The 60948-nt window shown below is 35.6% G+C and overlaps 1 protein-coding gene and 1 long non-coding RNA gene across 2 annotated transcripts in view; both read right to left on the reverse strand.

Annotated features, from left to right (window-relative positions):
• LOC128209940 (lysophosphatidylserine lipase ABHD12-like) overlaps window positions 1-4555 on the reverse strand; it is a 14379-nt gene extending 9824 nt beyond the window's left edge. The window contains exons 1-2 of the mRNA XM_052914214.1: window positions 4331-4555; window positions 296-420 (exon numbers count right to left, since the gene is read on the reverse strand). Coding sequence (XP_052770174.1) covers window positions 296-420; window positions 4331-4455 — 250 coding nt within the window. The 5' untranslated portion in view covers window positions 4456-4555. The remainder of the gene's footprint in view (window positions 1-295; window positions 421-4330) is intronic.
• Window positions 4556-48944: 44389 nt separating this feature from the next.
• Window positions 48945-60568, reverse strand: LOC128209335 (uncharacterized). The gene is made up of 9 exons (XR_008256977.1): window positions 60469-60568; window positions 58302-58391; window positions 57317-57597; window positions 56427-56537; window positions 56024-56097; window positions 54356-54495; window positions 52914-53097; window positions 52201-52423; window positions 48945-49304 (listed from the first exon to the last, which is right to left on the reverse strand). It is a non-coding gene; the product is annotated as an uncharacterized LOC128209335 (long non-coding RNA).
• Window positions 60569-60948: the final 380 nt, after the last annotated feature.

Raw genomic sequence — 60948 nt, forward strand, 5'->3', positions numbered from 1 at the left:
AACTTTACAAATATAAGCAATTGTTTAAGGTTAAGACAGGATTCTTGGAATGGTGGATATGAAGGATTATTACTTTCAAATGATAAACGGTTGTCTTTGAACATGCCTTCTTTAACGCTTATCATGGGTGAATATCTGACATTTAAAAATATTGAAAATACAGTATTTGCCATTTTCACAGTAGTGACTGTACAATATATAGGAGAAATATTTCCCAAAATACTGAATTCAGTATCAATATTTTAACCTTTCACCATTGCATTATTATTATTATAATAACCAACAAGGAACTCACAATTATTCAGGAAGATGATTTTATTCTGTATCCAAGGATTTGTTTTCACAAACACCGGAATCACGATGTAAACCAGTGCAGCAGTAATCACCATGACCTTCAACAGTTTGAAAACAAACCATTTGCTGAAAGAAAGAAAACATATTAAAAAAAAATATAATGGTATTTTATTACTGATCATCATGAATATCAAAATACGCTGTTTAATATCACTTACATTTTTTCCTAAATACATATTCAATTAGTACATGTAGTTCACAATTTTCCTCTTTATCATAGCAACTGCTGAAACCAAAATACGCTTCAGACTCGAAAAAAGAAGATAAAAACATGAAGACTTATCAATAATTTAGATTGTCTTCCTTGCACTTAATAGATCCCAAATGGTATTGAAATGGCTCACCATTTGTTGAATTTTCAAACTGCAATTAGTTCAATAATAGTACAATGTAAAGCTTTAATAATTGTTTTCACCAATGGAATCGTTTTTGTTTTTCCTTTTTTCCACCAATGTAATCTTAACTATGGATAGTTTCAAGATCTAAAATTAATAAAATTAATTGTGCCTGGGGCTGATAATTACGAACTTGGTTAAAATCCAATAATTGTATATACATCATTGTTATAGTTTAAAGATGATTATTAAGTATTGTCTGATGTCCTCATATATTTAAATAAGACAAGTCCAACCCTTAAAACAAATTTTCCAAGAACCATTGTGGATCTGATTGCAGATCACAAGTGCATGATATTTCATAAAAAATAAACAAGGATAACATAACAATGAGGTTAGCTTTGACAATTTTCTGAACATTCGCCGCAATGTAATGGTAAAACGAACAGTTTAATCTACAGTGACTGTGACTGCAACAAAGCCATTACATAAAGTCGTACCAACATGAAGTCATACCAACATGAATGTTGAAGTCATACCAACCTGAAGTCATACCAACATAAAGTCGTACCAACATGAAGTCATACCAACATGAATGTTGAAGTCATACCAACCTGAAGTCATACCAACATAAAGTCGTAGCAACCTGAAGTCATACCAACATGAAGTCGTACCAACATGAAGTCATACCAACATGAAGCCATACCAACATGAAGCCATACCAACATGAAGTCGTACCAACATGAAGTCCTACCAACGTGTACCAACATGAAGTCATACCAACATGAAGTCATACCAACATGAAGTCGTACCAACACGAAGTCCTACCAACATGAAGCCATACCAACATGTACCAACATGAAGTCGTACCAACATGAAGTCGTACCAACATGAAGCCATACCAACATGAAGTCATACCAACGTGTACCAACATGAAGTCATACCAACATGAAGTCATACCAACATGAAGTCCTACCAACGTGTACCAACATGAAGTCATACCAACATGAAGTCATACCAACATGAAGTCGTACCAACACGAAGTCCTACCAACATGAAGCCATACCAACATGTACCAACATGAAGTCGTACCAACATGAAGCTATACCAACATGTACCAACATGAAATCATACCAACATGAAGTCATACCAACATGAAGTCATACCAACATGAAGTCATACCAACATGAAGTCCTACCAATGTGTACCAACATGAAGTCGTACCAACATGAAGTCATACCAACATGAAGTCGTACCAACATGAAGTCATACCAACATGAAGCCATACCAACATGTACCAACATGAAGCCATACCAACATGAAGTCGTACCAACATGAAGTCATACCAACATGAATGTTGAAGTCATACCAACCTGAAGTCATACCAACATAAAGTCGTAGCAACCTGAAGTCATACCAACATGAAGTCGTACCAACATGAAGTCATACCAACGTGAAGCCATACCAACATGAAGCCATACCAACATGAGGTCGTACCAACATGAAGTCCTACCAACGTGTACCAACATGAAGTCATACCAACATGAAGTCGTACCAACATGAAGCCATACCAACATGAAGTCATACCAACATGAAGCCATACCAACATGAAGTCCTACCAACGTGTACCAACATGAAGTCATACCAACATGAAGTCATACCAACATGAAGCCATACCAACATGAAGTCATACCAACATGAAGTCATACCAACATGAAGACATACCAACATGAAGTCCTAGCAACATGAAGTCATACCAACATGTACCAACATGAAATCATACCAACATGAAGTCGTACCAACATGAAGTCATACCAACATGAAGTCCTACCAACATGAAGCCATACCAACATGTACCAACATGAAGCCATACCAACATGAAGTCATACCAACATGAAGTCATACCAACATGAAGTCATACCAACATGAAGTCCTACCAACATGAAGCCATACCAACATGTACCAACATGAAGCCATACCAACATGAAGTCATACCAACATGAAGTCGTACAAACATGTACCAACATGAAGCCATACCAACATTATCTTGAACCAACATGAAGCCTTACCAACATGAAGTCGTACCAACATGAAGTCGTACCAACATGAAGTTGTACCAACATGAAGCCATGACAACATGAAGTCGTACCAACATAAAGCCATACCAACATGAAGTTGTACCAACATGAAGCCATACCAACATGAAGTCGTACCAACACGAAGTCGTACCAACACGAAGTCGTACCAACATGAAGCTATACCAACATGAAGAGGTACCAACATGAAGAGGTACCAACATGAAGTCGTACCAACACGAAGTCGTACCAACACGAAGTCGTACCAACATGAAGCTATACCAACATGAAGAGGTACCAACATGAAGAGGTACCAACATGAAGTCGTACCAACATGAAAGTCGTACCAACACAAAGTTGTACCAACATGAAGTCGTACCAACATGAAGCCATACCAACATGAAGTCATACCAACACAAAGTCGAAACCAACATGAAGTCGTACAAACATGAAGTTGTACCCAGAGTTTGTTGGACTTCTCCTGTTGACGACAAACAATAATGTTATTTTTCTAAATATAATTCTTGGATGATGTTAAAGAAGGAAGGGGTTGCTAAACAGGAATATATAATATGGAAAAGAGATAAACAGGGATATTTAGTATGGAAAAAAGCTGAACAAGGAAATTACGTTATTTACAAAAATGAGCATGGTCCTGACTTTAACTGTAATTTTGACATTCATTAATGCATTCTGTTTTTATATTCATGTACACAAGCTATTTGGGGAAGGATTTGACAGACACACCGGACATAAGTTGTTCACATTTGAAATGTGAGTGGTTGATGACATCTGTTTTAGTTTTTTCGGCATTATCACATAGCTGACACATGCTAGAAAGTATATATCTGTCATTATTTCCATAACATTTTGAAAGAAATTATAAGATACGTTGTCAGAAGGATACAGGTAGATTCGCCCTGGGATCTTTATGAAAAAGCCTTCAGTGTAAACGGATGTCTCGAGTCTGCCAAGTACAGAAATACTAAAAAAAATCTGTAACATCCTGGACTAAATTTTATGGGATTGAGGAAGCATGCACTGCTAATTTTTGAGGGAATGCATTAACTGTAAGTGAATTCTCACAGATGAGATCACATAGGAGACCCTAGAATTATAGTCAAGCATAGATCTCTAGATCATTGCTATTTGACAATGGCATGTACATATTGTTCCATATGGCTGTGGAGACCAAGGCAGTTGCTTATATTTAGGCCTGCGAATGATAAATCATTATTGATAAATCATTATTGATAAATCATTTGCAAAAAAGCCTTTTGTTACGTTTGATCTGATGGAAAACTTGTCTGTATGCATAAAAGAGCTTAAAATCTTTACAGGGGTGCCACTTAACCCCCTATTACATATAAATTCATTCATTTATGTGACAGTATGACAGGCCAAGCCTGAGGCATGCACATAGGGTCTCCTTTTTGTGAACAATTGGTGTAGCCACCTTAGCATAAAGTGTCTTTTAAAATAACACTTGTGACGCCTTTTGTAATGGTTTTGCTTGTGTCCAATATTGTTACATGTTTATACAATTTGATTGACATGGTACTTTACCTTTGATCAGCGAACAAGCTGTCACTGGTTCTACTTTTACTCGATGATTTTCTGCCTGCCAAATTTTGTTTCATCGAAGTGCCATGATCAGAATCTCTACTTTTTCCCTCACCTCTTCGTTTCATTTTCAATGAATATAAATTCGTTAAATATCTTCAGGAAAGAACCACTTTACTGTTGATCCGTTTTGTTGTTCCGTGTTGTTAGAATAGTTTCGTTACCAAATTTAACCTTTATTTTCATTGGGCGATTACAATCCTATCAGTCGAATCGTCCAACGTAAGAACGGTTGAATATTTCATCTAGATTGGTACTCTATGTTACTTTTTGATAAAAAGGGCACATTTCTATAGTCGGTATCAACAATGACTTTTGCCAATTACTTGGCACATTTCCATAGTCATTAGGCCAAAAAAAAAAATACCTGTGTTTCCGGTGACCCGACCGACCCTATTTTTTCCTCGCCGACCCTAATCTTTTTTTAGACATAAAAGTAAAAAAAAAAAAAATCTATCGTAAAACAAAATTATATATTTTTTTTTAAATATATCGTCAATATTTTCGTTCTTTGTCTTTCTATGTACCCGGAGAATAAAATTTCATTCCTTATTATGTATTACCGAGACGCTATGTCAACAGGAATACAAAATGGCGGAGGGCGGCGAACCCTGTCCGATATCTTCAAATTGGCAAACGCATGTTTACGGTCCAAACACGTGGTTAATCACAAGAGACATATTTTGCAGTCTTTAAAATGAAAATATTTAGGATTATAGCTCGCGGTGTTATTTATTCATGTCCAAAATAAAACTTTCTTTTTACGATTAGGCATTGCGTATATCATGCAGGCTTCTTACGATTAAGCTTTGCTCCATCTAATGCAGGCTACTTCCCAGGTTCCAATACACATTTCACTAATCGTTACATTAATTTATCCGCAATTATCAATGGTTATTTATTTCGCCTTATTAAAAATAAGTCCCATCAACTGAAATTCAATTAAAAACCTTCGAAAGTTAACGACACATTTGTTGGAATGTGTCGGCTGTAGATCAAACGGTACTATTTGTGACGTCAGTGCACGAGCGGTGATAATACCAAAGGCGCGTGGCTATGGTTTGTATTTAATTCGGTCAGTCGGATACCGTACGATCCCATTTGATTGGTAAGATTTCGCCTAGGCTGGTAAGAAAATACCATACGATCGAAAAAATAATAATCAATAATCGTCGTCTGGGAATCTTAAATAACAATGATCGAAATGTTTGAATTCACTATAAATATGAATGAAACTTTGATTGTACGAAAATAAGATAAGTAAAATAAATCCATATCCGCGTTTACTTGTTCTATTTTTAACCTACCTCCACTTGAAGGCCTAGTTTAAGGATCTCACAGTTGACAAGAAAATCGGAAATTTTCCTCATGCAAATTAACAAATTAGTTGATAATTGACTGTTTGGGTAGAACATTATCACAGCTCTGTAGAAATTGAAGTGCTGAATTTGTTTTCTAAAAACCGATCGACTTATAAACGAGTATTGTATACAAAAAAACACCAGATTTCATGGGCAAAATTGGCGGGAAAATACGGTAGTCGAAGGTGTTTTTCTGTGACTTTTTGTAAATTATGAAACGCTTAGATATAACATAATTGTTATGATTCAACAGAAAATTGCATGATATGGAAACTGTAAAAAAAAAACCCGGCCGACCGACCCTATTTTTTTCGCCATGTCACCGGTTTCCGTGTTTCACAGGTATTTTTATTTGGCCTTAGCCAAGTATCAAGTTATGCCAGTCTTTCTAACAAAACAGAACAGAAATGTTATTCGACTTTAACATAAAAAGCTCATCGTCACAACAATATGTAGAAACAAAAAAAACATGGCATGTGACAATAATAACATAAGTTCTATTAATAAATAAATCATAAGTTTGATATAAATATTGTGAGAGTGTGTATAATAATAACAAGAATGTTATCTATATTAAGGTATAATATGAAAAGGTAATGATTCCGGTGAAATATACATATGTAGATCTATATGTATTTCTTTCTCTCTCTCTTTATATATATACATATATATATATATATATATATATATATATATATATATATATATATATATATATATATATATATATATATATATATATATATATATATATATATATATATATATATATATATATATATATATACTACTCCACGTTGATTATACAGGCATAAGGTTCATGCTGCGTGGTACATACATCTTTGTGGCTACCTGTTCAAGGATATTGATATTACAAAACAAACATCAACAACAAAAACAACACAGAAGAAACAAGACATGGCATATGAGATATAAGGATTGTTCAAAATTTGTCTTAATTTCTTTAAACACATCTAGAGACGAAGACAAGTCTAATCCAGACCTCCAATTGCTGATATAAATATATCTGAGTCAACTTTTTAGTACGGGAACAAATACGTCCATTTTTACCGACCCAGGGTATAACCATACTTCATAAAAACCAGATGATTGGAGAATGTCCTTAACTTTTGATGCCCAGTTCGTAGAAGAATGATTTTCAATACTATAAATTTGATCCAGTAATATAAGATTTAAAATGCAATTATCTTGCTTGACTATATGAAGTTTTAAGAAATACTTCTTATATATGTCTTTCGATATACAGTGGGAACCTGCCCAACTCTCCATACAAAGCCAAAGTATTGGCTGACCGTTTCACATTTAATACCCATTTACGAAACTTTTTGTGGTCTCTTTCTACCACGTCCGAATTTATATACCCCCAGACTTCAGAACCATAGTTAAGGACTGATAATACGTATGCATAAAAAAGATTAAATATTATGTCTATTGGAACTTTAATATAACGAACAAGAGCCATCAAAGAGTGAAGTGATCTCAAGCCTTTTCCAGCTTAAGTTTTTGTTGCTTGCATAAATGCACCGCCACTACTTAATACAATTCCTAAATAATTAAACGAGCTTACAATTTCCACTCCATTGTTGTCATAAAACCATTTATCATTAATCCCCAGTCTTCCACCCTTCCTGAACACCATAACCTTAGTTTTATCTATGTTAACAAGAGTTTCAAGAGTTTATTGGCGAATCGGCATGTTTGCCTTTGGCCATTTACAAACTGTCTAATTATGGCCAAGACACAAAAGTATATTGATTTATAAAGCAATTATGTGATAACATTACATATACATTCACAAAAGCAATATCCTAATAATATATACGAAAATATAACCATTAGAAGCAGCTAAACTTCTAGCTTTTCTTGTCTTAATTTCATAGCACTATATATAAACTTAGCTAAGTTTTGTAGAAATAAGTCCCTCTTTACTGACATCAAATATTTAAATTTAGCCATATTTGGCCAATTAAATTTAATATGATATTTTTTTCTAAGATCTGAATAATTTAGCCATATTTGGCCAATTAAATTTAATATGATATTTTTTTCTAAGATCTGTACAACAAAGTAGAAAATGGTATTCAGACTCCACAGTATCATGTGAACAGAGTTTACATTTTCTGTTGTCTCTGTTAATATTCGTATATCGACCAGTCTCTATTTCCAGTGAATGAGATGACAGTCTAAATCTTGATAATTCTTTTCGGTGTTTATCATTTTTGACACACGTTAAATATTCTTCAAATAAAAATTCTTTTTTAAATCTACAATAGTATTCCATTTTTGGTTGGGATGTTAAGTTATCATACCACGTTTGAATATATTGATCCCGTACTCTTTGGGTTAACAAAGGAGAATAATTGTAATCTGTATTAAAATCAACTAACAAGTTACCATAACCCATTTTGTTTAACAAATCAGACATAGCTGAGTGCCATATTTTTTTACTAGCAGGACGTATGTTATTATAATGATAAATATTGGATTGTTTTGTTAACACATGGTGCATTAATGAATTCGGATTCATATTAATTTTTATCCAATATTTTAATGCCCTTTCTTCACATATAACTGACAATGGAAACCGTCCTAGCTCGCCTAAAACGGCGGCATTAGATGTCTGTTGTTTAACACCAAGAATATGTTTGCAGAACTTTAAATGGAGTTTATCTAGCTCGCTATGATCATACGCTCCCCAAATCTCCGATCCATATAAAATAATTGGTACAATTAGAGCATCAAACAACGATAGTTTAGTTTTAATATCTATTGTTAATCTACTAAAGACAGATAGTAGATGGTTGTATGCCTTTAAAGCCTGTTCATTCAGCATTATTACAACATTATTCATATTCCCAGTATAAGAAAAGTTAATACCTAAGTAACAAAAGTTATCCACAACTTCAACAATTTCGTCATTAATTGTCCATCTAAAATTACACTGGCTTTTCCTGCTTTCAAACACACATATTTTAGTTTTTTTAATGTTGATTTTTAAACCCCAGTTACATGAATACATGTACAGAGAATTTAGCTGATGCTGTAAACTTACAGGATCAGTGGTAAATAATGCGATATCATCCGCAAACAACAGCATAAAAATAGATAGTGTATCAATGTCTGACTCAGTTAAATTGTGAAAGTCAACAGAGTCTTTAACATCATTGATAAACAAAATAAATAAAAGGGGTGATAATGGCTCCCCTTGTTTAACACTAAGTGATATATCAAACATATCAGAGTAGGACATATTACTAGCATCCTTAATACAAGCCTTAACACTTCTATATATAGATTTTATCATATTTATCATCTTGGAGCTAACTCCCGATTCTACTACTTTTACCCACAATGCATCATGGATAACAGTATCGAAAGCTTTTTCGTAATCAACAAATGCACAATATAGTTTATGTTTGCTTAAAATAGTATTCTGAATTAATGCATGTAAGATAAAAATACAATCAGAAGTACTATGACTATTTCTAAATCCGAACTGTGATTCATTATATACATTATTGTTCTCACACCATTTATCAATTCTATTTCTAAGAACTAATGAGAATATCTTAGCAGTAATATTAACTAAAGTTATTCCTCTATAATTTGCCGGATCAGAACGATTACCTTTTTTAAAGATTGGGACAATAGCCCCTTTACTCCACGCTTCTGGATAGACACCCTTCTGAAATATGTAATTAAATAATTTGGTCAAATATGGAGCAATAAATTCTTTGGAATCTATGAAAAAATCAGCAACAACATTAGATGTGTCGCAGCTCTTATTGCGTTTCAGACTTGAAATAATTTTACATATCTCATCAACAGTGAAGTCGCAATCCAATTCATTGGTTTCAATAGTATTCACAGAATCAGGATAATCGTTAACATCGAAATTGCTGGGATGGGGTGTATTTGACATATTTTTGAAATGCTGAACAAATTCATCAATACTTATGTCATTAGAATTTGTATTTTTTTACCTTTATACTTATTGATATATTTCCAAAAGGATCTAGCATTTGTCTTGCTAAGTGTAGCTAATGTACATTTTTCAATATATGAATACCTATGTTTAGCTTTACGCTTGGCTTTACAATACAAAGCCCTAGCATTCAAAAATAATAATCTGTTATCAAGTGTAGGATTTTCAGTATACAGCCTTTTACAATTGTAAAAATCCTTTTTACGTTGCTTACACGTGTTATCAAACCAAGGCGACTGTTTTCTGTGTGGTGAACTATTTTTGTTACCTGTAATACGAATGGTTTTACCATGTACAGCAAATGATATATCATGTATCAAGGTTGAAAAATCATCGATACAAGTGTTTAAATCCACACAATCGTTTAATAAATTTTCAACAATATTATCAAAATGAGGCTTATTATCATTTAGTTTTGATAAAAATTGTTCCTTTTTAGAAACATCCCACATAAATTTATCACATGAAAAATTTTCATTGCAATTTTTCATATTGTTTAGATTTATTGTAAAATGTAATGGACAGTGGTCCGAAAATTCATTTAGATCATGCACTTCAAAATGATCAATCAACTGAAAAATATTATAATTGACAATAACATAATCAACGACACTAGCGGCTAATCTATTCCTGATCAGATTATAGCAAGTAAATTTCCCCACTTCTTTGCGACCAATTACAATAAAAATACTGTTTTCTTTGCAGACCGTTAATTGTTTATTTCCGAAACCGTTATATTTATTGTCAAACGACGATCTTTTTGGTAAATTATCAGCAGGTATATCATTTAATGGCATGCCAACAAATCGGTCCAGATTAATATTTTGTACAATATCTGACCTCTGGCCTACCCTGGAGTTCAAATCTCCCGTTATAAGTATATCTCCAAGTTGGCTATAATGCCTTATATCATTAGACAATAATTCAAAAAAGTCAAATTCGAATAATTGTGAATTAATGTTTTTATAGACATTAGAATCTTCAGGTGGAATGTAGCAGCCACAGATATAAATATCATTATCTGTTCCGAAGAATGTTTTGTCTAACTTAATCCAAACTAATCCATTAGTATTAATAGAAATGAGTTTTATATAACCAAAATATTTTTGTTTATAGTAAATGATTACACCTCCACTATCACGTTTAGCTTTTTTATTACATTTTGGACGCGGACAAGAAAAACAATGAAAATGGTCTATGTCTACATTAGTAGTTTTAGAGTTCCACGTTTCAGAAAAAAAAATGTCATATTTGTTTATCAAATTTATAAAAACACTGTCATTAAGTTTTCTTGTGAGTCCTTGTACGTTCCACGAAAGACAAAGGAGCTGCTTCTCGTCGAGATCCTAGGGTCTGTCACTCGCTCCGGTGGCCAGGCGCGCCTGATTCCGATGGTTGCGGGGGGGGGGGGGGTAGCTCCGGGACGGGACCTGGAGGGGGGCGAACTCTGTCTATATAAAGGGCGTCATATGCCAATGACGCATCCTTGCCCTGTTTCCTGGCATGTACAAGGTATGGGATTAGCTTTCTCCGTCGGTCCTGGATGGCCTTCGGGAACTGGTCGCTTACACTGAACGGAGAACCACGAAGATTAGTACGGGCCTCTTCCTTTACTGTTAGTTTGTCACCGTAACAGTTGAATTTAACAACAATTGGGCGTGTGTTACCCTGTTCGTACCTGCCAATTCTATGAGCCCTATCAAGTTTAAAATTAGTTCTTGCGTTATCAATTTTGAGCTCTTTTTCACAAAAAGTTATAATTTTATCAACACAATTTTCCGTCTTTCGCAGATCAGCTGAGTTTTCTTCGGTGATGTTAAAAAAGAAAAGATTGTCTCTCATTGAGCGTGATTGCAGATCAATAATATCTTCATTTAACAGTGAGGTTCCATTTGCGACAGCTTGAATCTTAGTGAATGTTCGTAAGGTAACAAGATGACAAGCTCAAAGTGTGAGAGAGTGACCTACACCAATTAATGGTATGACTATTTCTGTGCAATATTCAAGCTAAGATGAATATTAGTCCAGCAAACCACAAAAATAACAATGTCAAGATTAAAAACTGGAAAATGAAGTATTATATTATGCATATGAAACTTGGTACATATATATTGCCAAATACAATACTCACTAAAGTCTCGGTTTCTAACATGGCAATCTTATTCACAGAAACAATATCTCGATTAACGTCATGTTAAACGTTTTAATATAATACAATAAGTATTAAATAAGAAACGGGTATTGGTGATATATTATTTGATATTGCGCGAAAACGAAGTCGGTAAAGTATACTTTTCTTGATATCAGGCGATTTGTAATAAAATTTTGAACAATTGTATGTAAAAAAATAAACGAACAGTTTTTCAAAAAATAAAGAAAGGCGCACTTTTCCCAGCAAAACACGACGCCGTTTTGCCCGAGTAAATTGACGTTTTAGACGCATTAAAAGTAAAATAAGTAAAACAAGAGTGAAAAATATGTCCGTGAACGTTTTCACAAGACGTACTTGAGGGAGAAATTTCATAGCGGGAAACAAAGAATTGGTGAGCATAAACGTTATTGTAGCTGGAACGCCAAAAAATGACAGACGTCCCAATATTGACGTCAGTGGTATTTTGAGGACACGTAGTTTCAAAACTTTTTCGAATATTGAAATGTAAAAACAGTCCCTAATTTGGCATATGCTGTCTTATTTGTATACCAATTTTCAGAGATTTACTCGACAATTCGTTTAGGGTCGCGTTCCACCTTAAACTATGATTTTGGGGTTAAATATTTACAATTTTGTTGATTTGTAAAAACTCGATTAATAAGAGAAATAGTTTTCATATTTTGACGCTTCATTTGAATACAAACTACATATGCACGTAATAAAAACAATCATAATGAAATTGCTAATCAAGTGTCTTACAGGCGGGTGAATAACCGGTACAGGCGATAAAATGTTTCCTAAACTATTGATAACTGGACATACGATAATTGAAACGCAAAATCATTAGTATAGTTTAATCTTGAATGCATTCAATAGTTACTACCCTTAGTTTCAATTTGTCATGGATTTTTCACGTTCTTTTCATGGGATAACTAACCGTTGGGATAACATGTCGGCAGGAGGCGAATTCTTATTCAAAGCAAAATGACCACAACTGGTCTGATGAAATGTGCGTAATTATCTTGACAAATTGGTAAATACATGTAACGTTTTTAACTGTTGTTAGTGTTGAACAGTTTAATTAATCCTCTTCCCTTACCGTACACAGTGTTGACAGTGTTTTGATACATGAACATTGTGAATTGTGTTTTGATACATGTATATAATATCAATTTACATAAATAATGTTTGTTTTTTAATTCCTTCAAAGTCCGCAATTCCCCGGTTTAGCAGAAAGTACTCTAAATAAGCATTGTTCAGGGCCCCAACCCCATTCACAAAATGTAGAAAGAAAGCCCTGCAAATTATTATTCAGCTTATTACTGAGTTATTGCCTCAGTGGCCTTTTGTGTTACACCCTTTATGGCCCTTTTTTAACTTAAAATTTGGTGTATGGAAGATAACTTAAGTCATCTTCAATGGATTTAAAAAAAAAATGAATTATAGAGATCTACGCATGTTTTGTTTAACACTATAAAATACAGATGAAGTTCTTCTGAAGTAAAAAAAAATGCCATTCCTCTGTCGAGGCAGCATTTGTGGGTATTTGTCACCCCTGTGACAGCTTTAGTTATGACATGTTGAGGGTCAGTTTAACTTTATTGATTCTTCCATTGTTAGAAAAAGTACACGTTGCCTAAAAAATGCACTTTCTTTAATGCTTTTCGATGTAATATGGAGTTTTATCAGTGAAGTAACAACAGTGAAAATATCAACTTAGGGATTATTTTTTTCATGAACTGTAGTTACTTCCCTTTGATCTCATAAAATTGAATTACCTCCCTTGCCAATAAACATGTACACTTAGTTGCGTCTGCAACACTTGACAGAAAAAAGTTTAAAAAACTAATAATTTGTGATTTATTGTATAATTAACACAGAAAAAAAGGTAAAAATCACGGACATAGGTCCGTAATCACAGACATAGGTCCGTGTAAAAATGGATGAAATTAACGAAAATGGCTTAGATCTCTTGATGGTAACATTTTTGATGCAGATTAATTCTTATATAGTGATTTTGAAATTGAACAAGTTGATGAAAACACAGCTAGAGAAACAACAGAGTGATAACAAAATAATTTAACCAATGTTGACAGATCCATGGCAGAAGAGCCATCCCAAATTTCAGAAATGGTAAGTGGAAGAGAATCTAGAAATGTGAATGTAGATCAGTTTCTTGTACTTGAAGAAAATGTTAACAAAAATACTGTGAAAAAACAACAGTTTTAAAGTTTTCCACCAATGTCTCTCTCACAAGGGAGAACACCGCAACATATAATTTTTTACGCCTGATCAACGAAATGACTCTTGAAATCTGTAATTTTTTGCTATCTGAAACAAAAGAAAAAGGTGAAGAGTATGAACCGAAGCTTTGTCAATTCAATAGACAGACATTTAAAGGTATCAGTATGCATCGTAAATGACATAGAGTTTGCAAAATGTTGAAGTGCTAAAAGGCAAACAAAAACCATTGAAAAAACAAGGGCTTGGAAACAAACCAAAGGTTGCAGAATCCCTGACAGATGAGCACATTGAAAAAAATGTAAAAACCCTTGGAGATTTCTGCAAAGTCAATAATTCACTCCATGTGGTTCATATGTGCCTCTTTCTTCAGGATGCGCACTTGCATTGAGTTTCATAATCTAAAGTGGGGGGTGTCTCCGTTGGTCTAGATGAAGGCTCTTAATTTGCGCAAGTTCTTGCAGCTGTCTACAGAAAGACAAACAAAGAATCGTACTGGGGCAAATGCACACAACATAAGGTATTAATTTACACAGCAGTACCAGTCATATTATTATTTCTAAACAAATGACTTTTCCTCCAAAAACGACAAAACCAACCGAGAGCTTATATATGCTGTGCAGGGAGATCCTGTTCATCTATATAGAACATATAGAGACAAGCACCCGGTTGAAATGCTTCAGGAAAACATCCTGTTTTTCCTTAGCATCTGTACTTATTCAAGAGATCTGCAATGGGTGTAAACACAGTATAACATCCTGAATGAAATGAAAGCAGATGCCAGCATTGAGGAAGCAAGAATTACTCCCTACAGGTATATTTATTAACAATTTATTCAATAAAAAAAATCTCACCCTCCTCAATTCCAAGGTTTTTAGGCAAATTTTCCATAGTTGTTTTTTTTTGTCTTACATAATAGTTGGGGTATCTTACATTATTTATGGGGGTCTCTTATGTTATAGTTGGGGTCTCTTGTGTAATAGTTGGGGTCTCTTGTGTAATAGTTGGGGTCTCTTTTGTAATAGTTTGGGTCTCTTTTGTAATAGTTTGGGTCTCTTACATAATAGTTGGAGTCTCTCAAGTGTTAACTGTGTAATAATTCAGGTCACTCTAATATGCTGGGTCCCTGCATGCATTCACACTGAAAATTAAACCTATCTCTACAAACCTAGGATGGATAAGAGAAAAAGTAAAGTTACAATTAGAACTGCCAACTTCTGTACTAAGACTAAGCTTATATTGATATTGAGTCCCATGAAGGTGACACCATCTGTGCATATTTCTTACAACATTTATTTATTTATATATTGATGTGTAGTACTTTCAAAATTGCAACAATATTTTGTCATTACAGATTGAGGATTCAACATATCTGCTGACTTCCTCCTGGATGATATGAGCCTGGTACCTCTTGTTTACCACCTCCGAGAACCTCCAGCACTTCCAACCTGGCATTGGTTAATTGACAGGACGTTTACTGTGTTGAGTAGTTGTTTTTTATTTTATCTTGATTGTGAAGAAAAGCTCATAGCTTGTAATTCACTCTCAGTATGGTGTCTGTTTTGGGAGGCAATTAGAAAATAACCCTGGTGGGGATCGAACCCATAACCTCTTTGAGTTAGAAGCAGACACAGTTATCACAAGAACACTCCCAGTCTGGTGGGGCTCGGACACAGAACCTCGTGGGTGAGAGTCGGACTTAATGAACGTCACTTTCATTGATTAAGTGAAAATAATCAATGTAAAACAAGTAAAAATTAGCATCCCCTTCCTTTGTAAATTTATGTATAGTTTACATTGGTTGTTGGATGGAAAAGCATGTCATAGACATGTTTACATGTGAGATATGTAGTATAACATTATAATCAACAAGCCTTAACTATATTAATTTTTGTTCACAAGCCGAGGATTAATTTTGGGCTTGCAGGTTTTTGCTAAATCTGATTAGTTCCTGTATTGGCATAATAAACAGTCTTAATAATATGTATCATGTTGTTCTAATCTGGACAGAAAAATCTGACCCGAGAGCACGCATCTAAGGCGAGAGCACGCATGCAAGGCAGGATTCTGTGCAGGGATTCTGTCAAGAGAGATTTAAAATCGATATTGAAGAAAGTTTTCTTCAATAAATGAAGGCTGCCCTATATGGTAGGTGCTATATAAATGTTCAAGGAAAGTCTAAGAGAAAATTTCATACCTCTGGATTAACTGTCATTAAATACTTGGAATAAGAAAAGATTATATTTCAATTGATTAATGATTAAGACATTTGTTAGTAGAAATTATGTAATTAAATTGTACTTTTCTATTAAGAAGTGTTTTGATTACCAGGATAGTGAATTACCTTTAATTTTAAAAGAAATTTTTTAAATGATGGTTTTTAAATAATTGCGTTAATTGTTAAGTTAATCTTCATAGAAAGCATATAGTATTTTATGCACACATAAAATTCTTTATATCATTGTGCAACAAATATTTCATTAGCAGTACCTTTATCTGTCAGCTGACCGCAAACAGTAAATCAGGATATTTGTTAGGCATGCGGGCTTATCAGGTCACTTGAACTCTCATGTGAACTCTGTAAACCAATCAGATTGCTTCAGCCATCTCCTTTCTTTACTTCGGCATAATAGAAGCATTCAACAATTTGGTTAAACTTTTTCAACTAATTGTTCAAATTACACCGTAACTGAGGTTGTTACTTATGACATGATATATATTAAGTTACGTTTCTATTATTGGACCTAATCGTTCGGGGCGGCATCTTGTTTAACATTGTGTTATTGGTGTGCAAAGTGTGACATGCTTACTACAGACTGGGACACCTTCAAAATGGCGACAAAGATACAGCTTTTTGGACATTGTTTGTGAAGCGGCTATGGGACTTTATTTGTGATTCCTAGAATCTTAAATATCACTTGAGATTTGCAAGGACCACCTCTCGTTTAGTACTAGGGTTTCGCGGGTGCCACAGCTGCATCGTTGTTAAAAAATCTGGACGTTGTGCATGATTTTGATGCTGACATTGTGATTCTTGTAGTGTGTACTAATGCAACATTTACCATCCTGCTGAGTCGCCTTCAACAGTCACGCGTAACATTCTGGCTCTAGTTAACACGCTATTGTTCGAGTTTCACGTGTTGGAGGTACATTTCAGTTGTCTGCCCACATTTGATTACCAGGGCTAAAACTTAAGCTAACATACCCACATGCCTTTCATTAAGCTTGCCTTGATTTGATATTTGCCATGATATCTGTATACAAGTGGCATAAGCCTATTTTCTTTTGTTTTGCCCTGACAACAAATTATTTTATTTACTTATTTGCATCTGCATCGCTATAGTTAAGCAATGGAATGGCATTTGCTAGTTCACACACAGGAATTTTATAAGCTCTGCCTGAACATTACCGTTCACTTCGGTCGTTTTTGGTTGTTGTTGTTGTTGTTGTTGTTGAGTTTTATTATTATGGCTGTAAGCTTAAGCATGTTTTTGACACTGCCTACCACTCAATAGGTCCACGGATTTTGTCTGTGTATGCCGCTTTTATTCATTCTGCTAGTTGTCAGCCGGTTTTGCTCATATACATATTTTTAGCCCTGCATTGCTTAGTTATGCACTGGCATTTGCTTAGTTTACTCACTGGCAAATTTGCATTGAGGCTAGAGCAACTTTTTGTACCCTGTTTTTGAGTATATTGGTATGGCGCTATGTCTCTAGTTTACAGCCATTTTAGGCCGAGGTATTTTCTTTGGTCCTACTTACATACTGCAACAATTATTACCAGAATTTGCTTCAAACAGTTCCTTCTGTTCTTTATTCTATATGCCCGTATTCCTATCGGTATATTTAATACTCTTTCGCATTTCACATGCTGTGTCATACTGACAGTTTCATACATTCTTTGTGCGAGTATAGCTCCTGTTGACAAAACATGGGTCAGCCTATATTTCAATGTGTGCTATTTGCCCATCATTTTGATGTGCCCTTTTCAATGGTTATCCATTGTCTTTCAACTGTTTTACTATTGTTTGAACGTAAACCTTGAATGTCTATCACAGCACTATATTTTGGTTAACGTCTCTATTTGCAATATCTTTTTCCTGCGGCAACGCATGTTTTGGTTTATGTCAATGTTAATGTTGAATAAAATTTCAGACGAAGTCTACGAAACGACATAAGCGGTCATCAACAACAAGCATGTGTACGATGCCTTGCTGGGCTCCTGTCGTGCCATGTGTGATCCAGTGTCAACCTGTACCGGTAGTTCCATTACCACCAGAAGTCCCCTCAACTTGTGCGTGTCCTGGCCTTCCGAACCTGCCTCCGCCACAGTTGTGGCTTCCATGGTTGCTGAGCCAATTGCGTTGTCAAGAATGCACTCGATACCTTCCTCTCCCAGCGACGCTACAACACCACATGGATCCCGCTCACCATTCCACCGTCTACAGTGCCAACTTACAGCTCTTCCGCCATTCCCCAGCTTTGGACTCCCCCAGCTATCCATGCATGCATCTTCGCTTCCTATCTGCCGTCTCATCACTATTCAACTTCTTCCGCCTACCAACCCGTCAGCATGCCAACACACCAGCCTTCCCTCCACCCAGGACCGTTTCCCTGTTTTTCAACCCCCCACCCAACCTCCGGCTGCCCATCACCCACAGCTGCTCGGCCATCTTCCTCACCAGCCGCCCCAACCTTGGGCTCTCCTGCTGATGTTGATTCTTCCAGCTCTGAGGATAAGCTCCCAGCGTTGGTCAAGTCATTACAGCACAAGCTCAGGATCTGTTTCCAGGTAACGGTGTGCTTCCGTTCTTTCATGAAGTGCCGAAAAATGTAAGAAAAGATATCTGGAAAAATAAGTTTGTCAATCAGGCCACTCTTCTCCCTTCTGTCAGTCCTTTTCCTCCTTCCAATCGCTTTACCCTCCAGTTGGACTAGCACTCGAATATCTCTCTGGAAGCGTCCAATAATTCTTGAAAAATCACATCAATTGACATGTGGACTTCCGCCTTTCTCCGTTTCACGGCCATATACTCCATGAAATTCCTGTCCGAACACACAAACTAATGAAGTATGTCGAAATTGTCTGCGGCATAGCTTCAAGTCAGCCGGGCGTTGCTTTCTCTTACTATGACCATCAATTTAGAAAGTACTGACAAACCACTCAACTCCCTTGGGATAGGTTACATTCAGAGTTTTGGCTTAAGGCCTGTACTGTCTCACTTCAGAATCAGACCCATTCTCAGAACTAGTCCTTTCATGCATCTCGCAAAGCCAAAGGTATAGCTACCAAACACTTCCTTGACCACATCTGTTGGAAATATAACAGCCCAAAACAATGCCTCAAACCCACCTGCAACCGCCCCCACATCTGTGGCTACTATAAAACCCTCTTCAGCTAACAAATACAATAAATAACCTCGAAATAGTTGCTCCAATCAAAGTTGGTGCTCTATCCAAGTATTTAAATGGTTAATCAGTTTTGCAACTATATTGTTGAAGGTTTCTCTCAAGGCTTCAGACTTTGTTACCAGACATTATGCCATGTTAGCTTCAGAAGGAGCTGGATACTGGTCGCATTAAAGGGCCCCTCGTCACTCCCCCCTTACCTAACCTCTGCACAAACGCTGGCTAACCTCAGATTCCTTGCACCTTCAAACTGACACTTCCAGGTCCCTTGGATTTGGGGCCATTCTGACATCATATTGGTTTTATGGGACATGGCCGGCTCAGTGGCAACCACATGATATAACATATAAAAAGCTCCTCCCGAATTATGGGGACACTCACTCTTACACAAATGTATAATTCTCCACACTGATAATGATGCTGTTGTTCATATCCTCAATAAACAGTCTTGTAAGGTTCCACCCGTCATGGCTCTTGTAAGGCGTCTGGTTTTAGCCTGTATGAAATATATAACATCCTAGTTCAGGGCTACACATACATTGCAAATATAACGTATTACCTGAGACCTTCTTTCTTGATTACAGATCGAGAAATTCCGTACTCTGGCCCCCAACATGGACAGCCAGCCAGCCACGGTCACAGTGCTCTACTCACGCTCCCTTGAACCGGACCTTTTACCGGATTTAAGACTTGTCCTTTGCTCTGTCCACTAAAGCCAGTTGTAAGAATGACCTACGTCAATATAAAACTTTTTACCAAATCTATTACTTGGCCTCTCTAGTTTGACCAGTTTCTCCTGCTCAATTGGCGCAGTTTATAATGCTTTCTGCACCAACCGCCACAGACTTCCACCGTCACATCTTATATCTTATATCTTTGCCTTACATAGTTTGCCCATCCCTTCTGACTCATTCCTGGTTAAAAAGCTTTTGTATCACCTTAGGTGCAATCATAGTTCAGACAAACGTCTGCCATTCACTACCACAAACTTGTTGCCTCTATTGAGAGCTTATACAAATGGTCGCAGACCAATACACCAGAGTGCTTATGCGAGCCATGTTTTTTATGGCCTTTTTTGGTTTGTTCTGTGTGGGCGAAATTTCTCATTATTCTAAAGGTTCCCAAAACGTAGTGCAACGAGCATGTACAATATATAAAAGGTCATTGAGATGTACTTGTATGATTGTATAACTGCAAACTGTTCATTTATGAATTCGAAATATTTTTCACAATTAGTTGATGAAAAATTATTTTGATGCATCTAATTAAGGCGGCAAATTTTAATTATTGAAGTACATTATGATTGTTTGTATTTTTAGATGTCAAAATACATTTATGCGAGGTCACCTGTGTCATCATGTGATGCTTGTGTTCTCGGAAACCCCATATTCAAGATCATAGTTCCAGTTAATGTATTCAAGTAACTAACAAAAACTTAATTAACCACTGTTTAAGTGTTCAAAAATGTATTTGGTCTCATGGGAAAGCAGTTTCAAATTATTCATACATTTATTATTGTAAATCATGAGTCAGCCAAAATGAGGTTCATCAGTTGATTTAAACAGTGGTTGTGCCAATAAAATTGCTTGCCTTGGTGTGCATAATTAACATGTTCATTAACATAATTAACAAAGACACCAATACTAATCCATTACTGTACTTTTGTTTTAACCACTTATATCTTACTGTGTTTTTCAAAACTTATATGATACACATACATATCATGATTCTTTTAAATATTGTGAAGGATTTAGACTTGTTTACAACGCTGTTATTATTTCATGAGTGATAGTGGTGTTTCAATGCCATTTAAACGTTCACAGTTTGATAAGTAATCAGTAGAACATCATGTTTATGACAATGAAATCAAATCAATAAACTATTTCAAAAAAGCTGTTGGACAGATCTTAATTCATTTATAACAATAGTTGATCATGGTGTGATATTATATACATGAACTTAAAAGGAACTCAATTTAATGCTCATACACAGTTCTGTTCATTTAAGGACTATTTGGAGACGGTGAATGAAACTGTTGCCCTGGGAGACAGTGGGTACAGGGCCGCTCCAAATATACTTGACATGAAGAATCCATCCAGTCAACCAGACGAAGAGCAGGAATAGGAAACCAACACACATCTGCCCACTCGCTTCAAAAGCCTTTTCTAAATTGATCATGGGACATAACTCCAAAAATCAGTTGATTCAGAGTGACATGAATTGTTGAACCTTTGTATCAATCTTTTCACAAATACACATTATTAAGCAAATATCCTGTGACATTTCCAGAGTAAACTACAATTACAACACTATCACCAAGGTAAGACAAGAACATGTGTTTTTATTGAATGATAGTTTAAGGTATTAAATTATCCAATTTCCCTACGCCAACATTAAGCATGAGCTGAGTGCAAATTGCTGTCCTCATTTAAAGCTGCACTCTCACAGATATACCATTTTTACAACTTTTTTTGTCTTAGAGCAAATTTTTGCAAAAATATAATCAAACCAATGATATATGGTTGCTGACAAAATATCAGATCGTAGATTTTCATATTCCCGTACGAAAATTAATGTTTTATGGCTTAAATTGTTACTAAAAGTTTAAGAAAATGCATAAACATCAAATTTTGAACTTAAAAATCAAAATCTGCGATCTGATTTTTTTGTCAGCAGTCTTATATCACTAGTTTCCATGGATTTTTGCAAAATATTGGCTCGTTCCAAGATAAAAAAAAAAAAAAAAGTTGTCAAAATGTTCAATCTCTGAGAGTTCAGCTTTAAAGGCTGTTTGCTTATCATTAATTCATCTCCAAATGTCAATGAAAAACATTATTTTACGCACAATGCAAGTATATTACATGTATACATGTATGACGTTGTTTTTTTCTCATCAGTTCATTATATATATAATATCACTTGAAGTTTATGAAATACATGTAACCAATAAGAATACCTGGTTACAATATAATGTACCAAAACAATAGACAGTACAGGCAAGGGCGAAAGGTGGACATTTCACGCCAGCTGCTAGTATACAAACATAATTTGGATTTACAAACAAAATGTGTGTGTTTTTGAGACTTCACATTTTGTACTGCCTGTTAATATATTTCCAACACTCTTAAAAGATACAAAGTTGAGATATAGTCAATTAACTGTGGTGTTGTTGGGATCAGTTACGTGAATGCAAAACTTTAAACCCTTGAAATTTGTTCTTATATTTGAACTTGCCCATTTTTATTTGAACATTTATAATTTCCAATCCTTTTAAGACTATTCATAGCAAGATTTTAAGGCTTATATTATTATACAGTCAAACACGGTTAATTTGAAATTGTAGGGACCCAAAAACTTATTTCGAAAAAGAGATATTTCGGATTAACAATTCTTTCTAAGTGATCTTTCGTAAACATTTTTGTTGAATGATTGTTTAATAAATGACAAATAATTTGTGATGACACTTCTTTTTTAAAACAACATTTAACTTTTAAAACAAAATGACTAAAAGCACATGTATGCATTTGGAACATAGCACAGTTAGTTATTGGGTCCTTCTCCGGAGTGTTCAGTAGCAGTTCGAGTGAGCATTGCTGCGATCGAATCTGATGAGATTGACATTTTCAAATGATATTCAGGTTGTGTTTCTCAGCAATTATATTACACACAACATCACCCAAATGAATCGCTCATTTTCTGACATCAATGTCTGTAACATACGCTGCTCAATGTCATTCTTTAACAAAAACTTATTGTACTCCATTGTCATCTAGTGATGCATGGTATGAAAAACAATGGGATGATCGAGTTCGAAATAAGGATTGATAAAAAGGTGTGAAATACCAAAGCAGGACCGTAATTTTAACTTCGAAACAGATTTTTTCGGATTAGCGATTTTGGATTAAAGATTAAATATTTAGTTAAACAAAGAAGGAATAAAATCACGACCAAAATATAATTTCGAAATAGCAATAATTTTGGATGAACAGTTTTCAGAATAGCGGTGTTCAACTGTATTATAAGCTTGATAAGGCTATTATAGCCACTTTTTACTTTCCTCAGCCTGCTTATACCAGTTTTGATAATTAGTTATCATTAATATTATATAACTTTTCACCATTTATTTTCATAATTTCTTCGGAGTATTACTTGAAAAGTCTTTTTAGTTATTGACTTTAAACTTCATGCACAGATAAATCACATAAAGGAGAAGTGCACAGGGACCATAATTCTGGGTGCAGTATAATAATTTTTTGCCCATTATTAATTTTCATACTTAAAAATTCCAGGACATAACTGAAGAGTCTTCGAGGAATTGAATTCATACTTCATGAACATTTAGATATCGTTGAGGAGAAATGCAGTACACAAGAATCATAATTCTGGGTGCAAACTATTTTTTGTTATTGCCCTTTGTCAAATGTTCATACTTATATTTTTTTAGCTCCACTGGCCGAAGGCCATGGAGCTTATGTCGTCACAGATTGTCCGTCGTGAGTGAGTGCGTGCGTGCGTAAACTTTTACTTTAAACGACATCTCCTCTGAAACTGATAAGCGGATTTTGACAAAACTTCACAGGAATGTTCCTTTGGTGGTCCTTTACCAAAATTGCTCAAATGGTTCTGGTCCATTGCACAATATGGCCGCCAGAGCTAAAAATAGCAAAATCTTTAAACGACATCTCCTCTGAAACGGTTCGGCAGATTTTGATGAAACTTGACAGTAATGTTCCTTGGGTGGTCCTTTATTAAAATTGCTCAAATGGTTCTGGTCCATTGCACAATATGGCCGCCACAGCTAAAAATAGCAAAATCTTTAAACGACATCTCCTCTGAAACGGTTCGGCCGATTTTGATGAAACTTGACAGTAATGTTCCTTGGGTGGTCCTTTATTAAAATTGCTCAAATGGTTCTGGTCCATTGCACAATATGGCCGCCACAGCTAAAAATAGCAAAATCTTTAAACGACATCTCCTCTGAAACGGACAGGCAGATTTTGATGAAACTTGACAGAATTGTTCCTTGGGTGGTCCTTAACCAAAATTGCTCAAATGGTTCCGGTCCGCTGCACAATATGGCCGCCAGAGCTAAAAATAGCAAAATCTTTAAACGACATCTCCTCTGAAACGGTTCGGCAGATTTTGATGAAACTTGACAGTAATGTTCCTTGGGTGGTCCTTTATTAAAATTGCTCAAATGGTTCTGGTCCATTGCACAATATGGCCGCCACAGCTAAAAATAGCAAAATCTTTAAACGACATCTCCTCTGAAACGGTTCGGCAGATTTTGATGAAACTTGACAGTAATGTTCCTTGGGTGGTCCTTTATTAAAATTGCTCAAATGGTTCTGGTCCATTGCACAATATGGCCGCCACAGCTAAAAATAGCAAAATCTTTAAACGACATCTCCTCTGAAACGGACAGGCAGATTTTGATGAAACTTGACAGAATTGTTCCTTGGGTGGTCCTTAACCAAAATTGCTCAAATGGTTCCGGTCCGCTGCACAACATGGCTGCCAGGGCAAAAAAATAGAAAAACCTTTAAAGAACATCTTCTCAGAAACCGATGATCAGATTTTGATGAAACTTAACAGAAATGTTCCTTGGATGGTCCTTTACCAAAATTGCTCAAATGGTTCCGGTCCATTGCACAATATGGCCGCCAGAGCTAAAAATAGCAAAATCTTTAAACGACATCTCCTCTGAAACGGTTCGGCAGATTTTGATGAAACTTGACAGTAACGTTCCTTGGGTGGTCCTTTATTAAAATTGCTCAAATGGTTCTGGTCCATTGCACAATATGGCCGCCACAGCTAAAAATAGCAAAATCTTTAAACGACATCTCCTCTGAAACGGATAGGCAGATTTTGATGAAACTTGACAGAATTGTTCCTTGGGTGGTCCTTAACCAAAATTGCTCAAATGGTTCCGGTCCGCTGCACAACATGGCTGCCAGGGCAAAAAAATAGAAAAACCTTTAAAGAACATCTTCTCAGAAACCGATGATCAGATTTTGATGAAACTTAACAGAAATGTTCCTTGGATGGTCATTAACCAAAATTTGTTAAATGGTTCCAGTCCACTGCACACCATAGCTGCCAGAGGAAAAAAATAAAAAAAACTTTATACGACTTGTCGTCGAAACCGATGACCTTTTTTTCGATAAAACTTGACAGAAATGTTTGTTTGGTGCTCCTTTACTCAAATTGCCCAAATCATTTCGGTCCACTGCACAACATGGCAGCCAGAGCTATTAAAGTAAAAATTTTTTTTAAATAACTTCTCCTCAAAAATTGATGATTGTATTTCTATGAAACTTGACGAAAATGTTCGTTAGGTGGTCTTTGCTTGAACCTTTTGGCCAGTGGAGCACAGGCACTGATGTGCCTCTTGTCCAGAACATAACTGGAAAAGTCTTTGAGGTGATGAATTAAAACTTTATAAACAATCCTTAGTTGTAAGGCAAATTTGACATTGTTCTTCTTTCAGCAGAGGACATGGCAGTCTATCTTCTTTTAGCCGAGGACATGGCAGTCTATCTTCTTTCAGCCGAGGACATGGCAGTCTATGACTACTCTTGTTATTTCATGTACGGTATTATTTTTTCAGTTGCTTCACATACCACATTACCATTGACCCAACCCAGTCCACTGATGGAAGGAGTCCTTGTTAGGGTGTGGCATCCAGACATTTTGGTAAGTTTTAATGATTGTGTTCATAATGATGATGATGATGATGATGATGATGATGATGATGATGATGTTAAAAACTGTTATCCTCACAGGAGGCATGGGGTTGATAGTAACTTTACTTACATCTACAGTAAGCGTCATAACTGTGTATTAAATCATTGTCAAGCTATGCCCCTTGCTTGGCAGAAAGACTCACAACCATCCAGAAACTCCACATGTAACTAGTACACATGTCATAAGTTACAGTATGCTTATGTGTATATGTCTTTCATTGCTATCACACTTGATTGCCTGATAAAACAGGTAGATGTTGGCATCCACTTGCGTCACTCTTGTCATAATATATAATGGTCATGTTCGAGTTTAGGAAATCAAACCATTTCTTTGATATTTGCTGTGAAAAGTGTTTGATTCTAAACAGAGAATATTATCATTGAAGAGAATTTTTGAGAATGTTTGAAACATGTGATGAAAGCACTTCCATGATTTGTTTTTGTTGCTGTTTTTCTAGTATATAATTATATTGTATCTAGTCATAGAATATAATTGGTGTTTCATTTGCTAGCTACCTGTATAGATCTCTGAGTGCATTATTTATTGTCCTATCCCATGCAAGTCGAAAGCATGTATTTCATGTAAATGTAACACATTGAAAAGCCATTCATTTATACTTTATTCTGTCGTTCATGTTAATAACAAAAGAAGAAAAATATGTTTTTCTAAAGAAAATATTTTCAGGCAAATTTTTATTAAATATAATAATACAATATACGTGTTTTGTTGATTGCACTTTCCAGGTGTCAGCAGAATGAATTACTTCAAGGCCCGTAAATGACTGTCAAAGAGTTCACATGCTGATGGTGTAGAGAGACAGGTCCGTCAAACACAGATGTGAGTGCGGCAGACGTTTCTGGACTAGCAGCCAACACAGCCTACACATCTATGGAGCTGACAGCAGAGCTCTCCTGGGCCGAGGCTTTGGCAAATGTGCTACAACTGACATTGGCCAAGGAACAAAATATACATGTGTATAGTCGTAAAAAATCTTAAGTACATTTCTTATTATTTTGTAAGTATTAAGTTTAATAATGGTCTTAGAAATAACTGGAGTTAAGTACTACTATATTAAGTTTAATAATGGTCTTAGAAATAAATGGAGTTAAGTACTACTATATTAAGTTTAATAATGGTCTTAGAAATAACTGGAGTTAAGTACTACTATATTAAGTTTAATAATGGTCTTAGAAATAACTGGAGTTAAGTACTACTATATTAAGTTTAATAATGGTCTTAGAAATAACTGGAGTTAAGTACTACTATATTAAGTTTAATAATGGTCTTAGAAATAACTGGAGTTAAGTACTACTATAACATTCTGCTATAACACTACTATTACATTTCCCAAAAATAAAATTTGGAAATTTTAATACATATTAAAAGCATATTTGTCACATATGCAGCATATTTCAATCACATATCAAGCACATTGGTTTATTTCCAGTCATGATCCAGAGAGGTAGCATCTTCCTTGATGAAGTTCTGCACGGGATCTGCTAGCAGTGACATCAGTGTTGATGATGTATTGAAATAGCATTGGAAAGTGTTAACTGAAATAAACATTGGTTGAAATCTGTACCACACATTCATTGACACATCATAAAGAACTGTGTTAAATTCTCTTCTGATATGTGTTATCTTCTCTTCTGATATATTGTGTTATTGTTAACTGTATTTGAATGTTGTGGCTGTTTTCAATTTTGTTGCAATGTTCATTAATAACATATACAATGTCTGTGAAATATGTCACTGAGTATTGCTAACAATACAATAGTTACCAACCATTTTTGTAACCCCGCAAAATCGAAGGTTTTGGGAGGGGGATATTGTTTGGGTGATGTCGTCCTAATCTGTCCATCCGTTTGTCACATTTTTTTTCTCTCTGGAACCATATTGTGTTACAGACTGGTAGGATGTTGTTCAAACTTGAGTAGAATGTCCCCCTTTATAAAATCTCACCCGCTTGTAAATGTGGGTCACACAGGATCAAAAACTAGGTTACTATGTCAAAATTTAGAAAATATTGGAACACACTTGTTAGTCTAGAGATATTATATTTGGTCCAATATTCATGAAACTTTATCGGAACGTTTTCCTTGATGAACTCTGATTCATTTGAAACTAGGTCATGTAATGTCAAAAAGTAGGTCACTAGGTCAAATCTTGGAATTGTTTTGTCTGGAACCATGTCCTCAGAACCATTTCTTGGCAGGGATTTGTTAGATTATGATCAAACTTGTTCAGAATGTTTCCTTTGATCAAAATCCAACCGCTTATAAAGTTGGGTCACACAGAATTAAAAACTAGGTCACAAGGTCAAATCTTAGAAAAATCTTTGGAACACACTAGAGGCATCAGATTTGGTCAACTATTCTTCAAACTTAATCAGAATGTTTCCCCTTGACGAACTCATTTTTTATTATATGTGACCCAGTTCTAAATCAGGCCAAAAGGTCATTAGGTCAAATCTTTATTTATTTGGAAACATCATGCATGGTATTGATTGCTCAGATAATGTTCAAACTTGAACAGAATGTTTCCCCTATTGAAATCTCACCATATTTTGAATTTTGGTCACATGGTGTCAAAAACCTTGTCACTTGGTCAAATATTGGGAATTCCAGATTTAATACATCTGGCCCAAAATTTATGAAATATAATCAGAACGTTTTCTTTGATGAACTCAATGTCTAGTTTGAAACTGGGTCACTAGGTGAAAACTTTCAAAAATCATGTCCGGAACCTAATATTGGTATTGATTGTTCAGACTTTGTTCTGACTGTGATCAGAATGTTTCCCTTGATGTAATCTTGTTAGACTCTAAAACATACATGTCACATGGGGTCAACATCTATGTATACAATATAAACAATATGCTTTTATTTCAAATAGTTGCTTACAAACTCATATCTCATATCCAATGTCCATAATTACTCTGCAGCCGTATTTTATGTTTGGTTGGATTATTTCACCAACACATCATGTCCATGCCATCAACCTTCTCTATTCTGTCAGGGTATATCAATTCAAAAAATTTACTTGTTTACATAGTAACATTAGTAAATGATGTGCATTCAAATGTAGTTTACTTATTTGCCCCTAAACACAGAGTTCGATAACATACATGTAGCTTGCATACTTCTTGAGTTAAAACAGTTATATTTATTTCAGGATAGACGGAGACATTCACACTATTTTTATCGTCATAGACAAGACATGTTTTGTCGAAAATAAAATAAATTGTCTTACTCTTCCGTAAATTGCATACGCCTAGGTTACATACTTCTCACATGATCCATTTTTCCACATAAAATGGAATACATTCTCACTATTTTGTTGCCATAGCAAGGATATAACGACAAATAACTACCTTTCTATATTCCAAGTTTCATGAATGTAGCTTTTGAAAAAAATAATTGAGTTACACCAAGATCCACTCAAAAAAAGGTATTTTCATGATTTGACATAGCAACCACTATTATTGTCTTGGGAAACTAGAAATGGCATGCTTAACCCACATTCAAGTACCAAGTTTTTTATTATCCTTAGATTGCATATATATACTTGTGTTAGTGCAGCCTCAGGGATTTTCGGACGGTGAAGCCAATCTTGCTCCCAGTTATATAAAGCATAAAAATGCTACACAAATAATGAAAAATTATTTATTTTAAATAAGTGATTACATAATACACGTGATCTAAGGTTAAAATGACCAGTGCGTCATGTACCCAAATGGTAAAACAACGTTATACCAAAACTGAAGATCAGGTGATACAAAAATACATCGTCATCTGAAGTTTTGATGACGTAGAATGCATGTTTATCACATGTCATTTTTGTAAACTATGTCATCAAAACTTGAGATGATGTGATGCAAAAACGTGTTTTTCTGTTTCAATGACGTAGTACACACGTTTAGCATGTGCCATTTTTGTGCATACGTCATCAAAAGTTGTGAACATAATACACAAATAAATCACAAGATCTGCTGTTTCAACACGTAGTACACATGTTTATCACCTGACATTTTGGTGCATACGTCATCAAAACTTGTGATCATGTGATACACAAATAAATCACGTGATCTGCTGTTTCAATGACGTAGTACACATGTTTATCACGTGACATTTTGGTGCATACGTCATAAAAACTTGTGATCATGTGATACACAAATAAACAATGTGATCATCTGCTGTTTCAATGACGTTGTACACATGTTTGTCACGTGACATTTTAGTGCATATGTCCTCAAAACTTGTGATCATATGATACACAAATAAACCACGTGATCAGCTGTTTCAATGACGTAGTACACATGTTTATCACGTGACATTTTGGTGCATACGTCATCAAAACTTGTGATTATGTGATACACAAATAAATCACGTGATCTGCTGTTTCAATGACGTAGTACACATGTGTATCATGTGACATTTTTGGTGCATACATCATCAAAACTTGTGATCATGTGATACACAAATAAATCATGTGTTCTACCGTTTTAATGACGTAGTACACATTTGAATCACGTGACTTTTTGTGGCCCTCAAAAATATGAGATTTTGTGATGTTGAATCTTAAAGTCAATTAACACATTTGTTCTATCATTTTATTCTTTATACATACAGCATTTCATAAACATAAAACACAAAAAAAAGAAATCACAGTGACACTTAAATGCACATAAAATCAAGATCATTCTATATGATGTATTTATTATGGTTTTGGTATATAAGTAATTTGACTATTTTATTAAAGGAAAAAAATAAATAGTTTGTATGAAAATAATACTTCCAGTCAGTGAATCACTTAAAAGTAAGTCATGCAGCAGAGTTAGTGCAAAAATGTGATGAGAAGTGAAGAAGATGCAGTGATTCACTGACTGATTTAAATGCAACTCTCATACAGAAACAGGCGCCTTAATTGTTTCTTAATTGAAAGCATATTTAATTGTTTTATTTTTAAAAAAACTTGACTGTATGAACTATAAAACTTATTTTTGAACAGTTTTTGAGATTTTATAGTTTATTAAACACAGAAAAAATAATAATTTGCATTTTGCAATATATATATATATATATATATATATAGAGAGAGAGAGAGAGTTTTTATATTATGTGCATTACTGTTGTCACCATTATACAATTTGTTTTTATTTCATTTCAATATTTCAACACAAAAGTAAACATTTAAAAAAAAAATACTGTTTAACATGATGCGATAACACATTTAGTTTTATATTTTTATAGTGCTGCTATTTGTCCGGCTGTTCAAATGTTTAAAGATTTTTCTTAATAAATTAAAAACAATAGAAGACATCCTATTTTTACTATTTTAAAGGCAATTAAATATGCTTAATTGCAAAGTATAATATGTCAACTAGTCAGCCAGTTATATTGATGATCAGACATCACTCAAACATTGCAAATAATTAACTTCTATTCAAAAATGGTAAAAATACAAATATGTGTTACTGCATCATATGATATGTGATACATTGGTCTACATCTATAGAAATACATTCAATCCATAATATCATAGAAATAAATTGTTTAATAAATTCACTAGAATGCAACATTTTCTTAAGCTAGGGCACTGTTCACTGATTTTTGTTTCACAATACCTGACTTATAATGAGAACAAAACTGAAAGCCCCAACACATATACATGTATGTTAAGAATATGTATTTAAAAATATAAAATAGCACTTCATTAGCAATGTGATATAATTATGTAAAAATACAACAGGCAACATATTATTACCCTTTTGCAGTCATGTTAAAAGTTCAATGTTTTATCTGCATTTCCTACAATTGTTTTCAAACAACAGTGAAACAAGACATAGATGAACAGTGGCCTATATGGTATGCTTTCATAACTCAGACAATCAACATGAATTAACATTATTTGGTATGACAGATTTCAATTTCAATAACATGAATTTATTTATGTATAATATAGGTAAGTATTGGTCATGATATGTTTTAGTCGTGACTTATGTCACAACTTAAGAAGGTAAGATAGTCATGTCACAACAAGAGATCTATCAGTCAACTAAGGTCCAAATATAGTGAACTGGAGAATCAATTAATTGGAAATTTAAATGTCCTTATGTTCTCTTGGAATGGCCAATGTTGTTGATCTCTTGGAATGACCAATGTTGTTGATCTCTTGGAATGGCCAATGTTGTTGATCTCTTGGAATGACCAATGTTGTTGATCTCTTGGAATGGCCAATGTTGTTGATCTCTTGGAATGACCAATGTTGTTGATCTCTTGGAATGGCCAATGTTGTTGATCTCTTGGAATGACCAATGTTGTTGATCTCTTGGAATGGCCAATGTTGTTGATCTCTTGGAATGACCAATGTAGTAGTCGCCGTATGAAGCAGACGTGTGTTTGTGTGCTCTTAGATATTGTGCTTGTATAGTTGGAATTATTTGACCGTAAATGCATATTTTGACAGAATCGGAATAATGAATATAAATGCAAATGCAAATTCTATGTTCATTTGTTTTGTGGTTTGTGTCGTGAAGTGTTGGATATTAACTATTTTGTTAAAAAACTGTGCATTGTGCAATTTTTCGGATATGGCAACTACTACGGACAGCAGGTTAGTGCACAAATATAGTCGTGACCAGTTATTGACCATTGGATTAACGGTATCCAAATGTCGTGAATTTAACATTCTTGACCAAGGTATTTATAGAACTATCAATATGTTGAACATTTGTCGCCATAAGAAGCGCCGGAGGGGTAAGCGCGGTGGAGAACGTAAAATTCGAACGAAGCCAAATGGTGTTAATTTTGCAAACCTATTATATCCGTCTCGAGAAAACAAAATCCCCAGACACGAAGAAAATGTGACATGCATTACACTTAATTGTCGTTCTATTGTTCACAAAGACTGTTTAGTTGGTCAGTACATGAGAGAAGGAAATATCGATTTTGCACTGCTTACTGAAACCTGGTACTCGGACGAAAAACAACACCAGTTTGAAACCTCTGATTTAAATCAATTTGGCTATAAAATGAGCGTATTTAATCGTCAGTGCAGAAAAGGGGGTGGAGTTGCATTAGTATGTAAAACTGGTATCAAAATGAGAAGACTAGAAAAAGGAACGAAACACAGTTTTGAGTATGGAATTTGGCAACTGATATTTAAAAATATAACGGTACATGTAGTGGGAATTTATCGACCTCCCTGTCTTGCCACGTCTGAACAATTCATCGCTGATTTTTTCTCCTTTGTTGAAGAAGTCCTTCCATCCCATTCAGGTCTCATACTGATGGGCGATTTTAATTTACACATAAATGAGGAAAACAATGTAACCACGAACTTTAACAATTGTCTTGATGAGGTGGGTTTACAACAGCATGTCAACTTTAGCACTCATACTGGTGGACACTGTTTGGATCTAGTCATTACTGAAGTTGTTCATGGCATTAGCGTAGTCAAGTGTGAACAGGGTCCATATATATCGGATCACTGCGTTGTGAAATCAGTAATTAGTGTAGAAAAAGACAACATTGTAAGCAAACATGTTACGTATAGAAACTGGAAGAATGTTTGCAGCAACGAATTTTCCAGTGACTTATTGAATATGCCATTTGATTCCGTGGACATTGATACCTTAGTGTGCACATTTGAAACAGAATTACAAAATATTGTTGACAAGCATGCCCCTGTTAAAGAGAAAACTCTAGTTGTCAGGAAACAAAAAGCATGGTTCAATGATAACATCATGAAGCTTAAGCGTACCTTACGTAAAGCTGAACGTATTTGGAGGAAGTACAGACAACAGGACCAATTTGAATATTTTAAACAAATCAGAAGTTTGTACAGTTATGAAATCTACAAACAGAAGAAAACAGTCATGGTTGACAAAATTGAAAACGCAAAAGGAAATACCAAACACCTGTATCGTATAGTGTCCGAACTTACTGGCACCAAATCTGAAAATCCAATGCCCTCTGCCGTGAACGACACAACGTTAGCTGAACAATTCGCAGATTTTTTTATGGACAAAATTGCCACTATCAGAAATGCACTCAATGACTACCAGTGTTTTGAGCCTATTCCTAAGGACACCTTGTGTTTCAACAGTTTCCAGGAGCTTTCGCAAACGGACGTTAAGCGAATTATAAGTGAACTGAATACCAAGTCTTGTAGCATTGACATCTTACCAACTCATATATTGAAGTCATTTCTAAACGAACTTTTACCATGTATTACGCGAATTGTCAATTTATCACTAGCAGAAGGTGTATTTCCATCCAATTGGAAACAGGCTATCGTTCGACCACTACTGAAGAAAGCGGGACTCGAGCTTCATCTATCTAATTATAGACCTGTTAGTAACCTGTCGTTCCTCTCAAAAGTGATTGAAAAGGCAGCGTTACTAAGACTAAATGAGCATGTCGAAGCCAACAGTCTCCTTCCGGTGAACCAGTCTGCATATAGACGCTATCACTCGTGTGAAACGGCAATAGTCAGATTGGTCAACGACTTGCTGGACGGCATGGAGAAACAGGAAGTGACGGCATTGATTGCACTCGACCTCAGCGCCGCCTTCGATACTGTAGACCACGGCATCCTGCTTGATGTCCTCCACAAACAGTATGGCATTGCTGACTCGGCCTTGGCGTGGGTCGATTCGTATCTGCGTCCCAGAAGTTGCCGTGTGAGTGTCAACGCCGCCATGTCATCCTCGAGGTCACTGGAATGCAGTGTTCCTCAGGGAAGTTGCCTCGGCCCTTGGCTGTACCTCACTTATGCTGGCACACTGTTTGACGTCATTCCACCGTCAATTTCCGTGTACGGGTTTGCCGATGACCATATTGCCGGTGTAACGTTGTAAAGTGACCCCCATAGAATAATGACCCCCCGGTCATTATTTTATATAAAATAATGACCATTTTCTATAAAATACTGACTCCCCTTATAAAATAATGACCCCCCGATTTTATCTGTAAAATATTGACCCCCCCCCCCCCACTTAGCCTGTTACTAACATATCTATATCAATTCAAGTCACTGTCGTGTTTCTATGGCTTTTATATTTGTTGTTGTTGTTTTTGCTTCTGGAGCCGCTGCATGTTACTGCTGCAGAAGCTGCTGTGTCTACATCTATTGAAATGAAATATAAAATTGCTTCCATTTGAATTTCATTTAAATTATCATCAATGTAATACAATATACATAAGTCGCTTTAACGTAGCTGTATATGATTCAACTTCAAAGACAACATTGTTCTACTTCATCTGACGTTAGATAGCCTTTGTTCATACCGTGGAGGCATTGCTTAAAACGAATGTGTTAAAAATGCAAGGCTTTGAGGAGCTATTTAAGCAGTCACTGTTCGTGCCATGACTTACATCAAAGTCCATGATGTCACTGAGCGGTGTTTTTTATGTTTTATGCAGACTGCATCATTTCTAAAAATAGTTCCTTTGATTTACCTCAGAAAAGCCGCTCGTTCAACATCAAAGAAAACGACAGCGACACCGAAAGCAGTTCTACGTAAACGCGTGTATATATAAAGGTCTGTGGTAAGCAGTCAGTCCAACCTTGCAGCATGGACGAGAAAGATTACACAGATGTTGTAGAGTTTGTAAAAAATGGGAAGTATCCCGTTTCTGTAAAAGACAAGAACAAAAAGAGGAATTTTCGTAGAAAGTGCAAACCTTTTATTTTTGATGACGGGTTGTATTATAAGAAAACCAGCTCATCAAAACGTTTGCAAGTTGTTAAGAAAGGGAAGACAGATGACATCATTCAGAGCATGCATGCATCAGATCACGGAGGACATTTGGGAGTTTCAAAAACGTAAGTTTGATATAATGATTTCATTATCATGACCAAAAAGGAACTTGTGATTCCTGTGAGCCTGTGTTAGATATGACATTTAAGATTATTTAAATTAGTACGAAAGCTGAATAACAAAAGCGTCAAAACGTGACTGAACTCGTAATAACGAGATAAATATCTCGTAAAAACGACTAAGTATCTCGTTATAACGAGACAACTATCTTGTTATTAGACTTGTACGGATTATGACGGACACGGACACTGAGAGCGAACAACCGACAGGCAGGGGATACTCTCAAAGTTATTTCATGCTTTAAAACAGTCATGTATGTATAAATAAGGCGTATCAGATGAGTCGTTTTACAAACTAACATTAAGCTCTAGATCTTTGTATCAGTTATGATTAATTTTCGATTATAATAACTGTAAATATATTGTGAGAACAGTCCGAACGCAATATTTTGGTTTTCGCTGACAAAACCATTATACTGAAAAAGGTAAAGAATATATAACGGTACTTGATTTTAAAGTTTATAATATAGGTGAACAGGTCTTTGGATCATTCCATTATTAGATAAAACTGAAATAAAGTGTTTTGTCTATATATTGTCCGCTTTTCATGCCAATAGTAAATGATACTGGTTTATTTTGATATGCAGTGTGCAATATTAAAGTATAGTCCGTTTAAAAAAGCTGATTATGAGATACGAGTTTATTGTCAATAAATAGGGGTGTAATGATCGGATGACTCCAGGTAAATGTTATTGTTTTGATAAGTATTTTATTTACTTGATGCATTAGCATATTCACTTTAATTTAATTGTCCTCTAAAATGCTCTGTACTTAATGAAATTACAGATATTAATTTCTCATATAGAGTCGCTGGCCCAGTGGTATCGTTCAGATCTATGACGATAGCGGTTGTGGGTTCGAACCTCAAGTGAGGAAGTTTTTTTTATGCCCCCCCCCCCCCCCCACAAAGTGGGAGGCATATAGTGATTGCACTGTCTGTCCGTTCGTCCGTTCGTTCGTTCGTCCGTCCGTCCGTCCCGTTTCGTGTCTTCGTCATAACTTCTTAACTGTTGAATGGATTCGAATCAAACTTCACAGAATTGTAAAGCACCATGAGAAGGTGTGTCGCGTCCAACTCTCAGTTCCCCAGGTCCAAGGTCAAGGTCACACTTAAAGGTCAAAGTTCAAATCTTTCGTGTCTTGGCCATAACTTCTTTACTATTGAATGGATTTGAATCAAACTTCACAGAATTGTAAAGCACCATGAGACGGTGTGTCGCATCCAACTCTCGGGTCCCCCAGGTCCAAGGTCAAGGTCACACTTAAAGGTCAAAGTTCAATTTTTTCGTGTCTCAGCCATAACTTCTTTACTATTGAATGGATTTGAATCAAACTTCACAGAATTGCAAATTTTGAGTTCAAACATTTCAAGGTCAAGGTCATCCTTCAAGGTCAAAGGTCAAATTAAGGTCAATGTGCTAGGGGGGCATTTGTCTCTTACAGTGACAGCTCTTGTTATTTCATTTTTGGAAAGAATTACATAGTTTGTATTTAGTAATGTTATGTAAAAATCTAAATCACGAGAACCTCACTTATCTCGATTTTGCATGTATAATTCAAATAAGGTCCGAGTACACATAATAAGTAGACAGTATCCTCCAAGTAAACTATAAGAATGCCAGGAAAGTATTTGAATTCCGCCGAAAAGGAAAAGGTTGTATCTGTGCACTTATGAGGATCGAACCCATGATCATAACATGTGTAGTGTTCCGCATTCTTCCATTATACCACTACGCCACAGTCATTGAAAGTTGCTTATGTAAACTCAAAACTAATTCTAATAATTCTATCGTCATTTAGAACATTTAGAACAACATGTATTGGATTTCAACTTGTCTCAGGTGCATCCATGGCTAGCTTTATTTTTAGTAATGATACTACAGTGAAACTTGTAATAGGTGACTTTCCGTGAGACCTTAACAAAAAGGTCACGTATGACTGGGAGTCTTTTAATTCAGGTCCACTAACGTCAAGTGTTTCAATTTATTATTTGTTCTTGTAAATCCTGATGCCTGTCTTTTTCTTGGATTATGGTATTTAAATTGATATAAGATATTCCCTATTTAGAATATGTATACGTATTTGCATTATTATTTGTCTAATTCCTTTTTACTTGTTTTGCAAGCCATTTTGTCTGCCGTGATATCATATTACTGCACATCGGTTGAGTTTTCAAATCCCGCGTTTATTCATCGGGTAATGGATAGGTTTATATGAGATTATATTTCCATCATATTTATTATTGTTTGGTAATACTAAAAGGAGCAGGGATTTTGAAATTTCGAAATTTTAATTAGGTTGGTAGCTCCAATTCGATTTTCTCACAAGAAAAGTTGTTCGTACGGATTATATAAAATGAACTCGTGCATCCACAGATCGTCCAATTTTGGACATATTAGAAGTTATGGTTAAATTGACTTAACTCAGATAATAAAAGAGAAAAATAAACATTTTTGCCATAGCACACAGTAAAGTTAACACGCTGGTAAGAAATCCAAGATCCGAAGCGCTATATGTTAATGACTGAAAAATGCATGAAATTCGTTTAATTAAGCCATATTATCATCACGGGGTGCAAACATTACGGTCGTTTGTGGCGTCAGACAGGGAGTCTTTTAATTCAGTCAGTGACTTTATATAGATTTTTTTACGTCAGGCGGTCGTAAACAGGGTCGTATACGGCAGGAAGTTGTCTAAATCAGTGAGTCGCTAAGGCAAGGTTGACTGTATTTTGGTAACTTATCTGGACTAATAGTTATGTTTGCTTTGTTTCAGATGGGAAAAGATTTCGACTAGGTTTTACTGGAAAGGATGTTTCGAAGATGTACACACGTTTATACAGAACTGCGACAACTGTCAAAGAAAGGTGAACCTGAAGAAAGCAAAGAAGCCACTGCGACCTATCACAGTTCCCGCCGAGGCTTTCAAGCAAGTGGGCATGGACCTTATAGGTCCTCTAGAAACCTCTTATCAGGGTAAGTTTTGTCTGTCGGTTTGTTGGGCTGCTTTGGTAGACCCTGGTGACTTTGACTCGTAGACAATATATGTCGGGGCATTGTGGTGCCGCATAGCGGTGTTGCTGCATAAAGATGGTCAAACAAAATTATGCGGCGATTTTCAACGCATGCAGAGGGCATGTTTAGGCGGCAGAAAGGCCCCCTTTCGCCGCATAAAGAAACCCATTAAAACATAAACGATAATTACTAGTTACTTCTATGAAGTTTCAACCAGACCAGGATCTAGTTTTATGTACTCACTCTCTCTTCCTCTGAAAAAGTCTTAAGTTCCGAAGGTCATTCCATCTTAAGTGGGGGCATATTTTATTCACTATACATTATATAGGGAAAAAAATTGTGAACGCAACTTCTCCTACACCGCTTGGTGGATTTTGTTCAAACTTTCACAGATGATCAACCTTAATGTGTAGATGATCGTAAAGACAGGAATTTTGGCTGTGATTGGTTTTAGCAAAATTATGGCCTTTTGATGTTTTATTCACTATACATTATATATGGAAAAAAAATTGTGAACGCAACTCCTCCTACACCGCTTGGGGGATTTTGTTCAAACTTTCACAGATGATCAACCTTAATATGTTGATGATCGTACAGACAGGAATTTTTGCTGCGTTTAGTCTTAGCAGAATTATGGCCCTTTGTTGTTTTATTCACTATACATTATATAAGGAAATATTTGTGAAGTAATAATTTTGGTATTAATATACTTATTAATTTCATATTTGAACACAACAAAGCTTTGAACTGGACCTTCAAAAAATTAATATGAAGATAACCTTGGCCTCTGAATGACCTTGACCTTCAAATTTAAAGCCTCATAAGGCCTTTGTGTTTGGAGTGGCTGCCACTATTTTTGTGACTAAAGTATACTAAAGAAATTATATATTTTTCAAGTTAAATTATATAAGAAATAACTGTTTTCTTAAAGCTTTTTAACAGATTTGTATATCCAATAAGCATTATAAGGAAAACAAAATATTTTATTACCTCCCTTAATTCTTTTTACTATATGTTTACATGTAGGATAATTAAAAGTGAGTGTTTCTTTACGTTTTATTGTTGACATTCCCTATTTAGACAAATGTTAAACCCATTTTTAACATAAAAATAAAAGCCTTATGGGACTTTAAAGTTTGAAATTTCCCAAAAGTGACTAAAACTTTGCTATTTATTTATTAGTTTTCTTCATGCTTGAGCACAACAACCTTTTTAAGACAAACTTAATATGCGCTAAAGATCAAATGATATAACATGTTACTAAGCATCATGTAGGGGTGCACCAGTGTCCTATGGACACATATCTAGTTGTTTTATGCGTGGCATGTCGCCGCATAAAGGTGGTCACCCTCTATATGCGTTGAAAATCACCGCATAAACGAGTCCGACCACCTTTATGCGGCAACACCGCTATGCGGCACCACAGGGCATAATAATGTTATGACCCCCGTAATAATACTATGACTGGGGGTCATAATACTATGACCGGGGGTCATAATACTATGACCGGGGGTCATAATACTGTGACCGGGGGTCATAATACTATGACCGGGGGGTCATAATACTGTGACCGGGGGTCATAATATTACGACTCCTCCACACATAGGAAAATGAGTCTCACACAAACCACTATATGAGGGTTATTTTCTGTGTGAGGCAGAGTCATAATATTGTGCCCCCGGTCATAAACTGTGACTGGGGGTCATAATTTTACATCTCCCCTACACATAGAAAACGCCCTTCACATAGTACCAACGGTTGCACTGCTCATTTTTAGTCACTATTATGCATAAAAGTAATGATGCGACTCATATTTCTATAAGGATCAGTTTGCTAAGTTACAATATACTTATATTGATAAAATCACCATGTCCAGTCTTCACGTGGTTTGACGGTGAAGTTAATGCTAAATGATGGTGGAAAACAACCTACTGGGTATTTCACCTCTGTACCACCGTACTCATTTGAAACGTTGTAATACATTGTAGTCAGTTTAACTTGAGATTTTTAGTTACTGGAGCGGTAGAGACGTATCGGTAATGCACCTGTTGAGTGGTGGTAAACTGAAATAGATTTTACGCAGTTTACGATTAGTTACAAGCAAAGCGACCGCCCATGTGAAACAGGGCCATGTGCGAAAGCAACTGCATTTCTTTTTAAGCACTGTAAATATATGTCGTATTTTTACGGGAAAACCATAGTTTATTAAATTAAATTTTGATAGTTCTGTATTTTTACGGGAAAACCATAGTTTATTAAATTAAATTTTGATAGTTCTGTAACTTAAACGCCGTCGACGGTTGCCAGCTGATATGTCAATGTACCAGCTGTTTATGACCTGTCAGTCAAATATGATCAGGCTTATTAGTCCCCTACGAGGACTATAGGAATGCCCTCCGTCAGTCTGTCCGTCCGTCCGTCTGTCCGTCCGTCCGTCCGAAAATCTGGATCCCGCGATATCTTCAAAATACTTAAAAAAAATTCATGAAACTTGGAATAGTGATAAAGGGCAATATGGAGATTATGCACGTCTTTTTATTTATTTATTTTTTTCGTTTTTGCGTCCGTCTGTCTGTCTGCTTTAAAAAACATTCAACACATCTTTAACCTAACTGGATTCCACTATATCTCCAAAAGTACATTGAATTTTTTTATGGAACTCCCCTACCGGTGTAACCGAGATAGGATTGCCCTCCGTCCGTCTGTCCCGTCTGTCCGTCCGTCCAAATTTTGTTTCCGGGCTATTTCTTGAAGACTATTGGCCAGATTTCAATTATTTTTTTTAAGAGTTATAGCATTTGACTAGCAATTTGCAATTTTCAAGCGAAATGAATGGGGGATTTTTTTCTTAAAGTAGTTTGTATAGAACATATCAACTGTAAACTTGAGAAAGATATTATTAAGAAACAGAGTAGTGCTTTTTTATTTTCCTTCCATTTTTGTCGAGCCCACCTTCGGTGAACTCGACCCTTAGTCGCCAGGTTTTGATGTTCGCTATATGTGCGTGCATGTGTCCGTCCTGATTTTTACGGACCATAACTCCAATTTGAATGAAAATGGAGGAATTTCTGTAAAAACTTCACACAAGTGATCACCTCCATGAGTTCTAGTTCTGCGCGCATGAACTGGGTTTATGGGTCAAAGGTAAAGGTCTTCTTAGAGATCACTGATAAATGCTTGTGCAGGGCATATCTGGTAACTGCATGAAGAGATTTTTTTACTATAACTTCACACAAATGTTAACTACCATGAGATCTAGTGTCGCACGCATCAACCAGGTCTCCAGTTAAAGGTAAAGATAACAGAGGTCATTAGAAGTGCTTTTCTAGAGGATATCCTATATGCATGAGGGAATTTTTATGCAACATCTTAAAACTGCGATGCTGGCCCGTAGACATGCAGAATGAAATTCTAGTTTCTATGCAAACTCAAACTTGAAAAGAAACATCTATCGGCTGGGGATATACTAGTATTGTCTTTGACAATGCATCGTTGATTAAAATAAGTATTGTAAAATGCTTACATTTATACATTTCAGGAAACAAGTACATTGTCGTTATAACAGAATATTTGACAAAATGGGTAGAGGCAGAAGGGATTCCAGACAAGTCATCTGAAACTGTACTATCAGTATTCACAAAGTTTGTCACGACACATGGTTGCCCCAGCGTATTAATAACGGATCAGGGGAGAGAATTCTGCAACGACTTGAATGAAAAGTTTTGCAAGCAGTTTGGGATAGAACATAGAATTGCATCAGCATATCACCCACAAACAGGAGGACATACTGAAAGATTTAACAGGACTTTGTGCGATATGCTTGTGCACAGTGTAGATTTGTCGCAGAAAAATTGGGACATTAAGTTACCATACGTACTGTTTGCCTATAGAACGTCTAAACATGAGTCGACGAAACAAACACCATTCTATCTTGTGTTTGGAAGGCACGCACGCTTACCAATAGAACTAGACTTAGCAATGCAATCGGATGATAACCAAGACTCTGAATTGTCACTAAAGGAAAGAATAGACTCGTTCATTAAACTGTCGTGCAACAGAAAAGAAGCATCGTCCAATATTAAAACGGCACAATCGAAGCAGAAGAAATATTACGATTCTTCACTACCTAAAGACGATACAGCAGGTTTTGAAGTCGGCGACCAAGTCCTTCTTCATAACACCAGAAAATTGACGAGAAAAGGAGGGAAATTGGGTCTAAAATGGAAAGGACCATTCAAAATAACAAAAGTAACTGGAAAAGGCACTTATTTCCTAGAAGGAATGAAAACAAGTGTAAGTGGGAACAGACTGAATCGCTATAGGCAGAGTAATGACGATGCTGCTACAGATAACACAGAAAAGCGACCAACTGAAGGTCCAAAAGATGACCACAGTCTAATAAACAAAGAAACAGGAACCCAAGCAAACGAGAAAGCGTTTGAAAGACCTGCAAAAAGAAACGATAAATCTGACGACTGCAATCTCCCTCCAAAAAAGAGAAGAGTATCGCGAGAAGATGTTGCAACACAACCTACCAATTCTACAGAATCTACTAATCAAGAACCCCAACCATTTCAATTCAGACCATCTAATCAAGAATGGCAGGAACAAATCTCGAGTGTATTTAAGTCGGCAGTCAAAAACACGTATGCATCCGGTCCAGACAAATATATACGACGAGACGCCAAACCTACTAAAACTGTAAACATGCGTGGGGATGGCAATTGTTTGTTTAGAACATTCAGTTATTTAGTTTTTGGCGTACAAACACACCATAGCTTGATAAGGCAAGCGATTGTTGACTTCATGAAAGAAAACGAAACTCTAATGAAAGGCATTACACGTGATTCGGTTTCCAGATATCTAGACACGTCAATGATGGCCTCCGAAAACACTTGGGGAACAGAAGTGGAGATATTTGCTTTTGCAACTCTCACCAGAAGCGTTGTGTATGTTTATTCACAGTATGGCAGTAAGGAACAGTGGCGTTGGTTAGAATACAAACCGTTAGGCCTCATTGGTGGTAATTTAAGGGGTCGAGCAGTGTACATTCAGAATTCCAGCGACCATTTTGTCCCGGTGCTAGAGGTAGATGGCGAAGAGTTCTCAAGAAAGCCATACAAACGAATTCGGAACCACATTCCAGAAAGATACCACGCCCTTATAAGTGATGACATATTAGATGCTGCTTTAGTGAATTGTTACGCAGACGAAGCCTTGCTATTAAAACTTGACAAAAGTGTAAAGACTGTATATGTGAAGGCTTTTACTAACACGCCTTACAATGTAGAAGGGCTGCGTGGGTTATCTGACGAGGTGGATGCAAATATTTTCAATATAGTATGTGACTGGAGCGATGTCGAAAACATACTTAATTGATAAGTGACACGTGCAAGAATAAATCAACAACTCAGTGGAGAACGATACAATTTATGCTAAATTTGGTTTAACATATTGCATCTGATGAGCATAACAATGCGTGCTAAATATACCTTGTGTGATTTACTAACTAAAATAATAGCTTAAGATATAAACATATGTGACATGTAGTTTTACCAAAGCACAGGTCAACACCCTGGGACGTTTTGTTGGATTCGCCTCTATATTCCATACAGTTTTAAATAAAAAGTCCTTTCGTTTATGAAATTGTCCTTATTATATACCGAACAACACTCCCGAACCACGGATATATAGGATCTCACATGAGTTGTCATATGATATAAGATTTTATTAAACGAGCTCAAGAAAATGTTACATAGCGAGCCTCGGGCGAGCTTTATAACATTTTCTTGAACGAGTTTAATAAAATATTATATTTTTTGACAACGAATGTGAGATTCGTTTTATCACATGACTTAAAACATAAAAATAAAACATATAAAATAAACCCTTTTTAACGCTATGAGTACGCACGCTTTTCACGCCTTTTTTCTATATGGAATGTATTGGCGGAAATGAGTCACGTCAAAGTTATATTACACGTGTTAAATATAAAGAAATTCGTAATGATTATATTACATGAAAAACAAGCGATGTCATGTGATAAAATCAGATCTAGCAAATTCAACGATAATGCTACCAAGACCCGTATCTATATTCACACAAAAGTAAAAACACTCTAGAGGCCACATTTTTATATGAATCTTTATAAAATTTGGTCAGAATGCTAGTTAATTCGAGTGAGTTTAAAACTGAGTCATATTAGGTCAAAATTAGAAGTATGTCCGTCCGTCTGTCCGTTTGTCCGTCCGTCCGTCTGTCTGTCTGTCTTCCGGTAATGTCAAACACCCCCGGGGACGTAGACATGGTTGCGCGTCAAAATCGCAAGAAGGTTTAAAGAGTAGTTTAAAAAGATTTAAAAGAATGTTTAAAAGGGTTAACTAGAAATACATTCTGCATGCCCACGGGCAGATGTCGAGCCCGCTTTGTAGGTTTAAATTTTCACAGAAAGATTCATAATGGACATTTGTGAAGATGAAAGAATGATAATGACCTTGACCTTTGATATTGTGACCCCAAAAACAATAGGGGTCATTTACTCAATATGGGTGATCATCCTATCAGGTTTGGCAGCTGAAGGTTGAACAATAATTAAGTTATTGAGCGGAAACCGTTTTCAGTTTTAAGGTCTATGTAACCTTGAACTTGTTATTTGACATTTGACCTCTAAGTGTGACCTTGACCTTTGCCACAGAGACATAATTTTTTCGCGCGACACACCGCCTTGCCATGGAGAACATTTATGCCAAATTATATTAAAATCCCTCCATCCATATAGAAGTTATGCTCCGGACACGGATTTTGCGCCGACTCCAAGTGTGACCTTGACCTTTGACGAGCGGATCTGGGTGGTGTGCGCGACACGTCTTCTAATTAAGGTTAAAATATATCTCAAGTTAATGTTAAATTCCTTCAAAAAATGAGCGAGATATTTCGTCACGCAATCTGATTGGCACATACGAAATAAACAAGTCTCCGTGACGTCATATGGGCTGGCCACCGCTCTTCCGAATAACGGACGCGATCGTCGTGTTAATAAGATGCAATCGATTTTCTTAGAAGATAATCCAATAAATCGACTATTATTCTTTTGATATAAGTAGAAATAATATAAATGATAATATAAATATAAGAAATGAACGCCTTCTCGCTATAGTTCAACGGGTATATGAATACAACAAGTAGCGTGCATAGTTAACGTAAACCCCTTCGGGGTTTACGAACTATGCACGAGACTTGTTGTATTCATATAATCGTGAACCGACGCGAGAAGGCGTTCATTTCTTAAATATAGCTGCACTGAACTGCTCAGGGGTAGGGAGGAGGGCAACAGTAAGTGGTAGGTTGTTCCAATGGTACACAGTCCTGGGGAAGAAAGAACATTTATGATAATAAGAGGTTGCTGTAATTAACCTGTAACTCAGATCTTTTGCATGAATTGCTTATCCTTTTTGTGCTAAATGATTTCTAAAACCACTTTTCGAATGGTCATGAAAAGAAAAAAGGGATAATATTTTTAAGTCATTCATCATTGCTAGTTCCATTAATCTGTGTGGGACGTTTAATCACTATACAACTTTGATGACTACGAAAATGATTCAAATCACTAACAAACACTTGTCACTTACAGTGCACTTACAGTGATTCTGCTTGTATAATTAATAATTATTTAATTTCAATCGCAGAGAGGTTTATATAGTTGACTCCTAATCCAGTTGCACAGATTCGATTCTTAGGCGAGGAAGCTATCGAAGTATGTTACATCAGATCAGGATTAGACGAGTTCTGGTAAGAAGTCCAACGATACTAGATTGAAATCCAGCCACCCTCGCCCCCTGAAAACTAGCTAGTTCTGTGATTATAAATATTTTTGATTGTTGATATTCAAACAGGCCGTAAATTACAACAAGTAGTTGCGTATTTTGTTGATGGAACGTTCCTATGCAGTCCATCGCCTATGTTTTAAATGATAAACTGAGCAGCGCACAGTTTGTATGCCTGTCACCCATACACGACCCTGGTAGGCGTCGAACTCACAACGGTGAGGGGCAAGTGATTCTCGGTCGGAGACTTTAACCATTTTTTCTTTCCACACAAATAGGCATCGGTAGTGGTAATCCCTGAAGCTTGGATCAATTCCATCTAACTGCGGTCAAAAAAAAAACGTGCAGTATGGACGCATGCACGGACGGGTGCCATCTCTCCTCCGATGTCTATGGATGAAGATAATTATGTTGTGCAAGTGTACCTTAGATAGGTTAGGTCAAGGTTTGGATTGGGGGGGGGTCCTTATTCTATAGGGGGTCACATTTCTACGTGAGGGGTCATTTTTCTACGTGTGAGGAGTCATAATATAATGACCCCCCAGTCATAATATAATGACCCCCCGGTCAATATTTTATATAAAATAATGACCGGGGGTCATTATTTTATATAAAATAATGACCGGGGGGTCATTATTCTATGGGGGTCACTTTACAACGTTACACCGGCAAGCGTTTCCGGCCTGCCTCGGAGCTTGAGGAGCACAGTGCCATACAAGAGCTTGAAGAGTGTGCGACCACAATAAATGAGTGGATGAACGCGAATAAACTTAAGATGAACACATCGAAGACAGAGTTTATTTTATTCGGACATAGTTCTCAACTAAATAAATGTTGCACAACTGAAATCAACATTGTAGGTGACAATATCCCGTCCGTGAAAGTTGTGAGATATTTGGGCGCTTACCTTGACCAGTTTCTAAATTTTAAAGAACATATTCGAATTAAGTGTAAAAGTGCTATGTTTAACTATCTGAGGATTAAAAGTATCCGTAAATATCTGACCGTAGACGCTACCAAAATTCTTGTTTTGTCGCTTGTCATCTCCCATCTCGATTATTGTAATGCATTACTTTACGGAATAGCCGATTGTGATTTATATAAATTGCAGCGTATACAAAATATGTGTGCGAAACTTGTTCTTCAGCGTGGAAAATATGACAGTGCTAAAGACGCGTTATTCGAGTTCAATTGGCTGCCAGTTAAAGCACGAATTCAATTTAAGATACTGTGTTTAATGTTGAATTGCTCAACCGGAAATGCCCCATCATATCTCACGGAACTATTGACCGTAAAAATGCATCGACGTGCCGGTTTGAGATCCTCTGCTACGTCGGAACTTATTTACGATGTCCCATTTAATAGGCGAAAAACATTCTCTGACCGGGGTTTCGCTACAGCAGGCCCAGTTCTTTGGAATAAACTGCCTGTACACGTCAAGAACTCGTCTTCCATAGAACAGTTCAAAAAGAATCTTAAAACCCACTTCTTTAGAGATTTTTATGCATTTTTCTAGTCATTGTTCATACTGTGGTTTTAATAGAAGATAGACTGATTGGACTTATCCGTGTTTCTGTTATTTGTGTTCTGTGATATTTATATGAATTTTTAGAATCCTGATTTATTTTTTATTGTAATATATTGTAATTTAAAATGTTTAAAGTCTTAAGTTGAGTGTACTTTTATCATCTTAATCAAGCTCATGTATAATTTATTTTTATTTTTATTAATATAATTCAGCTGATTCGAGCCTCTGTTATTCGTGGCATCGATGTATAAATTTATTTTAGTCACAACGATCCATTTTTTAAAGCAGGTTATTTAAATTTTTAGAAGTAGTATGTATCGTAAATTGTTAATATTTTAATAATTCTCTTATTGTTTTATAGTTTTGCTACCTACGTTTGACATGTTTTATATGGTATATGTCTCAGTGTTTGATTTTGTTCTATAATTTGTGATTCTTATATTTTGTATTGTGTGTACAACGCCATTGAATATTTATATAGAAATAGGCGTTTAATGAAATAAATCAGTTTCAGTTTCAGTTGTTGATCTCTTGGAATGACCAATGTTGTTGATCTCTTGGAATGACCAATGTTGTTGATCTTGGAATGACCAATGTTGTTGATCTCTTGGAATGACCAATGTTGTTGATCTCTTGGAATGACCAATGTTGTTGATCTCTTGGAATGGCATATGTTGTTGATCTTGGAATGGCCAATGTTGTTGGAATGGCCAATGTTGTTGATCTCTTGGAATGGCCAATGTTGTTCACTGAAAGAAAAAAAGACATTTTCAAAAACTAATAACTATAACATCGTTCTCAAATTTTTAATTAAGGTATTCGACCCACAATAATTGAAATTTACACATTTTAAATCCAAATGTAGCTGAACAAATAACTTGGATCATTTAATTGACATAATTACTAGACAACAAAAAACGCTATAAAACATGAAAGTTAAATGAGGTTGCTAGGCTCAAGTGTTTAAAAATCAGGAATAGGACTACAGCTTATGTATGGGTCGAATGCCTTAAACCAGACAACTAAAAACACTACAAAACATGAATATTAAATGGGGTTGCTAGGCTCAAGTATTTAAAAATCAGGAAAAGGACTATAGCTTATGCATGGGTCAAATGCCTTGAACAAGAGTGCCACGACAGTCCAATATCGCCCATCTGTGTAAAACAGTTCCGTAAAAAAAATGCAAAAACAAGAAGTTCAAACGTGTATTTGAGGATTTTTTTTTTAAAAGACTACTTATCAATGTTTAACACAAAATATATCAATATGAAAAGAGGTACCCTTAAAAAAATACCCAGTCTACTTTGACCACATGTTTCATAACTGGATACGGGTACGAGGAGCTACATATGTCAGTAAACAATGGGCGTCCACACTTTGGTGAGCTTTAAATATTAAAATCAAATATACTAATCCTTATCAAAAACCAACAACACCAATCCCAAAATGCCAAATGCATAAAACAGAAAACATCACGAGCTAACCAGAACATCTCATATACACCAAGCACAAGATATAACCCACTTATAAACCAACATTATACCATTAACATGACCATAACATCCCATCCAGGACAACAAAGTAATTATACATTACATCGTCATCAAAGATCTTTATGAATCATAATCTCATCATCATCATCAATGAACAATATTCATATCTCATCATTAGCAAAAGATTGACCAAAGCTTACAAGACCACGAAAACTTCATATTTCATCATCATCATCATTAGCAAAAGACTGACCATAGCTTACAAGACCACGAACACTTCATATTTCATCATCATCATCATTAGCAAAAGACTGACCATAGCTTACAAGACCACGAACACTTCATATTTCATCATCATCATCATTAGCAAAAGACTGACCAAAGCTTACAAGACCACGAACACTTCATATTTCATCATCATCATCATTAGCAAAAGATTGACCAAAGCTTACAAGACCACGAACACTTCATATTTCATCATCATCATCATTAGCAAAAGATTGACCAAAGCTTACAAGACCACGAACACTTCATATTTCATCATCATCATCATTAGCAAAAGTTTGACCAAAGCTTACAAGACCACGAACACTTCATATTTCATCATCATCATCATTAGCAAAAGACTGACCAAAGCTTACAAGACCACGAACACTTCATATTTCATCATCATCATCATTAGCAAAAGACTGACCATAGCTTACAAGACCACAAACACTTCATATTTCATCATCATCATCACATTAGCAAAAGATTGACCATAGCTTACAAGACCACGAACACTTCATATTTCATCATCATCATCATTAGCAAAAGATTGACCATAGCTTACAAGACCACGAACACTTCATATTTCATCATCATCATCATTAGCAAAAGATTGACCATAGCTTACAAGACCACGAACACTTCATATTTCATCATCATCATCATTAGCAAAAGACTGACCATAGCTTACAAGACCACAAACACTTCATATTTCATCATCATCATCATCATTAGCAAAAGATTGACCATAGCTTACAAGACCACGAACACTTCATATTTCATCATCATCATCATTAGCAAAAGATTGACCAAAGCTTACAAGACCACGAACACTTCATATTTCATCATCATCATCATTAATAAAAGATTGACCAAAGCTTACAAGACCACGAACACTTCATATTTCATCATCATCATCATTAGCAAAAGATTGACCAAAGCTTACAAGACCACAAACACTTCATATTTCATCATCATCATCATTAGCAAAAGATTGACCAAAGCTTACAAGACCACGAACACTTTATATTTCATCATCATCATCATTAGCAAAAGACTGACCATAGCTTACAAGACCACGAACACTTCATATTTCATCATCATCATCATCACCATCATCATCATCAGCATAAGACTGACCATAGCTTACAAGACCACGAACACTTCATATTTCATCATCATCAGCAAAAGACTGACCATAGCTTACAAGACCACGAACACTTCATATTTCAACATTATCAGCAAAAGATTGACCAAATCTTACAATACCATGAACACTTCATATTTCATCATCATCATCAGCAGCAAAAGACTGACCATAGCTTACAAGACCACGAACACTTCTTATTTCAACATTATCAGCAAAAGATTGTCCAAAGCTTACAAGACCATGAACACATTATATTGCATCATCATCATCATCATCATCATATCAGCAGCAGCAAAAAATTTCTCATCATCACCAGTAAATGATTGAGTAAAGAACACAAGATCACGAAATTGTTTCCACAAATGACGACACACAACCAAGCATAACAAAGTGACATGGTATGCATGGAACCAGGCCACATGAATACATGAAAAATAATTAAATAGAGCTATCAATTATTAATCAATGAAATTAAAAAATAAAATAAGTTTATACACTAGAGTGCCGAGAAACAAACATCAACACTTTTCAAATCTTAAGAAATAACTTTATTTAAAGTAAATAGAGGGCAAGCATAACTGAAGACTTGTTAAAGCAAGAGCTATGGACCTTGGTACACATGGGCTCATGTATCATAAAGTTTTTGCAGGTGTAGGAAGGCCTATCATCATCATCATCATCATCATCAAGAAGCAGCAGCAGAATCAATGTTGTACAAAGGTCTACACTTACCATACTTTCTTGATGCAAAACAATCAGTTCCTACACACGTCCACACAATGGTTGCCAATAGCAGTCCGCTCGTCAGTGGGATGGGTCGGGTCTGCCAACAAACAGTCCGCTTGTCAATGGAACGACCCATGACCCAGGTGATGGTCTTCTGGCTAGTCCGTACATTACTGGTTGCAAGGGCATCATTTACGGTTGCCTGGAGCAACACTTCCGGTCAGCGATGCTGAAAACCGATGTTTCAATATGGAGTTTTTTTTTATAATATATCATAATAAAAAACAACATGATAGCATTCATTATTAATCAAATATATACACGCATTGCTTGGATTATGTCTTCTGTAGCTTTCCACTTCATATTTCAAAAGCCTTTCAAATTCCTAAGTATATTATTTACACAATTCTAGATAATTATTAATCTCATACAAACTAAGCCCCCTTCCATTATCCCAAAATGTCTGAACAAATGTGCAAGATTATATATTTAATATACACTAAAATAAAATAAATATTTTTCAGCTACCCGGGTTTGGTTACAGCAATTTTGGTAAATATGCTGGCGCCTTGGGTAGCATTTTCACTGTAAAATTGCTTATTGTAACCAGCAAAAAATGCCTATTTGTTTCTGTGCATTTCTTAAATTCATTTCTTTCATGTAATTACCAATAATCAAAACAATTTTTTTCCTCTGACATTTTTTTCATTTCAACATACTGGACGTTGCCAGTGGAATCAAGATGACCCTGGTCAACTGGCTTGTGATTCATCTCACTTTGGATGAAACTCCTCCAGCTTCCTGCACCATCCTTTAAGACCCATCATCTATGTGGAAGGTGTCCATCAGATATGACCTCTTCATGTACACCTGGCCCTCTATTATTTCAATGTTGTTGAGGACCTGAAATTTCATAATTGCTTTGTTTCAACATCAAGCATTTATATGTTCATCCATTGCACCACAGGGAAGCAAATGGAAAAGTCAATGCTGATTTCATCTAGTTCCTTTTTTTTTCTAAAACAAAAAAATAAACGAAGAAATGATCCATTTCTTGAAATCACAGATTGTACTAATTATAAATAAATAAATATATCTAATGTGCCTTACAACATAATTAGTTTTTATTATGTAAAAACAAAGCTTATTCTAAACAAGAGCTGTCGTAAGACAGCGTGCTCAACTACGCCACTAAGATTTAGAAGTGAATACAATAATGATGTATGTGCCTGTCAAAAGCAATAAAAGATTTTTTTTAAATTAAAACGTAAACAGTGACCGTAACTCTGGGGTGCCAAAACACAATCTCATGAAAGGTCTCTTTAAACTTTTTATATATACCAAGTTTACTCGCAATATGTCGACCCTTTCTTAAGTTATGCAATACCAACCATTTTTCTAACTTTGACCTTGACCTTGATACTAGGGACCTCAAACGCAATCCTATGAAAGATCTGCATAAACTCTTCCTATATACCAATCTGGTATGTCAAACCTAGCTAAAATTATTCGATACATGAGGTGACTTTGATGCTGCCCCCCCCCCATAATGACGCAAGTCATTCTAATAACTTGTTTTCCCTTTGTGAAAACCTGGTTTAGAATATAAAAATGTGCCTGTTTAAAGAAATACCGTAAATCAATTAAATAAAAGGGTATTGAAGTTTTTTTTTTATTAAAATCCAAACCTGCCCTAAAACTTTAACCTCAGTTCCTAAGTCAATCAGGGGCCATAACTTGTATTAAGGACAATATGTAACCTCATTGTGTGATGATCCTGAACAACTGCGTGAAGTATTAATGGATTTGAATGAAGGGTATAGAAGTTATTCATAAATATCCCAACCTGCCCTAAAACTTTAACCTCAGTTCCTTAGTCAATCAGGGGCCATAATTTGTATAAAGGATACTATGGAGTTATTTAACCTCATTATGTGAGGGCCCTGAACATCTGTGTGAAGTATGAAGTGAATTTAATGAAGGGTATTGGAAGTGAAGATCCAAACTTGCCCTAAAACTTGAACAGGACGCCGGCACTGGGGCGAGTAGTACAGCCCTCCTTATTCTTCCAATAGTCAAGCTAAAAACTTGTGAGGATTATGAACATAATAGATTGTGTTGGATTTTTACACCCAATTAGCTCATTCCCATTAGCGCTGACCTTGCAATGTGCACCAGTGCATCAACTGTATTAGTCTCCTCCTGATCTTGTGCAACACCATCAGGGTACAGGAAGACAATAGTGTATACATAATACTGGACGTTCTCGGGATACCCATGGCGGTCAGTAAACATCAGCAACTGCAAAATGTGGATCAATGTTAATATTAGTACTTTTTTATTTGTACTTATATATACCTATGTATAATGATTAAAGAATTTTTGAATTGTCTGCAAATAGACAAGTAGATGTTTTTTAAACTGCAGTTTGCATATTTTCATCAAACCTGCATTTATACCAACAAAAACAACATACAAGGATCAAGCCTAAAGGTCTATAAAGATGTTCACTTTAATATACCAGGGATCTTATTGGCGATTTTTATAGCGGGTATTTGGTCATGTTCTCAATGGCAAAAAGTATATTCTTTTCCCCAATTTCCAATTAAAATTCCCAATAAGAAGTCCAGAAAAAAAAAATCGAAAGAAAACAAAAAAACAATTATTAAAATTTAAACAAAACAGTTATTTCCCTTACATGAAAGCGCATGTGGTAAGTAGGATTTTAAGTATGTCTGTGCATACTATGTTGCAAATACATATGTTAAACAGTTATATTTTTATTATTTATAGTTGTATTATATGTGTTTATTACATGCTACACCTTGTTTTTGGTTTAATATAGCCATCACATATATTTCTGCATTACACATGTGTAGAATAACATTGCTGTATTTCTATTGGTCAGAAAATATATGACTCCCCAAGAATGCAAACAAATTAATAAGGGAAAATAGCTGCTTAATCCAGCAAATCATACGTTTATTTCTCATTTTGTATCTTATAATGATGAATATTTATATGAATTCAGTAGTACATTTTCAATCTAAATCGAGAAAAGCATGCTGTTTTATCTAGATTTCATGTAAAAGACATTCGGTATTAAATGTATTGAAACTGGAAATGATCTCATGAACATATCACAAATTATGACGTCATCTTACCGGATATGACATCAGAATTTAAAAGAAATCACATTTTATACAAATATTATAGTGTTTTTGCTGTACTTCTTAATGGGTATCTTCTTAGTATGTATACTACTTATAAGCATAAATAAATGATCAGATGCATCTGTGGTTTTATATAATTCTGGGTACAACATGTCTGCAATACATGTAGCGCAGGAAATGACATTGCGCTTTGTGGTACTCGGCTCATCACTAGAGCAGGTGAAACAGGTAGTTTAATTTTGCAATCTTTTACTGGAAAAGCATGTGATAGAAAGAATCTGACACTTCTCAACACATAATACACAATTTTATTCAACTCGTTCACGAAATAGGTTAGTAAGCTCACCAAAGGCTCGCTTAGTAAAATATTTACTGGACGAGTTGAATAAATTTGTGTATTATATGATGACTCATGACAGATTCTATATGTATCCTTTGTAATTATTTATGAAGAAGTTCACATAATTGCCAAAAATGATGCCAAAATTCCCAATCCCATGGGTATAGGTCATATTCCCAAAATACCAAAAAAAATCAACCTGTATACATGCTCAGTTTCTTCCCACATGACGGTCTTTAGGTTACATCAGCCAAGAACATCACTGAGCTTGGGGAGTGTTAGATGAATAAGTGATGTTGCCGTCAGAATCACTTACTTCTAATAGTGACCTTTCTGTTAATCTACTGATTGAATGTAGTCGAGGACGCCAGATGGCAGAAGAAGCTGTCCCTGAAACAGACATGGGGAAATCATAATTAATTGGATCAACAATGTTTAATATAAATAAACAAATTCCAGTTTAATGCTATATTTCATGGTGTTCAAATCCTACCGGTAATTGAAAATAAGTGTGGATAATAACATGAAAAACCAAAAGAGTTTATCAATGTATAAATTCACTAAATAATACATTTTAGCTGATTTCACTTCAAGAAATAAAGGTTAAACACAGATTGTGCTGACTAAAATTTTTTTTTTCCTTTATGAGAGTAAATTAAGGCAAGTTTTACTAATCAATTTCAGAAAATAAAATTTCAATAATTTCTGATCATTTATACCTGAAATGAATGTTAACATCTCACAAAGATGGAGATTCTCTTCGACTGTGGTCACCACACTGCCAGTACCAGAGTTGATTGTGAAGTTTGTTCTGTATGATCCAGATAATACTGAATATAAAACCAAATGGTACAAGAATAAACATTTGAAATGTAAAATAACAAAAGATCTTGTCAAACATTATGCACCCCTGAGCGCCATGTTGTCAGGAATATTTGGACAATTGAATAAAATATACAAATGAAATGCCATTCGACTTGCATGTGTTTGATGAGAGAATTGTTCTTATAACTCCATAAACAATATGTTTACAAAATAACCGAAATACTCTTGCGCATTAACACTGTACGTTACAGCATTTTTACAAATTCTTATTGCAATACAACATGATGACTGCTTTTAAAACTACCACCAGTACCGTCCTACAGCACTTTTAGTGCTTTAATTCTAATCGCAATTTTCAAACGTAAATATGCAAAACTGAGAACAAGAGAACAAATCTTTTGTCAGCAGTCTTGTTTCACTGGTTTCCAGACATTTAGGCAAAATTTGGCTCATTCCAAGACAAAAATAAAAAAGTTTTTAAAACGGTCTGTAAGAGTGCAGCTTTAACACACCTTCACATTGACAAACATTTTCATGCTTAATCCAGTTTCATACAATTCTTTGAAAGCTGTTCATGTTCTGTGAAAAGTACATAAATCAGCTAGATTTAATAAGTTAACAAAGTGCCATAAATAAATATTACATTTCTTTTCATAAAAGAGCTTATTGTCACTATGAGCAAACTTAAATTTTTTGATAGTTGATATCTTGAACTGTATTAAAGGAATGAAGAAAACAAACAGATTGAGACGGTGATAAATACATGGCAACATTGGTGTCTTACCTCTGACTTGCTTGTAGCGGTCAGTGTCAACATGGACCTGACCAGGATCAGCTCAGAGATTCATTCTAGTGTGCCATGGGCAGTACTCTCAGTGTTGATCCACTTCATCATAGATGGCAGTTAATCCATAGTTACGCACAAACCTAGCACCCAGCAGTTCTCTGAATTTTCAAACATTTGTTCGATCCACAAGAAATACCAACTTGGCAATCCTGAGCTTAGCATCACTGTGGCCCATTAACATATATGGCTGCATTGGCCAAAGGTCAAGGTCTATGGCTCTGGAAAATATAACAAATTCTAAGATACATAAATGCACTTATATAATCATACAACATTTAGAAATAGAAATGGAGCAGTTTCATCTTAAACCCAGCAGTTTTTATCACTTTCATATAATCAAAAAAAGTACAGGTTGTCTCTCTTAAACTGTTATATTCACCTCTTTAATAAAAACAGAGTGAAAAGGGAAAAAAAACACTTTCAATCACTGAATAAAGGTTGTCTTGTATTTTTGCAATCAAGAACAATTTAGAGTACAGTATGTTTGTCTTGCTATTTGCATAAAAGCCCTCATCCATTGGGCATTATCCACTGCACAATAACTGCAGAACAGGAAGTACATGTATATAACTACAGCCTCCTTCTCAATCTCCATGCCGAGATCAATGGCAACATCAGTTCCCTCATACAGCAGTCAACCCTAGTCAACCTATGATTACCCATTACACAATAACAGCTTAGGAAGAACATGTATGTATCTGCAGCTTCCTTTCTACTCTCCATGCCTCTGATCCGGAGACTGACACAAACCACTTGTCTGAACCAGTACTTTTAATTATCTAAGATCCGAGTGGGCAACCCGGATCCTCTGATCTTGAGTCTGATACACTAACCACTCGTTCATTGCCATGAATTAAAATGGAATACATAGAACTGATGTCATTAACATAATAATTATAGAAATGCAAGACAACTGAATTACCGTGGTCCTAATGTTGTTAACAAACAGATCCATTTGCTGAAGTTTGGCAGCGTAGTAACTGGCCCTTTAGTGAGTGTGATGTTTTCAGTCCTGTATAGAATGAAATATAAAATTAAAAAGAGCAGTCACATCCCAAACCATATTAAGAACAGTATAAATTTTGCCTTTTGACAAAGGATTAAGTATGAGAATAAACAATAGACAAGAAGTAAAAACAAGAGCTGTCACAGAGACAGCGCGCTCGACTATTCCGCCGCTTTTCAATGTAAGGATTGAAAAGTTTTGGCAAAACATGCATGGATCCCTGTTAGATTAGATTTCAATGCAATACATGATGTGCTGAGATATTAACATAAATGTGGTTCCATGCAAAATATTAACGAGAATTTCTAAGTCTAATAATAAAGGGCCATTATTTGCAAAATACAGTTATCTAACTTGGTTATTCAATTAAATTGGGTGGTTGAATACCATTGTATAAAGTCTCAATGCAATACATCAAATAGTTGCTGAGACATTATCCTATGTGTGCTTACATATAAGACCTTAACCAGAATTTCTAAGTCGCATATTGGGGGGAAAAATTATATATTTTAAAAGATAGAGTTATCTTACTTGATTAAATAAGAAGGTTAAATAGATGGGAGCCTGTGTGTAAAGTTTCAATGCAAAACAAGATTTATTCGCTGAGGTATTGACTTAAAAGTGGTTACATGCAAAACCTTAACCAGGATTTCTATGTCGAATAAAAAAGGGCCATTATTTTAATTTAATGCAAACTGGAGTTATCTTACTTGGTTATTTAAGTAGATGGTTGAGTACCATTGTATAAAGTCTCAATGCAATCCATCAAGTAATTGCTGAGATATTAACCTATGTGTGCTTACATGCAAAACCTCAACCAGAATATCTAAGTCAAATAATAAAGGCCCATAATTTGCATTATATTCAAAAAAGTGTTATCTGGTAATACATATCTAATGTTTCAATGCAATACATGATATATTTGCTGAGATATTGACTTAAATGTGGTTACATGCAAAACCTTAACCAGAATTTCTAAGTCGAATAATAAACGGCAATTATTTTGCATTAAATGCAAACTAGAGTTATCTAACTTGGTTAATTAAGTAGGTTGGATGGTTGACTACCATTGCATAAAGTCTCAATGCAATACATCAAGTAGTTGCGAGATATTAACCTATTTGTGCTTACACGCAAAACCTTAACCAGAATTTCTAAGTCGAATAATAAAGGGCAATTATTTGCATTAAATGCAAATTAGAGTTATCTAACTTGATTAATTTAGTAGGTTGGATGGTTGAGTACCATTGAATCAAGTATCAATGCAATACCTCAAGTAGGTGCTGAGATATTAACCTATGTGTGCTTACACGCAAAACTAAACCAGAATTATATTAAAATAATTGTTATCTAACTTCATTAATTTAGTATGTAAGATAGTTGGGAATACATATCCAAAGTTTCAATGCAATAACTGATGTATTTACTGAGATAATGACTTAAAGGTGCTTACATGCAAAACCTTAACCAAGGTGTGACGCCAACGCCGACGCCACCGCCGACGCCAAGGTGAGAAGTATAGCTTTCCTTATTCTTTGAATAGTCGAGCTAAAACTGCAGCCAGATTTACCGTTTCTGTGCACTGCACTTCTCCTGTATCTGTATATAAATTCTTAAGCTAATACCAGAAGGAATTCGCAAGTTATGCTCAAGGCAAAATATAACTTTGACAATTAACAAAGGGCAATCATTCAAAAATTATCGCAGCCAGAGTTATGGGATCCTGAGTACTGCACTTCTTCTCAATGAGATTTACTTCTATACAAAAGTTGAAGTGATTAGAAAATTAACAAAGGGCAATGGCTGAAGAAATACTGCACCCAGAGTTATGGTTCTTGTGCACTGCACCTCAACAAGATCAATCTGTATATGAAGTGAATATGAAAATCTCAAAGACCTCTTAAGTTACGTCAAGATTGTCCGGACCCAGGCATGCAAGCTCACAGGCATACTGGCATGCACACACACTTTCGGCAGGAGATAATAAATTGGCATTATTTCAAATATACTCTCATTTCTATTCCAGCTAATCCAGTCATATCAGAAATACAATTTTGACTGCAGTAAATCCTTAACTATCTACCACATCATTGACACAAGCCTGCAGAGTGCCCAACATCGTAGCCTGGGTACACCCATACCTGCTGTGGAATGGACACTGCTTCCTTCAACACAACCCTAAGAAAAACATTTATAATAAAAGGTCATTATTGCATCAAAACTTTGTATATCATTTCACAACAATTTAATTTACCTTCATTTGGAGTCAGCTTTTCAGTCAAGTTTTAAATAATATTTAATTCATTTCCAGGATAAAAATTATACATAACAAATTACCATGGCAGACATGCTTCAATTAACATTACAGGGCCTGTCAATCAAACTAGCCAGTCAATACCGGACTGACCAATCAGGGTTCAGATAAGGCGGGGCTTATCAGTTGCCTGTTGCTATCTGCTAAGACCACCAACAATCTGCACATAATCACAGTAGTCCGCCCGGTTAGCTCAATCGGTAGAGCGCTGGACTCTGAATCGGACAACCCGGGTTCGATTCCCGGGCG

This window comes from Mya arenaria, chromosome 11, assembly GCF_026914265.1.
Source record: "Mya arenaria isolate MELC-2E11 chromosome 11, ASM2691426v1".
Lineage (NCBI taxonomy): Eukaryota > Metazoa > Mollusca > Bivalvia > Myida > Myidae > Mya > Mya arenaria.